Consider the following 71830-nt stretch of genomic DNA (forward strand, 5'->3'; position numbering starts at 1 on the left):
TGATTATGACATGTGACATCACAATGAGTCAGACCACTCCCACACCCTGAGTCTCCACCCCAGCCAGACTCAGAGGTTGGATATGAGGCTGTTCATATGGTCTCCCTCCTCTATACCCCAGCTACAGTGTCTCTCAAACTTTAACCATAATCCATAAACCATTTCCACACAGTGCCTCTTACAAAAATCTAAATTCAGGAGTGTGTGATAGTTTTATGTGGAGTAAAAAACAGTGTGATTGTGCTCTGAAGCAGGAGGTTTTGGGCTGTGTTTACAAACCTGTTGAACACAGGGGACTAAGAGGTGCATCCCCACCCACAGAGACAGAGAGAGATTGGGAGAGATAGAGCGATAAGAGTACTTCACAAAACACTGTCATTACACACCACTGCTCACACGATAAGAAGACTGAGGCCTCTCCAAGACAGGGGTCACAACCTCATTCAGGAAACAAATCATTTCACTCCGATTCTCACAGAGCTCACAGGGCAAGGGGAAAAAAACCCCAGTGAGACTGAAGGGGAAAACTGAAAAATTCCTGTCCCCTTGCAAAAGATGATCGAGATAAACTCCTGGAAATGTGTGAGAACTTTTTTCACGTTAATGAAATTAATTTCATGAGAAGCACACACAGGCTGAGCTGCTGCATGAGATTCAATCAATAAAAAAATAATCAGCTGCTAATAGGCGATTATCGTTTTAATCAAGACCGTGTTCAGGGTAATTATGAGGTGGTAAGTACCTCTAAGAGGCTTCGCCCGAGAGGCCAGCAGTGCAAAGTTCTGTATTCGCGCTGTCAAACGGAGACCGATAAGCATCTACACCAGCTGCAGCCCTGTCTTCCACTCTGCAGCGGTTTCTTTTTCTATTTCAGTGGTGTTTTCAGAATTATTTTATGGTTGCAACAGTGAATTTCCAGCAAAACTGGAAACTGAAATCCCTGAAGGTGTTATTGCAGGGAGAAATACTTTTCAGGACTCATTACTTTTGCACAAATGCACACTTACAGAAGCCAGCCAGTGAAAACCAGTCAGCGATGACTTTTGGCTGAGGGCCCTCTCTCTCTCTTTGTGGTAGTAAATGACTAAACTAATGAGTTAGTGAGGGAGATTAATGTATTTCAGCAGCTGTGAAAGATGTGATGCATGGCAATGCTGTGTTTTTCCAGGATGTTCCTGCAGCGTGGGAGTCTGTGCAGAGAGATAGCAGGTTAGGCAGCTGTACGCTGCTCACAAGCAGGCCTGTGTTTCCTGTGCGCCTAGAACAGCATGCACTCTGCTGAAAAGCACAGACTCCGAGCATTGCTGGGAGTGGGATACATTTCAATGTCTCTTCCTTGTTTGTGGTAACATCTCAAATGAAGCTGTGCTGGTGGTAAAACACTCTTAAACTGTGCCATCTTCAGCGTAAGTGCACCCTGCTCTCGAAATTTAATTTATGGATCCTCATTTCAGTGAAATTCCTGCCGTGACAAGCAGCACCGAAGGTCACTCAGGCCTGCTCTGGGATGAACTCTATTCCCAGCTAAAAGCCTGAATCAGACACACAGCCATTATCTAACATAGCTCCACAGTAAGGGCCAGCCTGTTTCTGTGTCTGGTGCCAAATTCTGCTCTTTAATTTAACCGATGCAGCGTTTGTGATGGCATTGTGATAGCCCGCTGTAGAGTGCATTTGTATCCATCATTAAAACGTGGTGGGACAGAGGAATGGAGCAGTGTTGTGTGTGGAGTTAATTCGCTAATTAAGACTAATTGTCTGAAACAGACAGCAGCACACAGCTGTCCTCCTTCTGCTGCTGATGACGCCCACGATCACAGGCAGACCCTGCTTTACATGCGTGCGTGACCAGACTGAGACCGGCCGTCTGCAGTGTGCAACTCAGGATTTTAAAGCAAGAGAAAATGGACACAAGATAATTCAAATGTAAAATGTAAAACTGAGAAATGCATATTGAGAAATACCGATTTGGAGTATATTGTGTGGTGATTAGTTGACACTGGTAATTGCTGATATGATGTACATATATGATACAGTAATAAGTTTATATTTCTGCCATACTGTTGTGGGTTATTGTTATGATTCACAGCCTAAAATTCATGTTTCTGTAGCACTATGAAACATTACAGCATAAATATAGTTACATACCTTTCTTACGTGCCATTACGGCAGTTATGCTTGTTATTGTTAATTATAATGTACTGGTTTCCTAAGAAACATTTCACTCTCTGCCTTTTTCACGTTTGTTTCCTTTAGAAGATAAAACATTAAACACCTGAAAATGAACAATTACAATTTACTTTCAATATCACAGTGAAAGATAAACAAGGACATTATCAGATGTTCTGTGTTAAATACATTATGCTATTATACTTATAAGCTACTTTTATATATTATACTTTTTTTTTTTTTTTACAATATATACTTACCAGAATTCTTGATGCACAGACACAGATGCAGACCCTCGTCTTGCTTCTTCCTGATCCAGGGCAAATTCTGTCAGAACTAAATGAGTCTATTTCCACACAGCAGGCAGCTGCAGGAAGCCACACTCCCCGGCAATCAGTGGGTGTTTCTCAAAGTCAAGGAAGCATCCTTAACGGCTGCATTTTAAGGATGCTACGTCATCGAATCCCGCCAAAGGACTGTTCCGATGTCGAGGATCCTTCGAATTCCTTTGTTCGAAGGACAATTTCAGTCCTTCGTTCAGACAATTTTCAAGGATGCATAGCGTGTACCCTCAGTGTCCTTAAAGCACCCACAATCCTATGTGTATGTAAAAGAGTCTGCGGCACGGAACTGAAGGCGGGACCTTTTCAATGACGCATACCTGCACACTCGCTAGACTGCTCCATTAACTGTTCTCCGAATGCTAGGAAGGAGTCTTGCCTAGCCTCTGAAGGATGTGATGTGGAAGGACCCGTCCCACCAAGGAAGCATCCTTGACTTTGAGAAACAGCCAGAGTGCCAGTGCGGCAGTCCTGCGGACTGAGAGTGGATTCATGGGTTACTGCTTCCTGATAACGCGTGCATGTCTCCCTCCAGCGGAGACTAATTCCACTGATATTTACAGTTCCAGAGGAAACAGCATCTGCACTGTCTGTGCGGAGACTGTGCACGAGAGACCAACCAACAAACTGCATGGATTAAAGCAAAGCTTTTTATTGCAAGTATTAGTGAAAGTTACACTTCAAACTGAAGCAAAGCAACACTAAAGGCCTAAAAAGAAGATTATAAAATAAGACATTTAAAAATAAAAGACCTGTTGGTACAACAGAGAATATCTGCAACATACAGACAGGAGCAGACACAGAGGCATGCAGCTCCCAGCTGTGTGGAGCAGGCCCGGCATACACACGCACCGCCACTAGAGGGCAGCACCGCCCTGATTCGCAGTCCGGGGGGGGGAGGGGCAGGGAGGCCTGCTCTCCCCTCAGACTGCCCAGGACATACTCCTGCGGGGGCAACTCCACAGGGGGGTGGGGGGTCTCTTGCCCCCCCCCCCCCCACCAGCTCTGCTCTATGGTCTCAGGCTGCACAACTGAGCCCCTCCCTCTGCATAAGGGTGACCCAAAACTGTACTTTGGTTTGAGTGAGACTGTTACATGAGTGAGAGAGACAGGCAGACAGTGAAGCTATGAACCAGCGAGGGCTCTACTGGGTATAAGTGCAGTAAATGCCAAGGTAAAGACACCAAGGATCTGTACCAAACTAAAGTATAAGTACCTCAAGGGTGAGTGAACTCCAATGGGAGGGGCAGCGGTGGAAGAAAACCAAATCTATAGTTCTGCTGTACATTTATGAAAACATACTGCTCCCCCTGCTGGCCAGTTTGGGAATAGGTAACTTGACTGTCTAATCTCTGTCGCTGTTTTGGTACAGTCTCTTTGCTGGAATGCTGATTTACAAGAAAGCTCAGTTTTAGTCAGTGTGCGCACCTGCGTGTGTGTGTGTGTGTGTGTGGTGTGTGCGTGCGTGCGTGGTGTGTGCGTGGTGTGTGCGTGGTGTGCGTGGTGTGTGCGTGTCTGCGTGGTGTGCGTGCGCATGCGTGCGTGTGTGAGTTGTGTGTGTGTGTTGTGTGTGTGTGTGTTGTGTGTGTGCGTGTTGTGTGTGTGCGTGTTGTGTGTGTGCGTGTTGTGTGTGTGCGTGTTGTGTGTGTGCGTGTTGTGTGTGTGCGTGTTGTGCATGTGCATGCATGTGTGCGTGTTGTGTGTGTTGTGTGTGTACGTAAGGGGGCATGGACACAGTGGCCTGTGTTGGTAAGCTCTGGTCTTTAGGAGAGGCGAGTCTGCAGCTGGAAACCCTGTTTGGTTTGAAAGAGTCACAGTCCTTGTGGGAGCTCCATGCCTCCAGTTTCCAAGCAACGCTGAAGTGAAGAAGACCAAACAGAGAGACTATGGAACAGACAGGGCAATACTACAGTTCATAATACAGACAGAGGTCTCCATACTACAGAAATCTGAACCATCTGACTTCATGTTCTCACAACCGAGGACTGGAACAAGTATGATGGTTAAAGGGACATCATGTCACATATCTGGCCTCTAACTAGGTCTGTTAGTGGTTAAAAAGAAGACAACGAGGACACCAGTGGGGTTAGCATGTTTTTGTTTTTCATTTGTTTTTTTTGCCTGTACCCAGCTAAGGCTTTGAAATCCATAAATAGATCCAAGGACAATGTAAGAGTAGGTTTAAGGCTGAGAGGCATAGCTGAGAGGAATGGGGTTTTTGTGTTTCTCAGAAGGCTCTCAGGAGAGCTGGAACGGGGGGGGGGGCAAGCCCACGCTTCTGCCCGGCTACAAGCAGCAAGACACGTGACACCTCCCGCCATGTTCCTCCTCCCCTCTCCCCGGCCCGCCCCCTGGCTATAAGCCTCCTAAAGGAGGAGGGGCCACTGCTAGCCCCGCCCCTCTTCATAAGCCCCTCCCTGCCATTCTGGATTTCTTCTGTTTTTGCATCACATTTTGCCAAATTGGTTTTCTACCCTCCAGAAACTTTAGAACCGGGGGTGTGTGGTTTGGGGCTGTGGGACTGATCCCCTGCTACTCCCCAGAGTGGGGCAGAGCTGGCGTGGGAGGGGGGAGGGAATAGGGGGGGGTGTTCAAAGTTGATTGAGATCACAAGGCCTAGGAGCAGAGACACACCCCGGTACAGCACAGAGGAGGGGGCTAGTCTGAGTCCTCCGAAATTAGGGCCTTTCCCACCACTCGGTCCTCACTGACCCCCTGTCAACCCACTGTGTGCTTGTGTTTGCGTGTGGGGGGGAGGGTGTGGAGGTGTCCCGCAGGCGCACGGAGGGGGGGGGCCCTCTTCAGGACATTCCCACCCCTCCCCCACGGCACCTTCTTCCCAAGAAGACACTTCTGCCACATGCACACGCTCAATAAATACACCATAAAATATTCTGCCTACATAACAACACATTTAAATAGGACAACCAAATAAAAATAAGGCTCAAAAAGTAGGACAAAATCCAAAGTCAGATAAGTGTTAAGACACAAAAAAGGATCTTCTTACAATTCTTACTCTAAAATAGCTATAAGGATATTGTAATCAGGCAATTAACCAAGCGCATTATACTGTAACCAAAGCAATATTTACCGTTTCTTATTTAGTACAATATATGCAGCATACCAAGGTAACTGAGGTGCAATGTTTCGAGATCTCTGTGGTACCCCATTCCTGGACTGGCGGGCACTCACGTGACACGGATGGGCTGGCAGACTGGCAGCCCCCTCCCCCCTGCCTCCCCACACTGCCAGACCCTAGAGCCCCGCCCGCTGGAGGTCAGAGCCCCTCTGTCTGCTCCACCCATAGGCCTTTTCCAGACACTGCAAGGCATTGCACACAGGAAGAATGGGGACCGGCCATGAAAGTGCCGAGGAGATCGCAGGGCGGGGCACATCTGCCAGCGAGACCGCCTCCATTGCATCACTTCTTCTCTGAGCCACACCCACCCCACAGCTCACTCCCATTGGCTAGCTGGGTAATGCCCCACTCACAGGGGTGAATCTCTTTAAAACACTAAGTCCAGGCAGTAGATGCAGTAATCGCGGGTGAAATGGAAACTACACAATCTGGAGTTGCTTCCTCAGGTGAGCAGGACTCTATAAAGTGCGGTGCTCAATTTGTCAGGCCTTGGCCAGCCTGTGTCAGGTGAGTGACCGCCTCCCCCACCCTCCACCCTCCCAACACGTCTATTGGTCCTGACTCTGCCAAACTGCCATTCAAGAACTCAGCCATCCTGTCATGTTCTTGGCATATGTCATCAGTATGTCTATATATACATATATACGTGTGTCTGTGTGTTTTGTATATACATAAATATACACATATACAAACACACACACACACACACATACATTTATATTCATATATGTATACATTTATAACATATGTTTGTGTCTCTGTGTGTATACATCAATGAATTTTGAAAATTGAAAGTAAGATATCTCTTTGATTAGTTTCTTTTTTGTTAGATTTTCAGCACCATCATCAGGAAAGGCACTTTCTGTGGACGACTCCGTCCCAGGACGCCCCCTCCCCTCCCCCCTCCCTCCCCCCAGACTCACAACATCGGGGTGAATCTCACACTTGCACAAGCCTGTCTGTCACATGAAACTCCATGCTGACCGTACACACACAGCTCTCTGGCAGGCCGATGCACAATGTTACAGCAATGCTCAGAGAACGTCAGCGCAACCTATCCCCTATTCTGTAAACATCCCCAGGTGCGGGGATTCATCTAAACATTGCCAATCTGAACCTCAGTCATCAGCTTGGCGCCTTGATCCTTCAGTGTGTGTGTGTGTTCCACTCAAACTGCGCAATCCAAGCCCTACGCGATCCTCGCCCTACCGCTATAGTGCTCTCCAGAGCTTCCACCGGCCCACACAGACCACTCTCGCCTCCGTCCCACCTCCGGGTCATGTGACCTGTGTGTTCACGGCGGGAAGCAGCCCTCCACGCTCTGAGAAAGGGGCTCTATGGCAACAGGAGTTTTAGAGAATAAGAGCCGAGTGTCTGTGATGAGAGAGAAGCCGGCACGCTCATGGTCTCTCACACGCAAGAACACGCACAGACCACATCCCTCAGACGAGGTCTTTGCGTCACCAAAACGCATTCTTCCCTTTGAAAGGGAGGTGCCATTCCCAGCTCTGTGAGTGATCGAGCTCTGTGAGGGAGCCTGCTCTGTGAGGGAGCCTGCTCTGTGAGGGAGCCTGCGCTGTGAGTGATAAAGCTCTGTGAGTGACAGCACTCTCTGTGAGTGATCTTGCTCGTGCTCTGTGAATGACCCTAACAGGATGAATACAGATCAGCTTTTTCGCAGATTTTTTTCTCAGCCTGCGTCACTGCCGTCCCCTCGGACTGGAAAAGCGTCCTCAGTGTTTGAGCACTAGAGAAGAGGTCGCTCACTTGACTTGCGTTCTGGGGAAGGAGCTCAAAGCAATGGAAGAGTCTGATCCAAGCGGTCAGCTCGCCCTCTAGCAGGAGGAAAAGGGGCTACAGGCGGAGAGTCCAGCACTGCCCAGCAGAACGGGGTCTGAGAGACCAGCCCCGGAAATAACAGTCTACTCACACAGCAGCTGCCCAAAGCCCACCTCAGCCCCAGTGCTAAGTACACTAAAAACACCAGACTATTACTCTCACAAGGAAAAAACTACAAGTCAACAGTCTATTGCATTATTAAAACTTGATTATTATCATTTTCATAATTCATTATTATACTTTTAGAATTTGTTAGCAAAAATAAGTGGTGTGCATCACATAATTTAAAATGTACAAATATACCTCCACTCTTGGTTTTAAAAACGCTCTCGAGAAGTAGGTGAAAATTAAAGTTCGGCCGACGTAGTCTCAGACAGGGAAGGACACTCAAGCCACAGGGAGTCACCCCCAAGCACTCCAACTACCTCACCCCGCCATGGTGACCCCATCCCTAAATGCCCCACCCCCGATGATGTAACACCCTGGGCCCTCCTCTCGGTGGAGTAACGCTGTACCTTTAGGAGAGATTCTCACTGGCTTCATTGAACTCTTCTGAATGTAAAAATCTCTGGCCCCCCTCCCAACCCCTTCACCCCCCATGAGGTTCCTCATATCTATCTAACAAAGAGAGGATCGTGGCACCACTGCGCTCCACCCCCCTGCAAGCTCCTCCCTAATCCCTCCGAGGGGGTGTGGCGTGGCAGCCACGCCTCATAGCACCAGGCCTGTGTTCAGTCTGACACATGTGCATCTTTTAGTGCAGAAAATTGTCTTCCTCTTTACTCTCACTCTTTCTCTTTCTATATATATATATTTATATAAATGTAGAATAGCAGCGAGATCCATTTTGTTGTTTGTTAACATGGATAGGCAGAATGCAGCAAAACTCCATATGCTAGAACACTGCCGCTTTGCAAAGGCAACCGTCTCAAAGGTGAAGCTTAAGACACGACCAGGCCCCACAGACACCCCAAATGCTGAGGGGGGGCTCCCCCCACCCCTCCACCCCTGTGGGACCTGCACCACATGGCCGCACCTCACAGAACTGGGGCACAGCTTGACTGGGGAAAATAAAACTCAATGCCCCTTTTCAAGAACATCCAGAATGCAAATCTAGCATACAGCGAGTGGAGGGGTCAGTGCAAACTGAACACTGACAGAGCTACAGAGATAGGCCAGTTCTATTTTTCCAATAATTCACATTCTAGTTTTTTTTTAGAAGAACAAAACAAAAAAGAAACGACAATATGTAAATGTGAGTCCCCCAGTCTAACTGCGCCCCTGCACCCAGGCTTACATATACACCTACTTATTTGCACATGAAGAGACAGCCACCGCACGCACCCACCCCCCCCACACGCCTCTCCTTTCCAAAATCAGGCACTTGATGGCAGAGCCCCCAGCCCGGAGTGCTAAGGACTGTCCCGGGACCGGGGGGGCCACGCCAGGCCCCCAGCTCTGCGCCCTGTCCCTCCCTCCCTCCCTCCCTCTCAGAAGCCTCTTTACAAAGTGCCACATGCGCAATTCTCACTCCGCCACGACATACTGTTCTACAACAATGCCCATCGTTCCCTTTCCAAAAACAGCACTTCCTGTCTGAGGAGAAAGCTGCCCCTCACACGCGGATCGGCCAATCAGGGCTCCTGGCCTGTTGCGGGCCATCCAATGAGAGCTTTCCCTCTTGGACCAAGCCTTCTTGTGGTTAAACGGATTATTGCACTAAAGGATAGTGATAACATGATCTGTGGATTTACAGAGACGCCGACAACCATACCAGTTACTCTTACAAACAAAACAGAGAGAGAAAAACAATGCTGTACTGATAACTAATATTAAATTAATATGCTTAATGTTCTAATAAATATATGGAAGAATAAACAAAAAACACAGATCTAAAATATCAAACACGTACACTAGAAAGAAAATTACAACAGGATCACATTGCAATGTTGTGGGTGAAAGCTCACGCGGGGAGCCAGGCAGCGGCTTCCCCAGGGGTTCGATTATTACTCTGTGTGCCACTCTGTGGGCCTGGCACTGCGCTTGTCACCATCAACCTACTTAAGAATCACTCGACTTGCATCCCCAAATGCAAAGGAAGGCTTCAGTGGCTGTTCTCAAAGAGCACTTACACCTTGTTGCCTGCAGGTGGCACTGTGCTCACAATAACTTATTCATACAACACAGTCGTAAACACACTTGGTTTGCTTGTCTCATCTGTGGAATTGGTTCATCGCTCCAGTTGACACTCTCATACTTTAAGTCACAATTGGCTAAAAAAGGAGGAGAAAAGAAAAGAAAAAGGAAACCTGTTTTGGGAGGAGCGCGTGGGGTGTGTCAGGGACAATGAATTCCATGCAAAGGACCATTCAAGACAGAAAGCCTCACAGACTCACATAGACAAACATACATGCACACAAACACACACACACACAGACACACACAGACATACAAACGCACACACGCACACACGCACACACACAAAGCTGATTGGCTGGCCTCGAGAGGTCGCCAACGGGTCAGAGTGGGGCTGAATCCCAGGGCTGGGTGCTGTGACCGTCACCAACAGGCAGCCCAAAAACCGTCCCAAACCCACGCGACTCCCTGGTTCCTCTTTCTTTCCCGTCTTCTCACTCTTTTCTTTTTCAGAAGGAACAGAACGAAACAAAATCAAAAGAGAAGAGGAGAGTGCTGCCAGTAACTCTGAGGTAAAGGCATGAACAGGAGAGATCTGACAGAAGAAGGGATTCAAAAACAAACACCTCCCGTAAAAAACAGACGAGCCTCTCTCTGACTGGCAGCCAGACAGAGAGGGCGGGAAGGAGGGAGGGGAGTGGATGCTGAAAGCGGTTGGCTGGTTTCGTATTGCATAATCGCGCCATGTTCCTTTCTTTGTTTTAGTTTGAAAGCAGCTTTGCGTCCCCTGGCCTCCCTCAGCACAGTGGCAGGTGCGGATGACTAGCGCCCCCTGATGGAGACTGACCCTTCTGGACGCGCGGGCTGAGTGTGGCGTGGTTTTGGGCGAGGGGGGTGGGGGGGTGGGGGGTACTGCGGGGGCGTCTCAGGCGAAGTACATGGTCCGCAGGGTGTCGTGGTGAATCTGCACGGCCTTGGCCAGGGCCTGGGGGTCCCGGCCGTTGCTCTGCCCGGAAACGTGGCTGCCCTCGGCACTGCGAGGGACGAGAGGGAACACACGACACCCGTCTGAGCCCGAAACAGTGCACTGCGGAGCAGCAAGGGGCTGCCACTCACAGCCCCAATCACGCAATCACAGAGTCACAGAGCCACGCAATCACAGAGTCACAGAGTGACAGAGACACGCAATCACAGAGCCACGCAATCACAGAGTCACAGAGCCACGCAATCACAGAGTCACAGAGCCACGCAATCACAGAGTCACGCAATCACAGAGTCACGCAATCACAGAGTCACAGAGACACGCAATCACAGAGTCACAGAGTCACGCAATCACAGAGTCACGCAATCACAGAGTCACAGAGCCACGCAATCACAGAGTCACAGAGACACGCAATCACAGGGTCACAGAGTCACGCAATCACAGAGTCACGCAATCACAGAGTCACGCAATCACAGAGTCACGCAATCACAGAGTCACAGAGCCACGCAATCACAGAGTCACAGAGTCACGCAATCACAGAGTCACAGAGTCACGCAATCACAGAGTCACAGAGTCACGTAATCACAGGGTCACGCAATCACAGAGCCACAGAGTCACGCAATCACAGAGTCACAGAGTCACGCAATCACAGAGTCACAGAGTGACACAATCACAGAGTCACGCAATCACAGAGTCACGCAATCAGTGAGTCACACAATCACAGAGTCACACAATCACACAATCACAGGGAAAGCCATCTCACTGCATGACAGCCCTCCTCTAAGCCCTGGACCCTGTGCAGTCAGCCTGCCCTCTTATGCTCACCTGTCGTGCTCTTTGTCCACCAGGTGGTAGCGGGCTCGGAACGCCACCAGGTGGGCGTAGTAGGCGGGGGCGGGGATGGAGACGGAGCGGGTGCAGCGCACGTAGGTGTGGCACAGCTGGTAGGTGAGGAGCTGGAACTCATCGGCGGTGAAGCAGTTGTCGTCCCACAGGACGTGGTAGTGAGAGGGACGGCTCGTGCCCTGGGAGGAGTCAGTGTGTTACTCTACTGATTGCAGAACAGTGCAATTGCTGCTCTGAAAAGCTGAAATCCTCCCGTACAGGAGTGAGCCTAGAACTAAACGGTGTTGCGTTTGTGGGTCGGGCAACACACCTGTATTCCAGCGTGACTGCAGAGGTAAAAGTCAAACTCGTAGGGGTGGGTGATATCCGTGTCCACAGTGGTGCCAGCAGGAATGTTTCCACTGCGTCCGACCTGGCAGAGAGCATTATGGGACATACAGCTGTCAGGTAACCTGGGACTCTACCAGAGTATCATCTCCTCTCAGGACAACACTGTTCCTCAACAGGAGGACAGCAACACAGCTGCTAACAGCGTTTTTTGGAAGAAATGGACCCCACTCAAACTCCAGCACCAGGACTACAGCTGCCATCACTCCAAAGAAGAAACCGAGCAGCCAGCTTTCCTGCATTAAACTCAGAGAGTGGACTACTCCTGCCTCAATGAAGGCGCACCTTCAGTAAAATGCAGAAACCATGGACATTTAACTATGTTTTGTGATTCATTTATCCTTGGAGATTCCCCCTGTTACAGAGGAATTATGCATTATAAAATGAATCATCTCATTTCAGTGCTGTATGCTGTTTCTGCAGCTGCAAGCTTCATGCCGTGATAGAGCATCACCAGGATTACTGCAAATTACACTCTGCTCAATCCAGATGCATTCTTTATTTCTTATGAATGAATTCACAATTTTTTAGAGCGTGGATATTTGATTGAGGCTGATATTTGTTAAAATATAAGTTCACATATACTACATTTAGTGATGTGGTAGACACCCTTATTCAATAGTGCAACATATATTGAAGGCGATCTTCAGTTAGTCAGTCTGACCATCAGTGACTGAGAGAGAGTGACTGACTGAGCGAGGGGCAGACTGAGCGAGGGGCAGACTGAGCGAGGGGGAGACTGAGCGAGGGGGAGACTGAGCGAGGGGCAGACTGAGCGAGGGGGAGACTGAGCGAGGGGGAGACTGAGCGAGGGGGAGACTGAGCGAGGGGCAGACTGAGCGAGGGGCAGACTGAGCGAGGGGCAGACTGAGCGAGGGGGAGACTGAGCGAGGGGGAGACTGAGCGAGGGGGAGACTGAGCGAGGGGCAGACTGAGCGAGGGGGAGACTGAGCGAGGGGGAGACTGAGCGAGGGGCAGACTGAGCGAGGGGGAGACTGAGCGAGGGGCAGACTGAGCGAGGGGCAGACTGAGCGAGGGGCAGACTGAGAGCGAGGGGCAGACTGAGCGAGGGGCAGACTGAGCGAGGGGGAGACTGAGCGAGGGGGAGACTGAGCGAGGGGCAGACTGAGCGAGGGGCAGACTGAGGAATGCCACCATTTGTAGGTCTGCTTCCTCCAGCTGCAGGAAACACTGTTTTTGGCATTCAGCCACAGGACAGGAAACGCCCCCCGGTGTCTGCCCTGCAGGGGTTAGAGCGCCCCCGCCGGGACCGCACCGGTGGTGCGGGACTCACCCTCTCGTTGCGGTCGGCGCAGAAGAGGCGGGTGTGGTGCCGTTTCTGCACCACGATGTAGGTGATGCCCGGCTGGTACTCCTTCTCCAGGCTGATACAGGCCTCCCGGATCGCCAGCAGCTCGTAGTACAGCACCTGGGGGAGGGAGGGGCTTTCTGAGACCCCGCCTGCTTCCACACCACGCCCTCTGAAAACTACTCACTTTGAGAACCCCCCACTGCATCAAACACAGAGATTCCTAACAAATCCCAGGGTAAGCAGCTTGTGATCTTGACACAACAAAGTTAACATTGAAATTCTGAGATCGTTATTTTGTGATCTCAAGGCAATAATCTGGCAAAATATTAATGCATGATGACCTGATAAAATTGTTACTTTACTGTTGCTTAGCGAACTCTCTTACCTTCCATACATTTTTTTATCATGCTATGCGTTCAAACAGCTGGACATTTACTGAGCCCATCTGGATTAAGTTCCCTGCCCAACCAGCAACCTTTGGGTCACAAGCCTTAGCAACTGAAGTGTTTTCATTCCATTACAGAGATAGCGAGAGGGGAAGAGAGAAAGAGATGCAGACAGAATGAGAGAAAGAGAAAATGAGCGGGGTAGTGTGGGCGCTCTGACGGACCTGTCTGAACTGGCCCTCCGACACCCCGTCCCGGTAGAAGATGATGCGCGTGGGCTTGTAGCGGGTCGACTTGTAGAACTGGATCAGCAGCTCACGCACCATGGAGGCCAGGTCCTGTATGACCTCCTGCCGGGGGCGCTGCACTCTCACTGTGGCACAGTAGCGGCTGGGGTGGGCGTCCATGCTGCCCACCACCTGCAGAGGCAGAGAGAGACGGCCACCGCGGTTACCGACCGCACACATCCCCGAACGCCAGCCTGGCAAACACAGCAACCCGATCACAGGAGCCGCTTCACCCACTCTCCGGGGCGATGCAGCTCTTAGCCAGCAGGGCGGCGCTGTCACAGGAGGCTGGACTTACTGCTGCGATGGAGGGCTTCTTCCCGTCTCCAGCAGGGGGGTGCGTCACATCTGCCCCCAGGAAGATGACGGGCTGCTGGAACACCGACGGTCTGCGAGAGAGAGAGAGAGAGTCTCGGTCTGAGGAGATCCCTCATTTGCAAGGTACCCAAACTACAACACATTTATGCACTGGTCAAAAAACCTGAGTCTAATCTTGAGACATCTGTCTGCACGGAACTGTAAAATATCAGTTCTGTACTCCATAAAGTATGCTTTCATCCACACAGTTCAGTGCTATCGACTCAGAAAACATGCAGGGACATCTTTCAAATACGAGACCGTCAATGAAGGCAGTCTGCAGGTAATGCCATGTGACGACCAATCACAGTGCACATGAGCACGCACGTGCACACACTGGCAGACCCCTCACCGTTGGTGTGGCACCAGGATGTTGTTAATGCCGCCCAGCTTGACGTTGATCTTGAGGCAGAGGTTGGAGAGGGTCTGGGGGGAGGTCTTCACCACGTTCTTCACCTGCACGCACTGAGTGGCCATTCCCAGCAGAGTGTCCCCCACACGCTTCACCTCCGCTGGAGGGACGAGAGTGCCACAAAACATGAGGCTTCAGAAGAGCAGGAGGACTAGCGAAGAGAGACACACCACCCCAGGAAAAACTAAACAACCCACACAGTGGAAAACTGGGGTATAAACTGTACCATAGATGCTCTGGTATAAACCGTACCATAAATGCTCTGGTATAAACCGTACCACAGACGCTCTGGTATAAACTGTACCACAGACGCTCTGGTATAAACCGTACCACAGACGCTCTGGTATAAACTGTACCACAGAGGCTCTGGTATAAACTGTACCATAGAGGCTCTGGTATAAACTGTACCATAGACGCTCTGGTATAAACTGTACCATAGACACTCTGGTATAAACCGTACCATAGAGGCTCTTGTGTAGACTGTACCATAGACGCTCTGGTATAAACTGTACCATAGACGCTCTGGTATAAACCGTACCATAGACACTCTGGTATAAACCGTACCATAGAGGCTCTTGTGTAGACTGTACCATAGACACTCTGGTATAAACCGTACCATAGAGGCTCTGGTATAAACTTTACCATAGAGGCTCTGGTATAAACTGTACCGTAGACGCTCTGGTATAAACTGTACCGTAGACGGGCGTCTTGCCGGGCAGGATAACGATGATGAGCTGCAGGCCAGAGTAGGTGTTCTTCAGGTGCCGGAACATGGGCTCCACGCTGTCGGCGCCCTGCGCATATTTACAGAAGCACGGCTGGCCCTGGATGGGCATCCCAGCATCCTTAGAGATCTTCCGCAGCTGGTCTGTGAATCCTCTGCAGAGGGACAGAGAGGAGAGAGAGGAAGAGGATTAAGAACTCTGGACTACCGAAGGAGAGGAAGGGACTCCATGTACACTGACCCAATTATTTAAATAAACCCAGCAAGAAGCAGGCGAGACGGGGCAGGGCAGGCGAGACGGGGCGGGGCAGGCGAGACGGGGCGGGGCAGGCGAGACGGGGCGGGGCAGGCGAGACGGGGCGGGGCAGGCGAGACGGGGCGGGCGAGACGGGGCGGGGCAGGCGAGACGGGGCTTGGTGGGGCAGGCGAGATGGAGTGGGGCAGGCGAGACGGGGTAGGGCAGGCGAGATGGGGCGGGGTGGGGCAGGCGAGACGGGGTGGGGTGGGGCAGGCGAGACGGGGTGGGGCAGGCAGGGAGAGGGCGGGGCTCTTACTTGAGAATCTCCTCACGGCACTGTCTCTGCGTGGCGAAGCAGGCGATGGCCCACATCTTTATCTCCACCCCGGTGTGGAACTGCTTCCCTCGCATGTCCCACACCCCGTGGCTGGGTGTGGCCACTGTGCGGTTCTGAAACAACAGCACAGCCGTGATCTGGTGTGCAGAGCACACACACACACGAACACACACATGCATGCACACACACAAACACACACACACACACACACACGAACACGCACACACAAACACGCACACACAAACACGCACACACAAACACGCACACACAAACACGCACACACAAACACGCACACACACACACGCACACACACACACGAACACACACACACGAACACACACACACGAACACACACACATGAACACACACACATGAACACACGCACACGAGTACACACACACGAGTACACACACACGAGTACACACACACGAGTACACACACACGAGTACACACACACGAGTACACACACACACACACAGACGATGTGCTGGAGTACAGAGAGAGAGTTGCAGTGTCAGGTCATCCTGCCATCTGTTCAGAGAGTGAAGCAGTCTGTCCATGAACGCCAAGCAGAGCATCATGGGAAACTCAGGCAGGAGGACGAGGATGACAATGGAGTTCTGAGTCAGAGAGCGTTTAACCACAGCATCCAAATGATGCTCCTCTCACATTGGCTTTTTACACACCATGTGCAACCCAGCTACTGGGAGAGGTGGTTCAACTAACAGACATTCTCACACTAAAATTCATCTTCAGAGACACAGTGTTAAATGGTATTAAAACTTTAACACATTTGCCTCACCTCTGGAATTCTAATCTATGAATTTTGGTTTGGAACAAGTCGTGTTGGACATGACAAAAGCACTTTTATACGACACCGCAATACAGATGACCCTCACATACAACACAGAGGACATACACATTCAGAGATCACACAGATCTTACATGCACATTACAACAGGGCTACCAACACACATCAAACCAAACGCCTGTGCTACAGCCTGCAAGACTGACACCCCACATGTATAAACAGATTTATAGTGTTACAAACAACAAAGCCACAGCTCCTTTAACCCAATGGGTTGCATGTTCAAATTCATCGTGGAACATGACATGTTTGTCGTTACCTGCTGCAAATTCAAGTTAAAATAAGAACAACCCCTATGAGTTCTATTAATCTCTGTTAGTCAAAGAAGTGGTGCTATCACAAGGGCAAGAAAACAGGACTTCCAGTACATGCTGAAGCAGCATCTATCCTTGTGCTCTCATTTTAACATCAGGAGCTTCTGCACGTTTGATTTGGAAAAAGAAACAAAAATCAACAGAATGAGTCATGTTTTAATCCCCCATACACACATGTAAGGCACAGCTCTCATTCTCTCACACACACAGGCCACTTTCAAACAAACACCACTTCTCTTATATGTGAGTAAGAAACGACTCAATTCTCTGATACATGCTTCTGCAAACAGCAATTTCATTTCCAGAAGATCCAGCCAGAGAGGCTTCGTAAACCACGAAATAGAAGGAGCAATCCTGACCAATCACTGACTCCTGGCAAAATGAGCAAAGTCATCGGATTCGTCCCTACAAGTGAGTTCAATCAATCAGAGGGATCATGAAGCCTCTCTCTCCTGCCACTAACAAAATCCACTACAACTGCGCAACAACCAAAACCACAAAACTACTATGACCTTACAACAGCTGCGACCACAAAATAGCTGTTACCATATACAACCGTGCAGTAACAACTGCCAAACAACCACAACCACACATTAACTACTGTTACCATATAACAACCACAACCATGCAATATCTACAACGGCAGAAAAACTACACGCAACCCATTGGAGCAGTTTCACACCCGGACGGTCTCTGCTCTCGGAACGCGGGCACGCGGATTAATCCACAGCAAAGAGCAGGAAGCGGCGGTTAGCTGCTGCTGTGAGGGCCGGCCGGTGGCGCGCAGGCGAAGAATGGCGTGATTGAAAGGGAGGTACCATAAAGTGCTCTGTGCTCACCCTCCCGCCATACTGAAGCATGGGAGCCGGCAGCACCCGGCCCGTCACATGCGCCATCTCGTCTCGAACCTTGAACTGGAACTCCTGCACGAAGGGGTCAGCCTCGTAGCTGGCGCTGCGCACCTGCATGGGACAGAGAGAGAGAGGGAGAGAGATGGAGGAGGAGGTGGAGAGAGGGAGAGAGAGAGATGGAGGAAGAGGTGGAGAGAGGGAGAGAGAGAGATGGAGGAGGAGGTGGAGAGAGGGAGAGAGAGATGGAGGAAGAGGTGGAGAGAGGGAGAGAGAGATGGAGGAGGAGGTAGAGACAGGGAGAGAGAGATGGAGGAGGAGGTGGAGAGGGCAATAGCTGTTAACTGATGATTACAGACTCCTCTAGCTTTTCAACATTTTACAGAAAGCACTAGAAAATTAAAAGAAACACTGACCATGGAAAAAAAACACTGACCATGGAAAAAAACACTGGGCTTTTGTGATCTCACAGCATTGGGTTCAACCTCTCAAATTAAAGTTTAACATTCATCTCATGAAAGTAGAAACAAACTTATCACTCGGATACCTAAAGGACAAAAAACACACAGCCTTCACAGTCATTTTGGCCAAAGCATGACCATCATGATAAAACTGAATTGAGTGCTTAGTGGATACTAACAGTAGAATTCTCTCAGTCTACTGAGATCTGCTCAGCCCATTATATCTGCAGCTGTGAGCAGCACGTGGGAATTTCTCTGCGACAGTTTTTATGCTGACGGACTCGCTTTGTGTCCCTCGTTGCCACTGTCATTAGAGTTTCATTAGAGCTGCTTCCCTGTTCAGAGCCTCTGCGCAGCCGAAGGGGAGCTGGATCCTCACAGTAACAACGCATCGCTAACACGCCAACATCGCTGCGATGAGGAGGCGATAAGCAGCACCTTCATTACGCCTTATCTGATGACAGCCAAACGCCCGGATCAGCACAGCTACCGCACACGCTCACTGACTGTGACAGGATTCAGCCAATGAGACGACACCACCAAGCAGAGTTTCCCACGATTGCGGCGAGAGTGACACGGCGATTCAGCCTCGGATCAGACCTTGATCAGGGCTACACTCCACACAAGAGTCACTCCTAACAGCTACACACAATGTGCTAGATAGTCATTTAAGAAAAGTAAAAAAAGTATCACTCTATTAAGTGAGGATATTAGCCATTTCAGTCAATCCACTCAACCAAGAGGCGCAGTGCAGCCTGTGGCCAGCAGATGGCGGCACTCACCAGCCGGCTGATCTCCTCCTGTCTGTCGGGTGCGGAGCGCGCCGTGGCTTTAATCATAGTGGAGGTCTGATTATCTGTCAGTTTCTTGATGCAGCGCTGCCCGGCTACGATGTTACACACCTGAGGGGAGGAGTCACGAGAGTTAGACACACCTTTTCTCTGCTGTCAGAGTGCTGTCGTACACAGCAGAGCAGGGTGAGGGTCAGGGTTCATTTTTTGCAGAGCGCTGCAGACCGCGCCTCACCTCCAGGGGCAGGTAGGTGTGCTTCTGCTCCTGGCCCACCTGCAGGCAGGGCAGGTGTGGGTACTTCAGCTGCAGGCTGTACTTCTCTCTGAAATATTGGGCCACAGTGCGCTCCACGGTCTGCCCATTCTCCAGCTGCAGGGGGAACCTGGAGAGCACAGGGGACAGTGGGGCGTGGCCCGAGCGGGCGGAGTCAGGGGACAGCAGGGTGTGACCCGGTGAGGGGGCGTGGTCAGGTGACAGCAGGGCGTGGCTGGGGGCGGGGTCAGGTGACAACATTGCGTGACCCGATGAGGGGGCGTGGTCAGGTGAGCTACAGAGCCAACACACATACCGCGCCACACCTCTCTCCTGCAGCTCCGCCCCCTAGGAAACCCACCTTCAGCAGGTGGGAGGGAGTCCTGCTGCCGTCAGCTCAGTGTGATACTGAGTGACACTCAGTGTGATATTTCTGCAGCTCAGCTCTCAGCGGGAGCTGCTGTAGGTGTGGGTAACTCAGCGTGTGGGCACCGTGGCTCAGAAACGCGGCACGACTCACGTTTGGTGGCTGGCGGGGCGTCGGGTGACGTTGCACACGCGGTACTTCCTCCTCATCGTCCCACAGTGCGTCACCTCCACCTTCAGACCTGCGGGAGGAGGGGAGCGTCAGACACGGGGTCTACCGCACACACGCAAACGCACCCGCGCCCACACACAGTGATGCCGGCAGCCTTTAGCCTGTTAGATCCAGGAAAGACACGATGCTCAAGAGCTTCAGCAACAACAAACATAAACATAAACTCTCCATCATCGGTTTCCTGTTGGGGAAGAAGAGCAGGAAGTGGGGGGGGGGGGGGGGGGTTTGGGGGGGGGTGCCACAAGGAAGCAGTTTAGGAAGATAAACCAAACAAAGACAAAACTGCAGCAGTAAACATCTACAGTGCAGGTCGGGGTGAGAGAAGCCCCCTCCCTGCAAGCGGCCCCACAGAACACGCACCTTTAATCTCTTTGGTGAACTTGACCCGGTGGGAGTCGGTCAGAGGGCGGGGCTGCTCGTCGATGTTGTGGATGTCCAGAACCTCACACATAAACTGGATCACAGGCTGTGCTTTGTAGAAGGCCGTGGCAGAAACTAGAGAGAGAGAGAGAGAGAGAGAGAGGGGCCATGAATCACAGGCTGTAAAGCACAGCAACGTGGCCGAGATCCCTGCAACGGCATGCTCTCTCTGAGGCACACACACAGGGGGAGAGACAGAGGGAACTTCCCTTTCTGCTGGAGCTGCAGTTTTGGGTGTAGACACAGCAGGGTGAGGATGCCACATCTACATCATGTGACCCCTGCATTCGTGACCCTTGACCTACGACTGTTACCTGATCATGGAAACACCCAGCTACAGAACAGGCAGGACAGGAAACACCCAGCTACAGGAACAGGCAGGACAGGAAACGCAGGGCTGCAGGGCTGCTTCACGAGCAGCCTGTGGCAGTGAGCGGGGTGTGGAGGATGGCCAGTCCCTGAGGACACAGCCCTGCAGAGGACTGCAGTGATAAACGCACTCACTCCACTTCCTCCCCACACAGGAAACCCAGACACCCTGCAAAGGAAGGCCGTCGGCTTATCCCTGACCAAGGCCGCTCGCCATCTCCGCGGTGACGTTGCTGTGGCGTGTAAAACAGCGAGGGCTGACGGCAGAGTGTGTGTGTGCGGGCGGGATGAATCACACACTCAGCGGGTGGGCGGAGACCGCAGGGCTGGAACACACGTCAGGAGTAAACGCCTCCGAAACGACGACCAGTCAGAGAGCCAGACTGCAGGCCGGCCAGGCCAGGCCGCCTCCCACACTGCTGCCGTGGTAACACGGGAAGGAGCGGGAAACCGCACAGCTGCCTCAAAATAGCCATCCCCGCGTTTCTCTGAGTCCAGCACACCCGTGTGTGACACACACCATGCGCCTAGGGTCATTAGGCCACTTTATTTAATTACAGAATTACAAAACAAAAAAAGGAGCACTTCTCTGGGGTGGAAAAACACTGTGTTTGCGTTTCTGTAAGGCTGGAGTGTCCCTGCAGGCAGCGCTGCTGGTGTGTGACGTTAGGGTGTCATTAGCAGACTGCGTCACGCCCCCCGCTGTCAGCACCCGCTCCTCAGCCCGCTCACTTTCCCGCTCTTTTCTCTCCCAGACTCCTCTCCTCCCTGCACGGCCGCTTTGGCACACACTAAAGAATTCTGCTCAGCCAATCAGGTGCTTTCTCCCCTGAGGGGGGAGGGGGAGGGGCTGTGGAGACGGGAAACAATCCCAGACTAACAGACAGGAGAGAAAGGGGGCCCTCAGACACAGAGAGATCACCAGCACTGATCAAACAAAAGGGGGTACCATTCTCAACCAAGACCCACCCGCAGCTCCCTCCCGTCTCCACGACAACCGCCTGAGCAGTCCCCCCCCCCCCCCCCAGGCCGCAGAGCAGCGGTTGTCTCACCGTCGATGTTCAGCATCATCTTCCACATGGCAGGACGCACCGACTGGTGGAACCCGAACCACACCTCCCTGCCCCCGCCCAAGGGGTGGTCATAGCCTTCAGGTGCAGAGAAAAAGGACCGTCCCACTGGGGTGTACCTGCAGGGAGAGACAGAGAGAAAGAGAGAGGGGGGGAGTGAGGGGGAGAAACAGAGAGAAAAGGTTGACCCTGCACTCAGCCTTTAAACAAGGTCATCCTTTCTAGTTTGCTTATTTTCTTCTGCCTCTGTAATCTCTCAGAGACAGGAGGCCTCATCCTATCTCCACTCAGCTACACAATGTTCTGATTTCAGCCAACCTTCACTCTGTCCTGTTTTAAACTTTCACAAACCCCCCCACCCCTGTTCTTTTCTTCAGACTAACTTTGGAATCCCCAAGGTCGCCTCATACCGATATCCATACCCACACAGGAGTGAAGCACATGCAATACTCTGAGGTACTCTGAGGTACTCCTTCATGCTACACATCTCCCAGCATGCCCGGAGAGTGAATGTCTAACGGAGGACAGGTGCGTCTCTGTAGCAACCCTCACATGCCTGCCGAGGCGTACGGCGCCCAGAGACCAGGGTGCCATGGTAACCCTCGCCAGTCACAGCCACCATCCCCGGAGAGAGGCCCCCTGTGTTCCGCACTCCCACTCACTGTCAGCCAATGACACCCCTGAGCTGCAGGACTCAGAGCCAATCAGGACCAGGGCAAAACCTGACACTCATCCTGATCTGCACTCCCTCTACCACCCCAGCCAATCAGGAGAAGGGAAAGCTCTGACTCACTTCATGGAGGGCAGGTGGCGCAGCACCACGTCCACGGCGTGCACAGGGTTGGTGCTGATGGGCTTGTCCAGCTCCAGCGGCTCGGGCATGCTGCGGCCCGTCAGAACCTCGTGCAGCAGGTGCCAGCTCACCAGCGACACGAACTTGATGCTGACCTTGAAGGGGCGGTCCTTCCCCCCCTCCCCCGGCAGCGTCACATCCAGGTCCACCTGCAGGGGCACAGCGCAAATCTCCCATCAGCCCCTGCTTCCCAGGAGCGATGAAAACACACAGACCCCTGCGTCACACCACACCACACATCAGAAATAAACCTTCCCACTTTTCCAATGCCATTACCATGCGATCGATCCCCTGCTGTGCCCGTTACACTGAGTGCAGCGTATAAACGCAGAACACAGCTCAGTATTAAACCCAGTTATCAGGGGAAAAAATCTACAGCAACTTTCAATGAGAGTGTGGCTCTGTGCCACACCATTTACACCATCATTCAACGCTGGCAGAATACCGTCAAATTGCTGGTTAGTGTCCTTTCATGTACATCAGGCTCATCCCCTGACGGTACACTAAGCGGATGATTGAAAGAGCTAGAACCCCTTTCACATCTGCACATCTTAGTTACTGCTTTACTGTAAAAATTTTAAAGCCTTTGCACAAGACTAAGTGACTCCTAAAAGGCTGCATGTTAAAGGTTTGCTGTTATTATTATTTATGTCCCAGATGCTCTTCTGAGTGATGTGGGAGACTGCTGAGAGCTGAGCAGTGGTTCTTAATTAGCTCTATCACTGCCCATCAGCATGTTGTTGATGTTGGGTCTGCTCCAGGGATTCCTCTGATCTGACTGACTGATATTTTTCACTCAATAAAAGTAATAATTCACGCTCATAAATCGGGAAGTTCATGACCGCTGGAGTTCAATATGTGGTGCAAATTCACACCAAAGTTAATGGTGGAATAATTCTGGCATAATTCCAAAAACATCATCATCATATTTAAAAATAGGCAGCAGCCGTGTGGCGTAGCAGTAACCCCTGGTTGGTGGTCTGAGGGGGACGTCGGCCTGCAGCATGAGGCTCTTACCCCCGTAGGAGCCACTGGCAGTGGGTTTGCTGTGTAGAGGCTCCTCTTTCCATCGTAAACTGGCCTGCGATCCCCAAAGATGGTCACCTTGAAATGCTGCACCATGGAGTCCACCACCTCCCTGCAGGGCGACACAGAACCGGTCAGCAGCAGCCAACAGCAGTACTCCCAGCAGCAGGGCGCTGCCGTCCCGCCTCCACTCCGCCCCCCAGTGGTAGAACAGCAGAACAGCAGAGCCAGCCGCCAGGTGCATCTCCACCGTGGCCTGAAACTCACCTGTTCACCTGCCAGTCTGCACCAGAGAAGGGCCTCGGGTCACACCACCACACTCCTCCACACTCCTCACTACAGCTCTGAATGTGCTGCTGCTTCACCCCTGAACTGACGTTTCAATGCTTAGGCTCCTTAAAAGGTGCACAAGCGTGGCTCTGGAGTCACACTCTGAAGAGCATGAGCTGAAGTGCACATGTGCAGGAGTGCACGGTGACGACGGCTTTCTGCTGAAAAACACGCGGCCGTGGTGCTGCTCACAGGGCTGCGTGAGATTAAAAACGTTTGAGTTCAGTTTCTCCGAAGTGAACTCCCACAGAGTGTTTACTGTAAAGCAGTAAAGCAGAGCCTTCAGCTACACTGCGCGTCTGTCTGCAATCCCGGAGAGTGCCCACCGCTGAGCCGTCTCCACCGCATCATTCAGACAGCCGGACAGGCCCAACAGAGCAGGCTCTCCGGTGCTGGGCCCTGGCATGAGGGGGCAGAGGGGCGGGTTTCTGAAGGGTCGTACCTGTTGACCCGACGCGGGCACTTTTCGGGTTTGATGTCCACCTCATAGAGGTAGACGTCCATCTTGGGGATCTCCACCTGGAAGCAGTTGGCCAGCAGCTTGATGGGCTTCCCCATGGTGCCATAGCCGGGGCGTCTGGGCACCGAGAACAGGGACTGCGCCCCAACGGCTCCTGGGGAGAGAGGGAGAGTCACACATGCGCTTCACAGCTGCGTCTCTGCACTGAGTTACGCGCTGAGCCTTACCAGTTACGCGCTGAGCCTTACGAGTTACGCGCCGAGCCTTACGAGTTACGCGCTGAGCCTTACCAATTACGCGCCGAGCCTTACCAATTACGCGCCGAGCCTTACGAGTTACGCGCTGAGCCTTACGAGTTACGCGCTGAGCCTTACGAGTTACGCGCTGAGCCTTACGAGTTACGCGCTGAGCCTTACCAGTTACGCGCCGAGCCTTACCAGTTACGCGCCGAGCCTTACGAGTTACGCGCTGAGCCTTAGGAGTTACACACTGAGCCTTAAGAGTTACACACTGAGCCTTATGAGTTACGCGCCGTTTCTGTGCGGCGAATTCAATGCGAAAGTGTGTACTGAGAGTCTTAGGCCTGTGACCATTTATATTTACCAGGGCTCTCCTGTGTGTGTGTGTGTGTGTGTGTGTGTGTGTGTGTGTGTGTGTGTGTGTGTGTGAGAGCTGAAGGATCAGATCTAGTGAGAACACACCCTGTTTCAAAGGGGGGGACCCCCGGCGTGTTTCCCCAAAAGCTCAAGGCACTGAGGAGAGATGAGTGGAGGACCACCTACAGTCCATTTCAAATCATTAAAATAATGAAACTTTCAACAAACGTTGAGAGAGCGTTACATACAACTGTACAGGGAATCACCTTCAGGGAGATCACCCTTCTGAAAGCCTGGCCAGGCTTCTCTGAAATAAAGTGAGAATGAAAGCTATTCACAGAAGCAACAGTGGGAGAGCCCACAGCACCCGGCCTCAGCAAGGCCACAAGAAGACGCTGGATATTTCACAAATGAGTCACCTCTCCTCCAAAAGCATCTGTACTCTAATGTACCACATCCAGACCCCGCTCAGAGCCCAGGGGGTGCGTTTCGACTGTTAGAAATGTTACGTCTCAAATCTGGCGTCACTCCCGGCGAGCGCTGGCAGCCTGTGACCCTTCAGCAAATGCAGAGGCAAATTCTGTCCGTCTGTGGGAAGCGTGGGAGTGTCAGACAATACGGGGCCACAGCCCGGCCCGGAGTCACAGCACAGGAAACCTCGTGCTGCCGGACCCAGCACACCTCCCAGAATGTGTCATTCACAAAAGCCTGCTGAGTAAGGCATGACTCACACACCCCGCCGTCACAGGTCCCCTTACAGAGCGCGGCTAGCCTCGCCAGGGGGCCTCTTCCCCCAAAACAAAGCCGCCCGCCGCTGCAGAGTCACCGTTTTCCAGCACTTTGCCTCCCCCAGCGAGGCGGGGCGTGGGGCGTACCACCACAGACGCAGAGCAGCCTGGGATATCGCGCTTTGTGATGGAAATCCTGCCTCTCTCTCTCTCACACACAAACACACACACACTCACACACAGAGCCCTTCTCAGGCTGTGCCGGGGGTGTGGCGGGTGGAGGGGAGGATGGGAGTGGGTGGTAGTGGGTGGGTCGGGGGGAGGGAGGGGGTTTGGGGTGGTGGGAGTGGGTGGGAGTGGGTGGGTGTGGTGTCTGTTTTCATCCTCCGCCCCTGGCCGCTTCACATGTTGCGCTGCCTGCCCTCAGCAGACACCCACCAGGAACGATCACATGACACTGCCCACCAATCACACGGCTACACCTCAAACCCCTCCCACCACCTGCACTCCGCCCACCGATCACACAGCTACACCTCAAACCCATCCCACCACCTGCACTCCGCCCACCGATCACACAGCTACACCTCAAACCCCTCCCACCACCTGCACTCCGCCCACCGATCACACAGCTACACCTCAAACCCCTCCCACCACCTGCACTCCGCCCACCAATCACACAGCTACACCTCAAACCCCTCCCACCACCTGCACGCCGCCCACCGATCACACAGCTACACCTCAAACCCCTCCCACCACCTGCACGCCGGCCTTCGCCAGGCCACACTCACGTTAACACCCCTGAGCGCCACTGAAACACCTGTCTGTTGTGATGTTGGAGTGACTACCCCCAGCAGAGTCTGAAGGAACACTCTCTCTCTGCAGCCTGTCCTCTCACCACTCCCAGGGAACGTCCAAATATGGCCAACACCCTGCATTCATGACACTGACACAGGTCTGAGTAAAATCACATCCCAGTTCACAGATTCTGTCTGTTCTGTCTGTGCAATATGCACTCAATAAGCGCACAATATGTTATGCACGGTGTAGCCATCGCGATATAACGAATCGCTATTTTTAGCAGAATAACAGCTATCCTCAGTCCTAGCTAGCTAGCTCCCGCATCAGGTATGACTAAAGGGAAAACAATATGGGAATAAACCACAACGCCACATACCGGAGATAGCTGTTATTGCGCTAAAAATAGCTATTCGAGATATCACGACGGCTACATCGTGCAGCTCTACAATACGTCTGCCAATACATACACAGACTCACGCACAGGTTCACACAAGTGCACACACAGGCTCAGAGAGACCAAGCAGCAAGTGAACAGTGGTACTGAGGAGTCTCTGAGGGGACTGCCAGAAACACACAGCAAAGGGACACCCTTCACACGAAAAATCCCTCTGAGGTACAAACACCTGCTGTGGACACAGGCATCACTGCATCCTGCTGTGTTCAGCTAAAAACACCTAAAAAGGCTTCGATATGTCACATACCATCCTCCTCTGAGCTGTGTACTGGACTGGTCCAGCTCTCCTAAAAGAGCACCCACCCGGGTAACCCCCCCACAGAGAAAGGGACAGGTACTGGGGGGGGGTTTGGGACAGTGGCCAGGGAGTGCCCTGCTGTGTGTGGGAGCTCTCAGAGGAGAGACAGGAGCTCAGTGTAGCGCCTCTCTCAGAGGAGAGTCAGGAGCTCAGCGTAGCGCCTCTCTCAGAGGAGAGTCAGGAGCTCAGCGTAGCGCCTCTCTCAGAGGAGAGACAGGAGCTCAGCGTAGCGCCTCTCTCAGAGGAGAGTCAGGAGCTCAGCGTAGCGCCTCTCTCAGAGGAGAGTCAGGAGCTCAGCGTAGCGCGAGAGTCAGGAGCTCAGCGTAGCGCCTCTCTCAGAGGAGAGTCAGGAGCTCAGCGTAGCGCGAGAGTCAGGAGCTCAGCGTAGCGCCTCTCTCAGAGGAGAGTCAGGAGCTCAGCGTAGCGCCTCTCTCAGAGGAGAGTCAGGAGCTCAGCGTAGCGCCTCTCTCAGAGGACGCAGCGACCCACACAGTGCTGCTGTGTGACCCGAGGTAACGCATTTATCAGTCTGTCCCAAAGTTCACAGTCACAGTGCGTTCTGCGCTGGCTCAACTACAGAAAATATGAAAGGAAAACGTGTCAGTTAGGGCCAGGTGCGTTAGGACGGGGGCAGTGTAGCGTTTTGGGTCAGGTGCGTTAGGATGAGGGCAGTGTAGCGTTTTGGGTCAGGTGCGTTAGGACGGGGGCAGTGTCGCGTTTTGGGTCAGGTGCGTTAGGATGAGGGCAGTGTCGCGTTTTGGGTCAGGTGCGCTAGGACGAGGGCAGTGTAGCGTTTTGGGTCAGGTGCGTTAGGACGAGGGCAGTGTAGCGTTTTGGGTCAGGTGCGTTAGGACGGGGGGCAGTGTAGCGTTTTGGGTCAGGTGCGTTAGGACGAGGGCAGTGTAGCGTTTTGGGTCAGGTGCGTTAGGACGGGGGGCAGTGTAGCGTTTTGGGTCAGGTGCGTTAGGGCGAGGGCAGTGTAGCGTTTTGGGTCAGGTGCGTTAGGACGGGGGGCAGTGTAGCGTTTTGGGTCAGGTGCGTTAGGGCGAGGGCAGTGTAGCGTTTTGGGTCAGGTGCGTTAGGATGAGGGCAGTGTAGCGTTTTGGGTCAGGTGCGTTAGGACGGGGGGCAGTGTAGCGTTTTGGGTCAGGTGCGTTAGGGCGAGGGCAGTGTAGCGTTTTGGGTCAGGTGCGTTAGGACGGGGGGCAGTGTAGCGTTTTGGGTCAGGTGCGTTAGGACGAGGGCAGTGTAGCGTTTTGGGTCAGGTGCGTTAGGACGGGGGCAGTGTCGCGTTTTGGGTCAGGTGCAGAGTTAAAGACTCCATAAACAGCCAGGTCCTCCCTCTGCTCAGTCCTCTCTAACAGTCCTGGCTACTTCCCAGGATTCCCCGGGCCAATCAGGCGGCTGGCTGTGGGGTCACATGACTCCCTCACACAGCGGTGTGTGTTCAGCAGACTCTGGCAGAGAGGCCTGCCCTGGTCTCACTCAGGCCCTGAACCACCTGACCCAACTCATCACTGTCGCCACCGGACCCTCAATATGAACACACACACACATTCACACTCACTTACTCATACTCTCATGTAAACAAACACACACACTCGTGGTCACGCTCACACAATAGCGCAGTTGTGTGTGCGATCCAGAGGGCGGCGCTGATGCTGGGTGGAGGGGGGAGACAATGGCGTCAGTCATAGCGTGCCGGGCCCAGACAGACAGGGTGAGAGCACCGTGGGGGCGTGGGGGGGCTCCTGCGAGCACCCACGTGGCCGCCGCTTCGCCATGGCAACCCTGGGTGCACCGCGAGCGGGGAGCCAGGGAAACAGGTGCGGGAGAGCAGCAGCGCCATGGAAACGGGTGCTGGGCGGCCGGCGCCGTGGAGACCGCGCCCGGAGAGCGGGGGGTGCCACACACACACCCAGCGCCTGAATGAGCGCTTTGGCTGGCCTGCGCTCTGCGCTGCGCCAGGCTGAATGGGGCTCTCTGTCCCAGGCCCCCCCTGCCCAGCCAATAACAGCGCAGCGAGTCGCGGCCACGCAGAGAAAGCGAGGAATGGAAATCCTCTTCTGGGGGAGGCCTGCTCAGCCTGCCTCCCGCCCCCCCTCACACACCCCCTCACTCAGCCACACTCCCCCTGTGTCTCTGTCTCAGGCCCCTCTCCGTGCCCCTCACCCCCCCCCCACACCGCAGCCCCCGGCTGCACAGGAAGAGAGGGCCAGGCTGCTGCCACTGACACGTCCCCCAGCCTGACAGCCTGCTCCTGAGAGCCCTGCTGCTGCTACTGCTGCTGCTGCTGCTGCTGCTGCTGCCCACAGCCCACCCACATTCACACACACACACACACACGCACGCCCACATACACACACACAAACCCCCACGTATACACACACACACACTCACGCACACACAAACCCCCACATACACACACACTCACGCACACACACACACACACACACACAAACCCCCACATACACACACACACACAAACCCCCACGTATACACACACACACACTCACGCACACACACAAACCCCCACGTATACACACACACACACACTCACGCACACACAAACCCCCACATACACACACACTCACGCACACACACACACACACACAAACCCCCACATACACACACACTCACGCACACACAAACCCCCACATACACACACACACACACACAGACACAAACACGCACGCACACATACAAACAAACACGCATGCACACATACACACAAACCCCCACATACACACACACACAGGCACAGAGATACACACAAACCCCCACATACACACACACACGCACACTTCCTCTGTGGTGAGTCTTATCATCGGAAACGAGCCCCCTCCCACTGCCAGGGCCTCTAGGCCACAAAGTGACAGTTGAAAGGTCAAAGGTCATGAGGATGGAATTCTCAGGCCGTGGCTGTGGCAGCGCAGCCCCTCGGCCCGGGACAAGCAGCACGCCACACCCTCGCGCAGGTCGGGCGGCACTGGGAGACGGAGCAGGGAATCGAGGTGCAGGGGGGACCCCAGTTCCTCATGAATAAAGAGCTGCAGCACCCCAGCGCAACAATGGCCTGGCCCCAGCGCCACTGCACTCTCCATAGAAACCCGCCGCAATCCGCCACCTTGGGACGGGGGGCGGGGGCCACTATTGTTAAGGGCTCGCCAAACGATCTGGGAAGAGACTTTTCAATTCAACCCCCACCCCCTCCACCACCCCCCGCCCCCCCACAACCACTCCGGACCAGGCTGGGAAACTGTGACCAAAACGCAAGAGGCGCTGAGCGGGAGTCAGGGGGCCCCGACAGGGGGTCAGAAAGAGCGGGAGAATCAGAGGGAGGCCAGCCACAGACACCGAGGGGGAAAGCGAAAAAAGGCCGAGCCCTGCTGGTACAGCGTGCCCCGGGCCGGGGTGTCCCCAATCGCACCCTGCACCAGCGGCAGGAAGCACCTGCTCCGCCACGCACCGTTCAGCATCACTGCCCAGAACCACCCAATCAGAGCGTGCATCTTTCCACTGCACCCACCCGCCCACATCCCGGCACAGAGAAGCTTCCCTTTCATAAAGGTCACAGGTCACACACACAAGGGTCCAGACGCAAACGCATTTGACACACTGCCCACGGTGTGGCCACAGACAGGTAAAGTAAATATCTAAGATGATGAGACGGGTTCCAAAGATCATCTCCAATGCATCAGAGTTAGCGATCCCTGGCTACGCGGTGCCTCTGGTCTGGTCTGAAGGCTGTTTCAGAGCCAAAGCCTTGGAGGAGGCGACCGCTACCCTGCTGGGCCACGTTGCCGAACACACCACCATCTGCCTCCCATCTCACTCTCTGGAGAGCTCCAGGACCCCTTCAATCATTTACAGGCCCTGCACTCAGCCCTCCTCAAGGTGAGGGTGAGGCCTGCTTATCACGGCTCTGTTCTGTTAACTATTCAATGCTCAGCGCACACTACAGCAGCCAGGTGGAGCCCCGTCCTACAGCCAGCGAATAGCAGTTACATATCACATATCACACAGTGTTCAAACACACGCTGGGTACTGTTTCAGCAGTGGAGTGCCTCCGTTTCAGCTCCGAAAGACCTACCTCTGCTCGTGCCACTGACAAGCACTGAACCACAGACACAGAGCCCTGACTCCAGACACAGAGCCCTGACTCCAGACACAGAGCCCTGACTCCAGGGCTGAAGCAGAATCTGCCATTGCAGCACTGCAGTCATCACCAGCTCCAGATGTTCCAGATGTAGTCAGACGCTCAGAGGTGACTCAACCTGTCGCTGTGACTCACGGCACGGGGCACAGGACTCTGAGGGGCCCCGGCGGTCTCAGGCATGACCTCAGCCTCAGTCACCCAGCTTTCCGATCAGCGGAGTCATCAGCCCTTATCGTATCGGGGTGATCATCCCCCCAACTGCCCCGTGTCAGCATGCAGACACAGAGACAACTGCAGCAAACACCAGAAGGACAGAAGGAGTTTAAGTCCCATGTTACCTCCCAACACATGAAATTGATACCACACCGATGGAGGACGTGAGCTCAGCACACAGAAAAGCCCAGTGGCCACAGGTGCGCCCTGAACCAGGAAACACACAGCATACTATTCCTACCACCACCTGAGAAGTCTCCCTATAGATGCCAGACTACGCAAGCACCTGACCAGTGTGTGGCCCCAGACAATGTCACTGTGCAAGAACGCTCACTTGGGTCTCTTGGGCAGACAGCACCTACCGGCTGGCAGAAACACGAGGAGCAGGCTGTACCCTCTCCAGCCATCTCTCAATCCAGCCAACCGCTGCTTTGTGCTGCCTAAGCACTCTATACTACACAGCAGCAGAGCCCATCGCCTCACCTGCTCCTCTCCCCATCCACAGGCCTGTCCGCCACGCTGTCCTCACCCTCACCTGCCCCCATAGCAACCGAGGCTTCTATTCTCAAATTCTTCACATGGAGGAAGGGAATTACCCTCCACTGCGGGACCCCCCTTCCCCAGACCACAGACAGTCACTGTATGTTTCTGTGCCCTGTACCATTCTTTCTGCTACACAGACCGCCACGGCTCAGCGGTTCTCGCATGTGCAGTGCGAGCGCTTTGGCATCAGGTCGCCACCATCACCATCAGCTACAGGCAATGGCGGAAGGGAAAAAGAGAACGACCTTAGGAGTGCTGACGGTTCCAGATTCAACTCGCTGCTCTCTAAGCAGTACATGTCCAGCTGATCAGCAGCAACACAATACGGATTCCCGAGTTTTAATCACATAGTATCATACGTTGGAAAGGTAAGGCATGACCAGGTACGATCTAACATTTTTAGCAACGTTAGGCCCACACATTCGTGTTTCTGTTGTACTCGCAGTGATCGTCTGCTTGGGGAAAAATTGCTGGAGATCTTTTCCCCCAGTAGCTCACACAGCTCGCTAGCCACGCCAGCCTTCCTCTGATAAGGAGGTGAGAATGGCAAAACACACCAGCAGCTTTAACAACTTCATTTTTATGTTACCACCTTAATCAATACTACCCCCCCCCCCCCCCCCCCCCAAGAGGGGGGTTCGGGACACTCCTGTCACACACACCTGGACGGATTAGCTACCTGCCACCTGTCTGTTCCAGGCTAGGGCAGATCAGGCTAATATCTTTCACTTGTATGCCGTGATTTACAGATCAGACTAATAACTTTCACTTTTACGTCGTGCTTTTAATAACCGGCAACCACTTCAACACACATTCATCCAGCTAAAAAGCCTACTGCGCCAACGGGTAATCTAGCTAGCCTAGCAGCTTAGCCACCTACCTCCTTCGCCACAAGCTGTACAGTAGTTAACCTAGCTGGACATAAAGTTAACCTAACCAACTAGTAGAGTCATACGTTTGTAGGCAGGTGGTTACCCGTGGAATCGTCAGCTAACGAGCTATTTAGAAAGCAATTTTTACCCTATATACCCAGCTAGCCAGTTAGCCAATGCGCCTGTAGGCTAGCTGGCTAATTATGGGAAAGGCACAACCACTTCGCAGTTTGTCAATAATTAGCAGGCTGGCTAACGTCGGCCGACTGGATTTTAGAAGACGTGATATTCTGAAGAACAGCAGGACATCGGCAGAAGGCAGTTACCTGTAGTTCCGATTTCCATTCATGAGGTCTCTGTCCGGTTCCTCCCCGGCTTCCAGTTGACAAATCCCAGCGATTGAGTTTGTCGGAGGGACGGTTCGGCACGGTTCCGCTCGCCCGGCGCTGTTTCTGCGGCGCTGTAACCGGACGACGTTGTTCTCTGGAGAGATTGCTGGCTAACTACTCCTCCCCTCCCGCTCCCTGGCCTCGTCCCCGCTAAACGGGCCCCTTCTTGTCGCTCGGGGGGTCCGCTCGGCCGGTGGTCCTCCGCACTCCGTGTCTGCAAATCTTACAACACCAATGTATTCGATCCGACTTTTTCCCCACTCGTAAGAGCTTGATTAGCTGATTAACTAGTACGTTTCAGTCGACAACCTTTTTCCGACGTTAGAGTCGGAAGGGTGTCCAGGAAAATATGAAGCTAGCAGGCTAGTTAGCTAGCCGCCTCGGGTTTACACGTCCCTATACGCCGCGGTTGGACTGTCTGTCCGACAGATCGGCTTCTCATCAGAAAAACGGCGGCTTATTCGCGCTGAAAGCCTAAGTTTATCGCTGGATCATGAAATGTAATGCAGTTCGCCAAGGAATCCCGTTAACCGCGGCGGCTATATGCGCATTCTTCAGCCGGTAAATCCAGATTTGTCTCCCCGACGTACCCCGGATTCTCAGCCCGGTTTCGCTACTCCTCTCTCGGGGAAATCCTGGCTAGATATGACGCGGCCTCATTCGCTGCCGGGAACCACCGCAGGCCTCGCTTTCTCATTGGTCCTTTCACACATACGTCGTTGTGACACACCGAGAATATTAGGCCTCGCTTTCTCATTGGTCCTTTCACAGATGTGTTAAACGTCATTATGACACAGCGAGAACATGCCTTTCGAGGCGGTCTGAAAAAGGCCACTGCTGACTTAAATACAGAACCGATGTTTTATGCTACTGAGTGATGAATGAAACAACTTGGATTATTAGTTCACCGAGTGTAAATTAAATGAAACGTTAGGTTGTTTTGCTGTGGTTGCAAATTTGTAAACTATGACCGGGCCACTTCCCCTTCCTGAATTTCTGTCCAATCTTAGTTTAATCTATTTCAAGGATTTTGTCTGGATGCTCGGTGGCGAGTCGTTTATGTCATTACGAAGCTCAGTGGAAAAAAATCTAGGAAGTGGTTTTGAAATATTCCCTGAGACTGCTCAGCAACACGCATAATAGGAAAATGGCCAATATATCTTCACTTCTATCTCTCTGTTAAGTATCTTCCAAGATATTGGTTTACATTGAAAGGAAGTGGAATAGTAGCTATCATTTTTCCTAAAATGAGGAAGATTACCAGCTGTGCATCTTCTTCATGAGGAGAAAACCGGCTTAAAAGCTTAAGTTTTGAAATGACAACAGTTTTACAAATGAAGTGGTTGCCATGCAGACTTGACAGCACACACAGGTAAGGAGGTGAAACACAGGTGAGTTGGTAGGCCGGCCAGCTAACACGGCCCATGAATGACAGCATGTAAATCACCCATAACACCCCACTCACCTAAATGAATTTTTTCACTTTTTCAGAAGGATGTAATGAAAAAAACAGCTATCACACCCTGCTTTAGACAAATTACCACATTCCTTTTATTTCACAAAATAAAGCTTAACATTTCCATTACACAGGCCTCAATTTAAGCATTTTTAAAAAATCTTTCAGAACAATGCAGCTGATACAAAGCCGGGGTGCATTCGGCTGACGGACACTGCATACGCAGACAGGTATCCACACATGTCCCAAATTTATCCTATATACAAACATCTGCCGATTGTATCTGTTTATACAAAGGAGAATGTTGTATGGACAAACAGATATATAACACAGTAAAAATGACTCTGGTTTTATAAAATCAATACAGTTGGTGGACTGCAGACTATATGTACCTTTGTCACATACAACTACAGAGCTTTAAACATCCTGATCTCACCTCCAACATAATCATCGTCCCTCCTGGTGAGATATAAACACACATGCTGTCTTCATTCTACAGTGTCAAAACTTGATGTTTCCAAGGGTTGCTTCGTCACAATTTGAACCAATGAAAAGAGAGTTTTATAAGAGAACCAATGAAAATGCAGGTTCAATGGCGGTTCCTGTTCTACAGTTGAGGCCTACATGGACGATCTTGAAAGGAAATACCATGTCTCCAACCAAGTGCTGGATAGGCCATCACTTCCATGATGAGGTGATGTTCATGACATGGTGACTCAGACCGCAGCATTTTTTCATGAGCCGTTCCACTGTCTTACTCATTAAAGGCCTTTAATTATTCATTATCAGCATGAAAGTCTTTGTTGTTTGATTCTTGTGCTGTTCTTTGCTGTCTACAATGCTGAGTTCCAGAGATGGGAAAACAAAAATCTGGAGAAAAGTTAGAGAATCACCATGCTATCCATCCAGAGCACAGTGATGTCATTTTATAAAATGCTGAGTCATCTATCACCCATGTCCTTTTCTACGTTCCTCCTTTCTCTTTTCTGAGTGTCACGGACCCTGGGTAAACACACACAGGTCAAAAACACACAGGCATGGACCGTGTTGCCAGTTATGAACCAGCATAATCTCTCAAATCTGGTATGAAGTTGAGGAAGGTGTTAGGCAACCTGCAAAAGGAAAATAAGAGGTCATTTCCCCTGCCATAATTTCAGTATTTTGAGATATTGCAGGGTGAACTGAAACCAGGCTGTGTTGAGAGGTGGCAACATTCATACCTCTAATGTGAGAAGTAATCAAAATGTGACATGCAGTCAAGATTTTCAGATTTTCCAGCAAAAATTCACAAGTATTTATATACTTGTTTTTACAGTGTACATTACAAAAACTTCAGTACAAATCACTTTTTATAGTGAGCCAACAGGACACTAATGACAAGGGCAAAAAAACTGGTATTAACTGCCCTACAGGCGTATAAAAGAGTATTTGTGTTGGCAGTGTGTGTGCCATGAGACATTTTTAAAAAGAAAACTTCATCTGTGCTAAGATAAGAACAGCACTATTCTCACAAGCCACTTGTTGAACGAGTGACAGGAACTGTTGGTAGTTGCCATTCTTATTCCGTGTTTTGATGTCAGCTTCTGCTATTAACATGAGAATATCTCAAGCAATAACTGCCAGAATAGGAATTCTTGAAGCCTGTTGTCGGGGTATATAAGCTCTTTGACTGTAAATTATTTTCTTTGAAAGAAGTGGAAAGGCAGCATGTTTAGTGCCTATGTTTAGTGCTTCTTTGCACATGACAGACCGGGTTAGGACCGGAAGCACCAATTAGGGTTTACAGTTCTTCCTGACAGACAGACTCTAAAATAGTCTTACCTTAAGTGTATGTTTTGCTCATTCATTTATGAACTCATTTATGTGCATGAGATAGCAGGACGTCACATTTACTTGTCGAGGAACCACAGAAAAATGTTCTCAAAACTGTAATAACCAATTTATGTTATGTCGAATATTTTAATATCTATTCATCTATTCATTTGTGTGTGAAATCTGTTTCATTTCATAACTGACATGAGGGGCAGGTGATTGAATTTCGGTTTTATGCTTCTGATGAGATGGCAGGGCTAAAGCAGTCACTGCTGCCGAGCACCCTTCAGCCTGTCCACAGTGTCCACAGTGTCCACACTGTCCACAGTGTCTACACTGTCCACAGTGTCTCACTCACTACATCTAAATTCAAAAAAAAAAAATAGAATATCTGTTAAGTATTTGAGATAAATGTAGACTGTACCTTCTATCTTTGGTTTTGGCCAGTACACGTCTATCCTGTCTTATACCTTATGTGGGAGTCGGATCATTCCCTTCAGTTCAGCTTTCTTTATTAGTAGTATCGTTCTGCACACGTATTTTCCACGTACTCTACATTTTCAGTTGCATGTCGTCTACTGGCAGATTTCAGGAAATTAACCACACATTTCCTGTAAGTCACTTCCTATGACTTCTGTTATTGTTTGCTTAGATGGGTAAGAATCTGAGCGACACTTCAGAAAGCCTACGAGGTCATGTCTCTAAATATGCTTGATTTCACTGTATGCTGGACACAGCATTTAAATGTAAATTTGGTTTAATATATGAATTACATTGTTGTGTAACTACTCAAAGAAAAATGATCCAACTGACCAGATTTTTGGCAAATATAACTTATTTACATTCCATCCTGGAATTGCCACAGTATGATATGGTGTATATGGTTTTAACATTCCGGAATAAGACAAAAAAAGGAAAACTATCTTTTGATGTTTGTCCTGTTCTCAGCAGGGCAGGCATCTCAGGTTCATGTTAGCTAATGACAAAATTATTAGGTTGCTACCCTATATCTTTTGACATGATTAGTGCCATAGTTATATTGATGTATGATGAATACTGCAAGCAAAAGTTACTGAAGAATAAAATGGTTTGTAAAAAGTTATTCCCAGAGTTATTTGTGGTGTTTGAAATTAATGTCCAGCACAGTTCTATTCAGAATGTAGCTACCCATCCTGTTTCAGATCCCAGCAATCCAATTGTGGTTTCCAATAATCAGGTTTCTTCTAAATGAAGCAAGTGGCTCCACCTGGGGTGTCATATCCACTTCACCCTCACAGGGTCTGTCTCAGAGTCCAGATCCTTCCTTCAGGTGGAGTCAGGCTCGTACCACCAAGAGGCAAAAACATTTTGGCATCTACAGTGACAACACTTGAATGCATTTAGATGCAGATACCTCCATGAATAGACCTCAGTTGGGCTGATGAGAAGAGCCAAAACATTCAATGGAGAGTCCATTCTGGCCTTTCAGATAGAGCACATCCCCAAAGGATCAAAAGCACACCAAGCCTCAAAGTTCTATTGATCAGTAATGTTTCTAACAACACTATCATCAAATAATGATTTATGGAAACATCTGTTAATGGTAGAATCCAGGCAGTGCTGGCTCAGGTGTCGGGGGCGAAGCACGTATCGGGCCTCCTGAAAATCCTGCAGATCTCTCCTCCCCACAGACTCTTCTCTGGTTTCCCTGATTTTGGGATTAAGTGAGGATGCCTCTCAGCCAACCATCTCTAGATAAAATAGAGAGGACAGCTTGTGCAAACAACACCCACAGCCCGGAGAAAGGAAAATACAGCACTAATCTCTAAAAATACATCACTTTACAAAAGACAAGCAAACTAGTCTCCGCTACCCCTTCCGCCTCTACTCTGAATTCACTAGGCCTCATCCAATCTCCCATTAAACCAGAAAAAAATCACTCTCTCACTTCCCCTCAGGCACGGCTGTGTCTTTGCTCTGAGTTTTCTGTTCTGAGAAAAGCCTGTTAAAACGCTACAGGTGAGTTTTACCTGATCCTGACGGCACCTGTGCTGTTACCCATGCAAGAGTTTGCCAGGCCTTATTCTCATCACTCAAAAACACTTCTCTATGAGACACACGCGGCTTTAACAGGGCACAGCCACCACACTACATCATGAAAAGCATTTTGGACTTCAGACAAATATGATTTTTCTGCACTTTCACTGTAAATCACTGAGGAAAACCTACATGCCGGAAATACACCACCTTTGTTTGCCTCCCTGATCACATGATCACATGCAGACGTCTGATTGGAGAATACAGTGGGGGCAGAAAGCATTTACACCACCAGGTATTCTCCACATTAGAATCTTTATTTCCAAACCACAGTGGTGCTGGTCCCTGTCCACACAGCAGATCATCTCTCATATAAATCATAAAAGATTTATCACGTATCAGTAGAATGCATAGTCGTACATAGTCTTACCAGGACTTACTTTTGCTCAGACATCCAAAACATATGTGTGTGGGTGTGTACATAAACATATATACATATACACATATATGTGTATATTACATATATATACACACATACATTACATATATATATGTACACATATATACACGTATATATATATATGGCATCCACAATGTGTGTTTGTGCACAGCATAAAAGAAAGGAAACCAAAGTAATAAAAAACAAATTTTATTTTTTTAAAAAATAACCCTCCCAAAATATCCCATACTATTCCACACAGAACCAGGAGAACTAGTTTCCATCCTTTCATTTGATCTAACAGGAAGTGCTGTGACCGGCTCTGCTCGGTGGTGTGTATTGCTTGGTTAGTCCAGTGGGATGGAACGCTGCCCCCCCCACCTCCCCCCCCGCCAGGTGAAGAGCAGGATGCCAGGTGCTGACCGCCCCAGGCCAATACCTGCACAACCCTGACGTTATCTGTTCATAGCTCACCTTCACATCTGAGGGACTTCACTGTTAAAAATCAAGGTGATTCAAGAAGACGGAGTGAATGAAGGTTCTGTTTGAGACCATGATGCGGAAGCCGAACCCTACAATGCCCCCTGCTGGAGAAATCCGGGTACTACAGGGTCACTTGCAGTTCAAACAACTCCCTCGTCACTGATCATTGGGGCGGTATAAAATACCAGCATTTGTTAAACCGTTGAGTGTCTGGCGTCAGATGCAGAAGAGCGCCCCGCCCGTCTGTGGCACACGCCCCATTCTGTGATCGGCGATGGACACAGCGCACCTGAGGGCGTGTCACAGGACAGGTAGGGCCGACGCCAGGGTGTGGCGCTGCAGGAATGCGCTAACGAGAGACAGAACACGAGGCCAGCGCGTGCACAGCCCTGTGTGTGTGTGTGTGTGTGTGTGTGTGTGCGCGTGTGTATGTGTGTAAGGGCACCCGTGTGTGTGTGTGCGCGAGTGTGTGAGTGTGTGTGTGTGTGTGTGTGTGTGTGTGTCTCTCTGTGTTGCGTGTAAGGGCACCCGTGTGTGTGTGTGCGCGAGTGTGAGTGTGTGTGTGTGTGTGTGTGTGTGTGTGCGCGAGTGTGAGTGTGTGTGTGTGTGTGTGTGTGTGTGTGCGCGAGTGTGTGTCTCTGTGTTGCGTGTAAGGGCACCCGTGTGTGTGTGTGCGCGAGTGTGAGTGTGTGTGTGTGTGTGTTTGTGTGTGCGCGAGTGTGAGTGTGTGTGTGCGTGTGTGTGCGCGCGAGTGTGTGTCTCTGTGTTGCGTGTAAGGGCACCCGCCTGTGTGTGAATGTGTGTCAGCAGAGTGGAATGTGCATTGTGTTTCCTGGGCCATCCTTTGGAATGTGCAGCATGCAGGCAGGACAGCTGGAATGAGGAAGGAGCATGCTCTCCTCAGCCTGGCCTCACCGAGAGGAGTGTGTGCGCGTGTGTGTGTCTGAGCAAGAGTGTGTGTATGTTTATATGTGTGTCGGTGTATGTGAGTGTGTGTTTGTGCGTGTGTGTCTCTGCGTTGTGTGTAAGGGGATCTCTGTGTGTGTGTGTGTGCGCGTTTATGGCCTGAGTACACAAGCCTTACATCCCACAGCCGGGAGAAAAGAGCACCCTCTATCTCGGTCACAACCAATCAGATGCGAGGCTGAGGGTCAGCAAACAGGAAGTGACAGAACTGCTGACCCGGGAAAAATAATACTGATAAAAGAAGGGAAGGAGAGGGCGGGAGACAGAGCCGGAGCTGAGGGGCTTCACATTTCAGCCTGGATTCAGTGTCCTTTCTCACACTCGCAGGCCGGGGGACAACCCCGCGGCGACCCCGCGGCAGGCCCAGGTCAGGTTTGGCTGGTCTGGAGGCTGGTTTGGTCCTGTAGGGTTGGTTGCCTGTGTGTGTGTGTGTCTGTGAGTGACGCTATCCTTGCTATGATCCCTCCCTCGCTTCTATGCTTGCTAACTCTCTAAGCGAGTGGCCCTACCCCCTGCTGTGGTCCGGTAAGGCACTCTCAGCATGCTATTTCTGCTCACTCTGTGGCGCTAACCCTCCCGCGCGGGGCACGGAGGACGCCCAGCCTAAATGCTACTGCTAAGTGCTAAAATACCAACCCTCACACTCCTCAAGGCCATTCGAAGAAAAAAAACAAAATTTAAAATAACAATAATGTCAATTAGAGCAAGAGTTTAAAAAGTGTCCTTTCTTGCCGTGGCGAGGACAGACAGAGGCAGTTTTGAGGTGGCAGTGGGCGTTCTCCTCCTCCATATTGCATACATACATGTGAGAGTGAAGGTAATATACAATAATACATATTTTAAAAAATGAAATACAAGAGCAGTCTTGCTGGAGAAAAACCACCCCCCATCCCCATGAGGAGGCAGTTTGGGTTTCTGAGGAGAGGCCCCCCCCTGTACGGTTCAGATGGTGATTGGTTGGGGTTGAGGGTGCTGGGCGGGGCAGGTGTCTCAGGCGAAGTACATGGTCCGCAGGGTGTCGTGGTGAATCTGCACGGCCTTGGCCAGGGCCTGGGGGTCCCGGCCGTTGCTCTGCCCAGAAACGTGGCTGCCCTCCCCACTGTGCAACACAGAGGAAACAGGGTCAGGGGTCAGGGGTCAGAGGTCACCCACACTGCCAGCCAGTTCACACACAACAGGCAGTTCCTCCCAGGGCATTCAAAAAAAGAGTTCAGTGCATTATGTGACTGACAGCTGGGCTACACCAAGTCCTCTCTGTACTGTGGCATTTTAGCATTGTGCACAGAGACTTCCATAGCTTACTCACAGCCCCTTTACACAGCTGGACTGCTGGCTAAGCAGACCGGGGGGAGTACCTTCTCATGGACACACCAGCAGTGCATCAACCCAGGGACAGAACCAGCAGGTAAGCTGCTCTTATTTAAAACAGGAGCACACCTGTTTCTTAATGTTAAATATGAAAGCCATCAGAGCTAACAGGCTACAGACTGTTAGGGTGCAACAGCCAAGAAGGTCTACCAATAAAATGGGAAGCATTCAGTAACTTTCCATAAAGAAAACAGATCAAAAGGTCACTGTGCGTCCTCCTTTCTCTAGACACAACACCTGGGATGTCATGTCATATCTAAACCTTTTACCCACGGCTGCAGCTCAGATACACAGAGGCTAGAACAGAGGAACACTGGCAAGTGTTTGGACATCAATTACTGTGAATAATTTAATGGTGTCAATGGATTTCAGGACAAGTCCTTGTTTTAAAAACTGAAAAATTCCAGGTCTATTGTCATGTACATGCATAAAAATCAAAAGCTACTTCACTGTCCCCTCAAGTCAGCTCTCTACTGTAACACCATTACTCTACACAGTGTCATTTAGCCAGTTAGCTAACGCTCTTAACCTACTCTGTCCCCTTTAGCCAGTTAGCCAGCCCCTAACACATACTATGTGCTATAAAGTGCATCCTGCTATTGTCCTCTGCTTTTGATCTCTCTCTCTCTCACCTGTCGTGCTCTTTGTCCACCAGGTGGTAGCGGGCTCGGAACGCCACCAGCCGGGCGTAGTAGGCGGGGGCAGGGATGGAGACGGAGCGGGTGCAGCGCACATAGGTGTGGCACAGCTGGTAGGTGAGGATCTGCAGCTCATCGGCGGTGAAGCGGTTATCGTCCCACAGGACGTAGTAGTGAGAGGGACGGCTGGTGCCCTGGGGGGGGGGGGGGGGCAAAGGGTGGAATCAGGAAACACAGCGATGCTGGGGGTCCGCACAGGAGGGAGACTCACAGGCCCCACACAGCGCCCCCCCAGGACTGCACCGCTGCCCACGGCTCTGCCTCTTACTCCATAAACTCCGCTTTCCCCTAATTCAGTCCATTATCATGCTATATTTAGCTGCTCTGCGGCTAGCATTCCCCGCTCTGAGATTCGCTGGACTCGTTTTCGGGGTTCAGAGCTGGTCAAGGCCGGACCCCTGACTCACCTGTATGCCCGCATGGCTGCACAGGTAGAAGTCGAACTCAAAGGGGTGTGTGATGCTGGTGTCCACCGTGGTGCCTGCTGGGATATTTCCACTCTTCCCGATCTGTGGCAGACAGACATAAACTCAGGGAATGTTTCATGTTGACCGCAGTTTCAGGACACAAAGCACCAGGCTGTGAGGTGATACAGCATGCAGTAATGCTCTTCCATCTAACATCACTGTGAACATTTACTCTCATTTACCTTCTATTGCTGCATATGAAGATTCCAAAGAAATGAATATCATTAGAGCCAAAAGGTTCCTCTTGGAAAATAAATCCACTGGGCCCCTTATATTCTCACACTGCCTACACCTACTGGGTCACACATCCATTGTCACACAGTTTAGCACTTGCCAGCTGTACAAAAAAGGAAACACATTCTGCTTTTTATTAGCTACTGTCAAAGGGCTGTGGAAACAGGCTGGTTTTGGCTGTGTGAGAGTTACATCCAATACAGGTTTGTTTCAGCTTTATGGGAATAATACCCAACAGAGGCTGGGTTTCAGCTAGTTTCAGCTGGGTATGGATAGGGACAGTGTGTGCGGAGACTCACCCTCTCAGACTTGTCAGCACAGAAGAGGCGGGTGTGGTGTCGTTTCTGTACCACGATGTAGGTGATGCCCGGCTGGTAGTCCTTCTCCAGCTTAATGCAGGCATCTCTGATAGCCAGCAGCTCATAGTGGAGAATCTGAGGGGGACAGGAAGCAGCCTGTCTCAAGCTCAGGGACATCTCAGACAACCCGAGGTGCTGGCCACTCCGCTTCCACCCTCCCCACCCCTATCATCCAATCAGAACAGAGCCGAACCTGAGGCAGCTGTCCCTCCGGGACCCCGTCCCGGTAGAAGATGATACGCGTGGGCTTGAAGCGGGTCGACTTGTAGAACTGGATCAGCAGCTCCCTCACCATGTAGGAGAGGTCCTCAATGATCTCCTGCCGGGGGCGCTGCACTCTCACTGTGGCACAGTAGCGGCTGGGGTGGGCGTCCATGCTGCCCACCACCTGCAGAGAGAGAGAGAGAGAGAGAGAGAGAGAGACGGCCACGCGTCACCACACGCCCACAGAACCCACTCTCAGCGTCACACAGGAAGCAGGTCTCAGTGGGTGGGCGTACACCCGCCCACACCACAAACACTGACTGCAAAAGTCAGGAAATATCCTGCCCTACCCACTCAATACCAGGGGAAGGTGTGAGTACAGCGACCATCCTCACCCAATATATTCACCTGTATGTCAGGTCACTTTATGGGAATAATACCCATGGCATTTATCGATTTAAATTACATTAAATGCTCATGACACATCACAGCTTTTGTGAGGTCTGTGTTCTAAACGTTGTTGTTCACTGCATTCAATCTAACCTAAAAGTTTATTCTCAGTAATTTAAATCGATTTAACTAAATAGTTTAATCTGAGCATCAATACAGACACTGGTGAAGAGCAGAGAATGCCAGCATTAATCTGCTGCCACTGTTTAACTTAAGGCTAGGCAAACCATCAGAACCTCAACACTTTGGCCCAGCCGGGGCATTCATTAAAAGGATTATTATAATCTAAGCATAATTACAAGTTATTAACAGAAGATAACAAAAATACCAGAAACCAATCAGGAGAGCCTGTCACCTGAGACCTGTGAGCTCGTTACCTGAGTTACATCCGGCTTCATGAAGCCCGTGCAATACTGGCCTCGGTACAGAATGGGGAAACTGCTTACATGACACCACATTACAGCACCACAGAGGGGAGCAATCCTCACCCCAGCTTCAGCAGAGGGGCTTAACCACGTTAAATGAACAATTGTGTTTATCGTGGACTGTTTGCGTAACAGTACCTGGTGAGGCAGAGTGGGTTCTGCAGCTGCTTACAGTCTGATACATGACCCTGCCTCAATCGGGCAGGACATGGAGACCAAATGGGGCGAGAGAGTGTGAATCATGACCAGGTGGAGGGCGGGGGCGAGACGGCAGGTGGAGGCACGGATACGCAGCCGCGAGAGGGGAAGGAAACGGGGGATCAAACGCTCAAAAGAGAGAGAGTAAAGAGGAAGGAGGCTCGGTGTGCGGGAGAGCAGTGGAGAGCCCTGCAGAGAAACACGCTTGTGTTTGCCAAAAAAGCAACAGGGCGAGGCCAGAAAAAGGGCCAACAACAAAAAGACTGCATCAAAAAAAGTGTAAAAAATTAACTATATCTGCCATTTAACGTTATTACTGCAATATCATCATCAAACCTTTTTTTTTAACATTTAAATAAAATACCAAACCAGACCCAGCGATTCCTGTTAATAACGTCACACCTAGCACACGCCACATTCTTTGAAAGGTTGGCGCGTCACCCGGTGGGTGGGGGCGTGCGGGAGGAAAGAGCAGGCAAACTGTCGTCAGCACCACGCCCAGGCACTTCCTGTTTCCTCACCTGAACCTCCCTGCTGCCCTCCTGCCCACACACCCAGCCCCCTCTGTCTCCCTCACCACCACTTTCCCGCGTCACCGTCACTAGGCAACGCACCCGGCTGCGAGCGTGTGGCAGGAGGTTGAGAGGCTCTGAGGGTGATGTCATTTCCTCTGCGAGCAGGACACGCAGTGAGTCACTACGGAGCTTTATTCCCCCACCCGCCTTCCCCCCCCCCTCTGTCCTACTCTCCTTCTCTGTCCAATCACACGCGCGCGCTCTCTCTCTCTCTCTCTCTCTGTATTACAGTGTGAATACAGTACAGATAATACACTCCGGGTCCTATTTATAGACTTCTTCAGTGAAGGTTCAGAGTCCAGCTCTCCATGTCACTGTTTGCATGGCCTTGCCTCTACACTCACACAGATACGCACCGAAGAGTCGGTGATAATGCCTCCTCTGATATAATAACATCTGATATGATAATAATGCAGCCAAAGGGGCAGCTGTGTGTAGTGGTAAGGAGAGGATTTGTAATTGAAAGGTTGCTGGTTCGACTCCCTGCTGAGGCACTGCTGTTGCACCTTTAGTTACCCACAACTGCCACAGTAAATATCCATCTGTATAAGTGGACGAAAATTGTAACCTATGTAAGTCACTCCAGACAAGAGCGTCTGCTAAATGACAATAATGTAGCGTAATGTCGTAAACGTGTAAATATGGTCTGACACCACAACAGAAAACAGAGGAGGAATAAAATCAACGAATTATCCAGGGCATCTGTGTCTCTCGGTGAATGGTGGAGGAGTGAGGAGGCATTCAGGGAAAGGTACTGAGCGTTTACACAAACGGCTGCTCCGCATTTTATACATGTGCAGGTGGGTTCATCATGTGTAGCTGTGTGTGTGTGTGTGTGTGTGTGATATATTTGCATGTTCTGCATGGGAGGCTACAGACACAAGACCCAAAACAAGAGGAAATAACTAAACCCACAAAGTTCCACGTGAGATTTTCTGTTTGCTCTGTCGTCAATTGTTACAGACTCGCTACTTCCCCGGCTCGTTGTAATGTAACGCAATACACAACCATTTGCATGTGACAGCTAATTAACTGTAATCTAGTCTGCTGCGCCGAGTTTCGATTTCTTGTGGTTGAGCCCAAATGACTGGAATTCCTCACTGTAAAATGTGGAATGTGGATTCGCATGGTCCTCATTACGCTGTACATCTACAGTTCACCTCATCATCAATCCTGAGCAGAGCCATGCCCCAGCTACATTCCAGCACACTTTCAGCACACTTTCAGCACACTTTCACAGCTTTCTGAAGCTCATAATGCCTTTTAAAATGTTTCAAACAGATATTGAAAAGCACAGCTAAAACAATCAGCACTGTGGCTATGGAGAGAGGGGTGTATGTGTGTATAAATTCAGGATGTCACTGTAACAATGCTGTGTGAGTTCTACTACTGGCAGGAACCAGCTGAAAACCAGACCGGCCAGTATTACATGCAAACCTGGCCGCCTGCTGTCCTCCCTGACACAGTGTTGCTAATAAAGCTTGGTCTGAGTTTGAATATGAGAGGGGAGAGGTTACCGCAGTAATGGAGGGCTTCTTCCCGTCTCCAGCAGGGGGGTGCGTCACATCTGCCCCCAGGAAGATGACTGGCTGCTGGAACACTGCAGACCTATGGGAGAGTGGGAGCGTTAAATCAAACCACACACACAGACACACGCACATACACACATACGTGTGCACACACACACACGCATGCGCACACGCAGACCCCTCACCGTTGGTGTGGCACCAGGATGTTGTTAATGCCGCCCAGCTTGACGTTGATCTTGAGGCAGAGGTTGGAGAGGGTCTGGGGGGAGGTCTTCACCACGTTCTTCACCTGCACGCACTGAGTGGCCATTCCCAGCAGAGTGTCCCCCACACGCTTCACCTCCGCTGGAGGGACGAGAGTGCCACAAAACATGAGGCTTCAGAAGAGCAGGAGGACTAGCGAAGAGAGACACACCACCCCAGGAAAAACTAAACAACCCACACAGTGGAAAACTGGGGTATAAACTGTACCATAAATGCTCTGGTATAAACCGTACCACAGACGCTCTGGCATAAACTGTACCATAAATGCTCTGGTATAAACCGTACCACAGACGCTCTGGTATAAACTGTACCATAGAGGCTCTGGTATAAACTGTACCATAGAGGCTCTGGTATAAACCGTACCATAGACGCTCTGGTATAAACTGTACCATAGACGCTCTGGTATAAACCGTACCATAGAGGCTCTGGTATAAACTGTACCATAGAGGCTCTGGTATAAACTGTACCATAGAGGCTCTGGTATAAACTGTACCGTAGACGCTCTGGTATAAACTGTACCGTAGACGGGCGTCTTGCCGGGCAGGATGACGATGATGAGCTGCAGCCCAGAGTAGGTGTTCTTCAGGTGCCGGAACATGGGCTCCACGCTGTCGGCGCCCTGCGCATATTTACAGAAGCACGGCTGGCCCTGGATGGGCATCCCAGCATCCTTAGAGATCTTCCGCAGCTGGTCTGTGAAGTTCCTGGAAGGGAAGAGATGCACAAGAGCTAGGTTTGGGGTCAATTCCAATTTAATCTGGAATTCATGGGAAAATTCATGAATTCACTCATGGGGTGGAGAATTTATCCTGAACTGGAATTTCAAGAATCTTTAAGCATTAGAATTGGAATTGAATTTAGACATTTAAAACTTGAATTGAATTAGAACTACATATACTGCATACTTTTTAGTTACAATTTTAAATTGACTGCTGTGTGTATTTTACTCTCAAAAATAATATCTAAGAATGGTAAACCTGCACTGATCAAATAATTATAAATGTACACATCACTGTAAGGTGACGTGATCGGAAGTACTGGCCATTCCAGATGCGGACTGAACTGTGTGTGTAGGATCTGCCTTTGGGCTGAGGAACGTGAGGATCAATGAAGGACGGGTAAATTTAAACTGAGGGGAGAGAACTGGTCTGTGGGAGACCACTGAACTAGGGATTGCGTTTTCTAAAATGTCTTCAAATTGGAACTGGGAGGAACTGAACTGACTCTGAATTAAAAGAACTGCTCTGGAAGTGGAACAGAACTCTGGCAGGAACGCACTTTGTTTTCAGAGCGACATACTGAATCTGTTCCTCCACCTGACTCTGACGGTCCCCAATCTCAGTTGCCTAGGAGATGCTGACTTTGCACAGATATTTTTAACGACTACATTATGTTATAAAGAGCTTTTTTTGAATTCTCACCAAATAACCCAACACTGCCAATTACAACTCGCCCACTACTGATGCACCGCAAGGCTAAAATCACAGCAAGGACACTGTTATTGATCACATATCAGCAGGCAGGAGAGAAAGGCTTCAGAAGCCCTGAAACTGAGCTAGTGTGTGTTACCGGTGGCACACTGACTGGGGCCAATCACAGCGTCTTCCTGTGGGGAGCAATGTCTTCTGATTGATTCACACACATCAGTCACTGACAGCACATCCTAGCTGTACCCAATGCAGGGTTCATGAAGCCTCACTCTGCTTCCACTGCCCCTCCCCGCTGCTGCGGGCCTTACTTGAGCACCTCCTCTCGGCACTGCTTCTGCGGGGCGAAGCAGGCTATGGCCCACACTTTGATCTCTATGCCATTGTAGAACTGCTTCCCCCTCATGTCCCACACGCCCTGGTTGGGCGTGGCGATGGCCCGGTTCTGAGGGAGAGAGAGTCACGGTCAGCCGATCACACACGCACGCATGCACGCACGCACGCACGCACGCACGCACGCACGCACGCACGCACACACACACACACACACAAACTCACAGAGACTACAGCATGGGGACAGGAAAAGTGGAAAAAAGGCCCTGTTGCAGACTGAGCACACTCAATGAATGGAATGAAAACACAGCCTTCACTCTGAGCAGCATCAGCAGAGAGACCACAGGCAGTTTACGGCAGATTACCCCCCCCCCACTCACCCGGCCTCCGTACTGCAGGATGGGGGCAGGCAGCACCCTCCCTGTAACCTCCGCCATGTCGTCCTTCACCTTGATCCCAAACTCCTGGATGTACGGGTCCAGGTTAAAGTTGGCATTCTTCATCTGGGGAGAGGCCAGGGCAAAGGAGAGAGGTGTGAATGCTGTGGGACTGTCCGATGTGCTTTCGAAAATCGGGCAGGTGAAAGGCGCAGTGCAGCCTGTGGCCAGCAGATGGCGGCACTCACCAGCCGGCTGATCTCCTCCTGTCTGTCAGGTGCGGAGCGCGCCGTGGCTTTAATCATAGTGGAGGTCTGATTATCTGTCAGTTTCTTGATGCAGCGCTGCCCGGCTACGATGTTACACACCTGAGGGGAGGAGTCACGAGAGTTAGACACACCTTTTCTCTACTGTCAGAGTGCTGTCGTACACAGCAGAGCAGGGTGAGGGTCAGGGGTGTTCATTTTGTGCAGAGCGCTGCGGACCGCGCCTCACCTCCAGGGGCAGGTAGGTGTGCTTCTGCTCCTGGCCCACCTGCAGGCAGGGCAGGTGTGGGTACTTCAACTGCAGGTTGTACTTCTGCTTGAAGTACTGCGCCACCGTGCACTCGACAGTCTGCCCACTCTCCAGCTGCAGGGGGAACCTGCAGAGAAACGCGGGGAGCATTTCAGACACGCGCTGCCCTCTTTAACAAAATGCATGCACTTTAAACAGGTGGGTGTGTCCGAGCACGCCGCACGCGTGTGGGGCGGGGGCAGGTGCACTCACGTCTGGTGGCTGGCGGGGCGTCGGGTGACATTGCACACGCGGTACTTCCTCTTCATCTGGCCACAGTGCGTCACCTCCACCTTCAGGCCTGGGAACGCCCATCACAGGAAGCCAGAGCGAGACAGTCAGGCAAGACCACCAATCAGGAGGCAGAGGGGCTGGGAACAGGAAGTGGAGTGTAGGAAAGATGTTCGCTCATTGCTCAGTGACCCACCTTTGATCTCCTTGGTGAAACGAACCCTCTGGGAGTCCGTCAGAGTCTTGGGCTGCTCGTCAATGTTGCGAATGTCCAGCACCTCACACATGAACTCGATGACCGGCTGGGCTTTGTAAAAAGCCGTGGCCGACACTGCAGAGAGAAGATGAGCTGGTCAGGACTACCCCAAAAGCGCTCGCCTGGCCGGGCTTAGGACAAATTAGATGTGCATATGGGGACCAAACCAGGCGCAGCTTTGGATTGAAGGGAATGGAGTTTTTGGAGAGATCAGTGGGCTCAGGAGGCAGGAGAGCAGTCCCTGGCAGCCGGTCGCTGACAGCAGGTGCGCAGGTCGATCAGCACACAGGTGGCAGCTGCGGCCTGCCAGGACTTCCCTTCCTACGCATGACCTCACACCTCTCCCACCCCCCCTCCCCGAAATACCAACCATCCATGTGATCTGCCGTGTCCATTTGCTTTAATATAATACATGTTTTTGGTACTATACACTGCATCTCATCAGTCATGTGTATTTCAGAGGAAACGCTGCCACACTGGCTCTGTTAAACTGAATGAGCCTCCACCCTTTTAAAATGGACCCTGGTTAATATAACGAAGCACGCCTGAGCTATGTACACTGGGCACTACCCCAGAGGTTGCCAGTTCAGGTCCCAGGTGGGCCACTGCTGCTGTGCCCTTGAGCGAGGTATGCAATGCAAGTTTCTTCAGTAAATATCCAGCTCCATAGACACATACATTAAAATTACATCATTTATTAAAAATGAATATTTAAGCTGTGTGAATCACTCTGGATGGGAGTGCCTGCTTAGCAACCAGTGTAATGTGATGTGATGCTTACCTGGGCTTGTCAGTCAAGAGCATCCTCTGGGCTGCGGTGTTTTAATGGCTATGGCAGGTCGCCATTTTGGCTCCCCCAACAAATCATAACCAACCATCATAACTAAGCTTATTTATGTAGTCATCATATCGCTTTAGGGTGTGCTGGACTGCTGTGCTGCACATTTAAATGTATGCTCTGGATCTGTTATCCCACATATGTTTTACTTTTTTTATATTTTATGACAGCAGTAATTATTAAAGCACTGTGGAAAGGGCTGGCACATGCTTAGACATGTTCCGCTGTGTTCAGTAAGCGTCCACCCCCCCCCCCAGGCCGCAGAGCAGCGGTTGTCTCACCGTCGATGTTCAGCATCATCTTCCACATGGCAGGACGCACCGACTGGTGGAACCCGAACCACACCTCCCTGCCCCCGCCCAGGGGGTGGTAGTACCCCTCGGGTGGTGAGAAGAAGGACCGCCCCACTGGGGTGTACCTGTCAGGGGAAGAGAGGGGGTGTGAAAAAATGAGGGTACCCTCCATTCAGCCTGACATTAAACACCGCCCCGGCTGACTGCAATACAGCCACTGCACACTGCCACTGAGAGAAACACTGACGATGCTGTTCCTCTCCTGTGAGTGAGCGTTAGCGATGCCGTTCCTCTCCTGTGAGTGAGCGTTAGCGATGCCGTTCCTCTCCTGTGAGTGAGCGTTAGCGATGCCGTTCCTCTCCTGTGAGTGAGCGTTAGCGATGCCGTTCCTCTCCTGTGAGTGGAGCACCATTTAAGCTCTAAGCTCAGTTCCGCCAAGGGTGCCGTACCTCATGGAGGCCAGGTGCCTCATGGCCACGTCCAGCGCCTGCACAGAGTCCAGCGGAACCTGAAGCCGGCCGCTCACCAGCGTCTCCTGCAGGAGGCGCCAGGACACCACAGCCAGCCAGCGGATGGACACCTTGAAGATGCGGTCCTTCCCCTCCCCTGGAATGGTCACCTCAAAGTCCACCTGTAGGGGGAGGGGGTAAACATCAGCGGACCAGAGCTTGTGGGGGAGGGAGGGGAAGGAGCCAGGCCAATGGGGGTGGGTGTGACCAGTTGAAACGGGGGGTACGAGGAGAAGCGTGGGGCAGGGGTGTAGTGAGTGGCAGTGAGTAGGGTGTGGTTCAGAGACATACACATAAGGCACAGTGATGCAGATTAGGGTGGAATGATCAAATGCAGACAGAAAAGAAAGATGAGGGAGCAGTGAAATCACACAGAAAGCACCACACATCACTGCAAGCTCCTCCCACCTTCTCGTTGCCGATGGGCAGCGCTAGCACCGTGTAGATGTTCTTCTTGCCGTCGTACACCGGCTTCCTGTCACCAAACAGCTGTGGCTTAAAGTGCTGGACCATGTACTCCACAACCTCCCTGCAGGGGGCGACACAGGAGCACAACATGAGCACCGCAGGGAACGTCACAGACAGGAGAATACCCTGAGCGCCTTCCAAAGCGACCCCTGGGCCCGATGCAGTGCACTTCTTTAGACAGCAGGGGGCGGCATTCAGCATGACCATAACCTCAATATGAGAGGAAACGTGTCATCCAAGGGTCGAGGGGTTAATGGTGAGGTCAGTTTCATCCTGCTGTGCTGCTCAGGTGAACAGACATGCAAAGAGCACCGAATTCAGTGCCATTTCCCTGTGGCCCTCAAACAGGTCTGAGTAGAAACCTCTTCTGTAAACGTTGACCAGGACACACCAGCTCTGGACTGTGGGAATACAGTTCAGCCTCATGTTCTCCTCACTCCCTGTCTTTCTGCAGGACCTTTCATGCTGACTGTGTTCCTACTCATTAAACATATCAGCTCCTCACTCCCTGTCTTTCTGCAGGACCTTTCATGCTGACTGTGCTCCTACTCATTAAACAAATCAGCTCTGTGTTAAGACTTTATTTTCTGGGTCAGGTTTTTACATATTACAATGACAAAGCCATGTGTTTTAAATGACAGTTCATGATCAGATTGTTTCTGTACACACTCTAATGACACAGCCTGCCTCTGCTTAACTGTGCATGAGAAATATGGTCTGATCTCAGATCAGACCCTCGAGGACAGGTCTCTGCTGTCTAATTAAGCCTACATATCATATTCATCACGGGTTTCATCTACAGAATTGGAAAAAACGGAAAGCTTGAACTGCAGTCATGTGATCATGAACAGTGAATGGCCTTGCCTGAAACTGACCTGATGGATCACACCGCCCTGAGAATGACAAACAGCAGAATGAAACACAGCGACCAAAACCACGATGACAAACCTGCACATACCTATCCGACGCCGTGTCTATGACCATCGAGATCTTACGAAATTCCAATCACGTTAGTCACGTCAGATTCTACAGGGAGGAGTACACTGTAAAGTCAGATCAAATATGGGGCTCGTCTATCTCTGCCATCACTGCATAAGACAGAGCTACAATCAGCACGTTACACACAAGCACCACAGAGAATGAACCATCACTGCATAAAACAGAGCTACAATCAGCACGTTACACACAAGCACCACAGAGAATGAACCATCACTGCATAAGACAGAGCTACAATCAGCACGTTACACACAAGCACCACAGAGAATGAACTGAGCCAAATACTGGGCTGAGCAGTGGGGAGCCAATCGAAAGCACAGAATCTGTCGTGAGTGACAGGATGGGGCGGGGCAGCTTGGGGGACCCGCCGACGGGCGTACCTGTTGACGCGGCGCGGACACTTGTCGGGCTTGATGTCCACCTCGTAGTGGTACACGTCCATCTTGGGGATCTCCACCTCGAAGTAGTTGGCCAGCAGCTTGATGGGCTTCCCCACCGTGCCCATCCCCGGCCGGCGCGGTGCCTGGAACACCTGCTGCAGCGGCGGGGGGAACGGCCCCATGGGCACTGGGGGCGGAGCCAGGGAGGGCGGAGCCAGGGAGGGCGGGCCACAGGGAGGAGGCGGGAACACAGGAGGAGGAGTCAGAGTAAGAGAGGGCGGAGCAGGAGGGACACAGGGGCATTTGCAGGCAGGGGAAGAAGGAAAAGAGGAGAAAATAAAACAGGGGTGAGAAGGAAGGAAAGAGAGAGAAATCATTCACCAAACCTCTTCTACAGGCATTTATGAGATGCAGACCTGGATCATACCTGCACAAATATAAACAACAAATAAATGACCACGATGTATCCTGTGGCAGAACCACGAAAACAGTAACATGTAGCAACCCAAGACCCTGTGCCATCTGACACAATTTATCATCCTAACAGTTTAGGTCTTACTAATGCAGGAAAATATCATAAATTAGATCTTACCACATGCAAGTTTCTCTTAGCCTTTGAGTAAAATAAACAAGGGCCTTAATGCAACTTGCCAAAAACGTTATCCTTTGATGTGACCTTATGACTGTTGTTATCAATATGAGTTCATAATATTGCTTTCATTTCTTAAAGACACTGTCCAATCAAAATGGCTAGTAAGTAGTAGTATGGCTTTCCAGTAATTATATCATATTTGGAGAACATCAGGTCTAATTTGGTTAAATTTCTTTTAGGGAATTATTTCCTCAAAAATGCATTCAGGGTTTGAGTGGGAATTGGCTTAGGTTTGGCTTCAAATCCTTATACATTTAAATAAACCAGTAATATCTGTGGTTCGTGAAGCTAAAGCGTGCAGCAGCTTCACTTTCCCCCTTTTCAAGCAGTTTAAAACATGAAATATACAAGTACCAACTGCTGCTGTTGCAGTAATACAGACTAACCAGCTGGGTTAACCTAAGATCGCTATTTTAACAGTAGCCAGGTCAGACAGCAATATATATATATATTAACAGAAAAAAGCATCATCTGGTACAGCTAGCATGCTCATTTTGATAGTTAGCCAATGAAATCGCAAGGTCCAGTTCTGACTTCAGTGTATCATATTGTGGATATAAGTATGAATTGGTATGAACTTGCCACTGAACTTGGCTACCTTGCCACTCACCTCTTCTGAAAATAAACATTCTTTGGGCTACCTGACATTTCTGTGACTTCAGGAGGCTTTATATCAAACAAAAAGAGTAGAATTTTCAATATGTTCTTTTCCAACAGATATTGTTAAAAAAAACGCTGTATCAATAACTCTGAGTGGTTAGCTAGCCTGTTACACTACATCACAGTGTATCAGAATGAGATGTTGCCAGAATACAGGTAGCTAACTTTTTTGATCGATGGCTTACTTATTAAAATGAGATAACTTCCACTGCAGCACACCCTGGAGAGACCATGGTGTCGGGCTTTCCGGACGCTGCCCCACGGTCTGAAGCGGACGCAGACTCACACACTCAGGGCTGAATCTGTCTAACCCAGCCACTCAGCACTCCCTCCTCTGACTGCAGTGAGCTGACATGCTGTTGCCATCTTTTTAATTAGTCACCTGCATATGTTTATGTATGATGTAGGAGCCTTAAAAAATAACTGTCAATGAAGGGTGTTTCAATCTATACTGCCGGATAAGAAGATCACACCCTGACAATACAAATTCCGGTTTCAAACAAAGCTGTATCTTAATACTTATCCACAATTCAAAAAATTCACGATGGTGGTACCCAGAAGTCATCTGACATCAAAATCAAAACACTTAGAAAAGGAAAAATGACGGAGGCCAGTTTTAATATTATGCATGTAAAAAGGAGAATGCGAGGGTGAAACCCACATGGCATCAGCAAACACAGAGCAACAATACTGTCCCAACAGCAAGACGCAGCTAATGATCACTCTTTAGGGGGCTGTGTACCAGACAAGGAGTAGCTATTGAGCAGGAAGTGTTGGCTCTCTGAGAGGGGCCTGCAAACCCCCAAACCTGGAACACCTCCAGATGCTGTCGAAGGGGTGTCATCCACCCCCCTCTCTCCCTCCCCAGAGAACACTCCATCTATCCCAACAAAGACTCCAGCTGCCCTCCTCTCTATCAGGCCAAGACAGGGGGAGATAGAGGCCAACCCCCACCCTGTCCTACACCCCCACCCACACAAACACGCACACACACACACCAAGAGAGCCCCCGACATTCCCAGCCTCACCATGGAGACACCAAGGCAACACTCATTGTCATGGAGATCAGGAAATCCGGGTGTGTGTGTTTGAGGGGCTGGGACGGGGCGAGGGGTTGAAACCTTGGCCTTATTCATCAACAATATTAACATTTCCAAATGACGCCGGCCCAGAGGCATCGATCGCCTCTGCACCGTGCACCTGGGAGAGGCCGAGCAGCAGAGACGCTGGGGAGCAGCCCAAAACCGAGGCGCGGCAGAGGAGAGAAGCGGAGAAACGCAGAGACAAGCAACAATGTGTACATCAACTCACACAGACACAGACACAGACACAAACACAAACACATACACACGCACACACGCACCCACCCACACACACACACACACACGCACCCACAAACACACACACACACGCACCCACCCACACACACACACACACACACACACACACACACACACACACACACGCACCCACCCACACACACACACACACACACACACACACGCACCCACACAGACACAAACACAAACACACACACACGCACCCACAAACACACACACACACGCACCCACCCACACACACACACACACACACGCACCCACCCACACACACACACACACACACACACGCACCCACACAGACACACACACACACACACACACGCACCCACAAACACACACACGCACCCACAAACACACACACGCACCCACAAACACACACACACACACGCACCCACCCACACACACACACACACACACACACACACACACACACACGCACCCACACAGACACAAACACAAACACACACACACGCACCCACAAACACACACACACACGCACCCACCCACACACACACACACACGCACCCACCCACACACACACACACACACACACACACACACACACACACACACACACACACACACACGCACCCACACAGACACAAACACAAACACAAACACATACTCCCACACGAACACACACACACACAAAAGCACACACTCATACACATGCACACTCCCACAGACATGCACTTACACACAAACATTCATACACACATACACCCACATACACATACACACTCCGAGACAAATATAAGCACAAACCCACACACGCACACTCATACACACACTCCCACACAAACACAAGCATATACCCACATACACACACACACGCACACTTATACACACAGTCACACACACACATGCAATAACACACGCGTGCACGCATACACACACAAATATACACACAAATGCACATACATGCACACACAACCAACCAACCAACACATACACTGACAACCCCTCTCCAAGCTGCCATGAAGACCCAGACACACAGCCCTCTGCCCCAAATACACCCCAAACTGACAGAAAGCCACCAGCGCCTTCTGACACAGGCATACAGGGAGAAGAAGAGCACATCATATACACACACCTACATACACATACATGCACACACACTCACCCACACTCACACAGTCACAAACACATACATGCACACATATGCACATGCACATGCACATACATGCACACATATGCACATGCACACATATGCACATGCACATGCACATACATGCACACATATGCACATGCACACATATGCACATGCACATGCACATACATGCACACATATGCACATGCACATACATGCACACTGACATGCAAACAAATTCAAAGAATTCAGGATCCAAACTTTTATGGCACATCTACTTTTGTTTTTCCTGGCTGTCAAGTTAGAACACTTTCAACTAATTATAAAATAATACTGGGTCATAAGATCATCTGCATACAGACACTCTCTGAATGAAATATATAAATAATATCTCGCTTCACTGATGAACACATTTCACTTGGCTTCTATTACAATGCAAACCATGCCAAGACACAGTGGGGCTGGATCAGGTGACACCGCAGCAGCGGGGGTGGTGAACCCCAAAGCCCCCCAGAACCTTCTGCTGGGCAAAACACCCGAATCCCTCAAGGCACAACTGGGCCATGTGAAAAAGATAATGACTAGTGTCTGCTCATTCTGACAGCAACAATGCTATGCTTCCCTGACCAACGAAACAAACCCAGGATCACTCTCCCATCCAGGTTGGACACACTTTCTGACACACAGAGAAGTGAGCGGGGGCGGGAGGAATGTACCAGCAGCACAGAATCGCTGACCCAAACCGCACCACTGATTCTGCACCATCTCACAGCTGCAAACTCACAGAACCGGAGCTACACTAACAAACCTGCACAAGCAGCACACCAAGGAGGGAGTTTCATCTTTCATTTATCAGGCAGAGCACTGTGATGCAGTGGGTAGAGCTCTATGATGCGGAAAGGGAGAGCACTGTGATGTCACAGGTACAGCACTGTGATGTCACAGACAGAATACTGTGATGTCACACATAGAGCACTGTGATGCCACAGATAGAGCACTGTTTGCAACTGAGCAGCTTCATATAGGAGTGCAGCTACAGCATGGAAGGGACCCAGCATGGCTAAACTGTGGCATCTTCAGCAATAAATCAAAAATGTCATCTCATTTAGAATCACACTAACGAATCACACAGATAGTGATGCACACAGACATAGCCACAAAACACACACTCACGCAACACAAATGCACACAGTGTAACCTACACATGCAAGCAGACACCATCGCCCGCATGCACACGCACGCACACACACACACACACGGGTACAGATAGTTTGGCGCAATCCAAAGCGATTCATGTTAAATGAATGCTGGGGTGAACTGAATATGCGGTCAGTTAAAAGATGACAGAGTTGCGTGTGCACTGTAGTTCTCTGTCTGGCCAGATCCTAGGCATGTGGTCTGGGACATTTTCAGAAAGACAAGGATGAGGAATTTTTGCGCTGCTCTGACTGTCTATTATTGGGAATGGATTCTAAACAACAGACATGTATTTATCTTAAACACAAGAAAATTTTGTCCTACACACCGAATGCATGTATATAGCCATGGGATCATTCTATAACTTAGCCTAAAGGCAGTGTTATCACTTGACAGCGCTCCTCCGCGAATACATGCATGTGTAATAATAACATTAACAGCGGCACTGCGGTGATAGCGGTTGCGGGGTGACAGCCTCGTGTTTGGGGGTGTGTGCAAAGGCGGGTTCCACCTCGTGCCTCCGCGCTTAAAGGTTCCCACGACCCCCGCCGCCCCCGCCTCCCCCCGCCCCTGACCTCAAACATTGTCATTAATCTAAAGCCCCCGTCTTGCGCCATCAATCTCCCATACTCGCTCTCTGCACCCACTCAAGCTGGCCACCGATATGGGAAGCTAACTGATGGGCAGCCAGGTTATGCTGTCGTGATATACAACGATCATGCAGCTAGCTGGCTGCACCGAGCAAACTAGCGTTAGCTCGCTCGCTAACTGCCGTAAAAACAAACGCATAGCTTAGCTACGATCCCGATTCATTTCCAGCAGCTAACGGATGTTCGTCTTTCAAAAAATCAGCCATTCTAACTTCAACGCAGGCATTGGCTTACCGGTGCCAGACGGTCCTGGTTCCATCCCATCCACTAAGCCACGCTGGTACTACCAAGTCCAGGGTTCTTTCGCCACAACGCCGGCGGTACGGTGCCCTTTAGCTTCCCCGACTTCCAGCCTCCTTTCCTCGGCGTGCAGGCTCCTCGGTCCTCGCTACGCCCCCCGCCCCCTGTCCCTCTCGGAACCCCCCGGACCCGCAGACTTCTATCCGCCGACAAAAACCCCGGGCTGGTTTCTTTAAATCCACTCTCTAAAAGGCTATGGACCGATTCTGTCCCTGTGAACGATCGCGTCCGCTTCCAGGGCTCCGTCGTCGGCCTGGCTCGGCGAATCGCCCGTGAAACGGTGAAAGGGCTCCGGTCTGTTGTGTTCCTTCTCGCCGCTCAGCCAGGACTTTCCAGCGGAACAAAAAAAGGGACAAAACCCCCACCAGCTCCGACCCGTCTCCGCACACACAGGCCCTTTTCGGTGGGCGCCCCCTGGTGGTCGGAGGGAGTTGCGACGTGTGTGATGTCCTGACAGTTTGGGCATTTCTTGTAAGGAAAACGGAACATACCCAACAGAGACGCGTACGGTGTTTGACGGGTACGCGTACAAGTTAATTAAAGAGCATTTCGTTCTGATGATTATTTTGTATACTGTCAATTTCTATGCTGCACAGCTGAGCTACATGTTTTCCTTTCCAAAAGATATTAAAAAGCAACACTGCATGACAATATTTCCACAACGTATTTAAAACATACGTCCACCAAGCATTTACACTTACACCATCAAGTTTAAATACGTAATTAAATAAATCTGTATTTGTTAAATGAACGCAAAGTACATTCAACTATATTTCTGAATCCGATTGAATATGAACGTATTAACGTCCATGCATTCCATCAATGGTCCTTTTGATATTTTGCAATTTATATCGGGAGCCCGAGTTGGTTCAATAGTTGGTTTGCAGCTTTACTTCAATGCAGCTCTTTAGGTGTTGGCTGGCAAGCAGAGAGTACCAATACTCATCTATGAGGTTCAATAAAATGGTCAAACGTGTTTTTAAAGAAACTTTAAGTCGTGCTTTTGCTGCCACCAGGTGGAACTACACGCACACCATGAGCACTTTCTTACCAAGTTCACTCTCGGTTGGGTCGTACCGGGTGCTGTTTCCAAGGAACTTGATATTTGTTAGCGAAAGTGAACTCATTAGGGAAATAATGCATGCTCGTATGTTAGTCGATGCTGCACCTGGAGCAGTGCGCTCCTCTCCAAACGGGCTCCGTTCTCCGTCTGCGTTACCGCTCGCTTGTGTTTTACCTGCAATCTGTTCATTTCATTAATAAACCGCCGCAGAAACGAAAGGTGAAAACGCGCAGCATCTGTCTGTCCTCATGGAGATAAGGACCGCTCCAGGCATCCAGCGGGAGAGCAAGCGAAAGCGCCACGTTATGAGACAGTTTTATGCCTATATAAGAGACTTGTTTCATACCGCACACATGTTAGAGAAACCAAAATCCTGGACGCATTGAGTTCGGTTCCAAACGAAGACCACCCCTCGGAGGTGGTATAGTACATCTGGTATCGCCACGCCAATGTCATTGTCTCACATGTAGCTCAGGAGTCAGCGTAAAAGGGTGTTACTAAATTCATTTCAAGAATTCATTTTTTTATAGTGAACAGCAGTAAATTCTATGCTTTTATGTGCCTTTTTTACAGAAATGCCGATATACAAAAAAGGGGAACGAGTCGGAACCTTTAAGTTGGGTTTGGCAATTCATATCAACAAAATAAATAAAACACGGTAAACTAAAATAATGCCTTTGCTGAGGCTGTAGCCTACCTATATTTGCAAAGTTGGACGTCATTCTTTAAGTAATTATTTGCCAAATATTTCAGTCAGCTTTCCTCAGAGGTCAGTTACATTTACGAAGCCGGATGTCATTTCCTTAGTAATTCTATTCTGAATACTTAACTCAGCGTCGTTGGGGTTGAGCTAATATTTACGAACGTGGACGTCATATTGGAATAATTGCGGTACAAGAAAATGCTTCTCAGGTGTCCTTTGGGAACCATAGTAATCTAAATTATAACTGCTAAAGTGTTACATAGCAGTACTATTACAGTATACATTATGTAGTGTATTTATGAACGAATTATATTAAATATCCCTTAATAAAATAAATAATTATAATATCCAATAATATAAGTAAATAGTGCAGGGTAGTTGTATATGATTTTAACATGGCTGCTAGTAGTTAATAATTCACCAACACTAACACAATGTGTATTACGTGCCATTTTATTTGCAATTCCATGACAGTTGTGCTTCAGTATTGTAATTCTGTTGATTCAATTCATTGTACACCTAATCATGGGGATTAATACAAGATGAGTTATATACAGGGGAGTAATATACATAAATACTTCATATCCGCACAAACTAAGGAAAACTGTAAATTCACATATACTATACAAAAATTATAAACAAAAGGCTACAGCAGCCATACAGATTTGACAGTATGGCTGTAACTGAAAACACTGACATATTAATGTGTAAATTCGAGGCGCAGTCTGTGAAAGGAGACAGAACTGAAAGCAACATAAACAATGTTGAGTGAAGAATCGTGTCTTACGAGTGAATGAATGAGCAAGTTTCACAGAAACTTTAAATGTAAGTTAAAGGGCAAGAAGATAGGATGCTAATAATTAATATTCTTAAGTATTAGACATAACTAACTTGAAAAATATATAGTGATAAAAAAATCAGCGCATGAAATAAAAAAACAGCAAGCAGCCAAACCATCTTGTAACACTGCACTGCCTGTCAGCAGAATTTGAAGTGTGTTGCTGTGCTGCTTCAGGAGAGAACAGGCTCCTACTGAAGGCTATGCTGATAAGCCAGTAGGAAGCAGAGACTCAGCAGAAGTTCAGTGCAGTGATGGGGACACTCCTCAAACGTTAAACCAAGGTTCATTTACAACAAGAGACACCGATGATGCATGACAAAGAATAAAGAATATCCATGCTCAGAAACAATCATGACACGCATCCTGTGAATGTTTCATGAATTCCTGATTTAAATTCTCTCAGTGAACCAAAGCTTTTGAGATCAAGTACGATCCAGGTCCTGTTAGTCTCATCACAAAATATAGCGGCTCCTCCAATGTCCTGCACAAAGTTCTGATCTATATCTCTTAGATGGTTAACATGTGACCATCTAACCATCTCCTCAGTGCACTGTAACAAATAATTAGTTTATCAATCATTGACTTTTTATCATACAATTTTGCTCCAGTGTTCCATTAAGCAGCTAGAACTATCGGCTCTGTCATCACCCCTGGCAGAGTTGGAAATCTCACGCAGTGGCCTCTGACGGCTCTCCCGTCACCTGCCTGATCACTCCTGCTGAGTGCCCCGGTGTGGCTCTGTCTCCAAAACAGTAAGTGTATGATGTGTGAAGGCTGCCAGTTCAGTGATGTTACACCTTTGCCTCAGTAAATACCCACCTGAATAAATGAATGAAATGTGTTTGTTATTAAGGAAAATGTAACTTGCTCTGGATAAGAGCTTCTACTAACCCAGTGTAATGGATGCTGCATTGGCTTTGACCTGTGCACACACACCATGCACTACATAGCAAACATGGCCTGGAGCGTTTCCATGCAGTTCAGGGAACATCACCACTTTTACACACAGCATGAGCGCTGACAGACGCGCTCAGTGTCACAGCCAGGTGCTGTCCAGGTGTGTTTCAGGGTGGCCATGCAGTGCCAACGTGCTCCACTTCCACCTAATAAACGAGCTGCTAGTAAATGACCAACTGCTTTTTTAACCTGGATAGCTAGTTCTGTAACTTTGACTAACAAAGTGTTACATTCTAAATGCAAATGAAATCACTTTTATTAAAGGTGGTGGCTGCTGGTTGTGTTTATGAAGAATAAAAGTAACTTGCAAATGAAAGTCAAGAACAAACATTGAATGAAAATCCAGGTTTCACCAGAGTTTCAGAACAGTTTACACAGGTTGGCTGCTTCATTTGTGATACTCTGACTAAGCCCCTGACAACAGCAATGCTTACATCACCACATTAAGTAAGGTTATTTTTATTTCACTTGCTAGTAATCAAGCTTTTGTGAGGATCCACAGAGTTATTTTTAGGTATAGATCTACAGAACTAACCAATCAAAAATCATTTTGGAGGTAGCCAGCTTGTTCTATTTAAGGAAGTCAGCTGGCTAATCAAATGATGGTTTAAAGGAATTATTATGACTGGGCGTGTAACTAACAGATATCCAGCTAACTGTTGCTACAACGGATATATTTGTTAAATGGGAGAGTCGCATCATTGACGTCTTGTTTGAGTTCCGTGCTCAGGCACGGTTAGCGATCACACTGATGCGTACTGTGCCCAAGTCCAACTAAACCGTGCCCGAGCCCACCTCTTCTAGCAGGCCCGGGCATGGCTCAGTGTACCGTGCCCGGGCACGGTACGGAGCGACCACACTAGTCAAATGAACTGGACTTTGTGGGTCAAACGTGCTCAGGCGCGGTACAGATCAACTAATGTGAGTACACCCTGAGTGTGCTTGAAATGGCACAAGGCACAACCCAGCTGTGCACATTAAGCCATACAAACATTACTTTCTACACATTTTTCAATACATTTCCATCCTGAAAGAGCAAACTTGCTTCACTGTAATATTCCTAGTTTGCATAGTTTTCTGGAAAAAGGAATAAGACACTGGTGTTGACTTTAGTCTTAAAACACAAAAACCTACGTACCTACATATAAAAGCTTCTCTGCAAAAAAATTTATTTGTTATAATAATCAGCATTACATATATATGAAACATGTTTTAGTATGGCATCTCCCTACTCCACTGAAAGAAGAGCTTTCTGTAATGCAGCAGTCCTGCCACAGGGCGGGGCAGTTTGGGGGAAAGACAGAGAGACAGAGAGAGAGTGGTGATGTACCTCTTGACAGAACATAACTTGGTCAATTTTAAGATAAAAGAACCACTAGAAGCAAGGCAGGGATTCTCTAACCGCTGATAGGTGCTGCATAAGAAATACTTTATTAATCCTGAAGGAAATCTGAGAGTGATAAGTAGTGATAAACACACTATAGCTGATACATAAAACAAGAAATAAAAACTTCAGAAGTTCTGCTCATTTTCTCTGTGTAAACAAAGCTTCTGAAAGTGGACACACTGTGCGGAAACGTTTCCCGGCACATGCCGAGCTCCCTGTGTAAGTACACTGAACACTGCCCCACAAACAGCGTTTGCAGTGCAATCTGTTGGCATGTGCATTTATATTCCCCAGCACCGGGCCTGACAGCCTGGGCACAGAGACCGGGCGGGTCAGACAGACACAGACAACAGACAAGAGGAAGGAGCGGCCGAGAGGAAAGAGAAGGATAAATCATTTTATTACCATTTTTCATAATTTAACACAATGTGTATTTCACAGGAATGTATATAGTTCTCAATACAATAACGGAGAGAGATGGTAAAATCTTATAAATGTTCCTTACATTTCTTTTTGTACCAAGCTATCCTTACATGTAGCAAGGATAAATATGAAAAAGTCTGTTATTTCTTATGCATCAGATGTGTTTCATATAATGAGTGCTGAAACACATTTACAGGTAAACTGACCAAAACACATTGTTGCAGTAACTTTGTTTTTTAAGTAAACCTATTTACTATATTAAAACTATATATTTCCTATATTCCATGAACTAATCTGTGTTTTCACAAAAAACAACTATCTGAGTGAACCTAAATAAAGCCATAACATGCCCAGAAGTATTTATTTCGTTTTAAATGTCAGTACAGCGTAATGAGCACACATTAGTTTCCTACAGCATGGCATGTAAAATAGTGGATGCAGAGAAGTTTGTTTGTTCTGCAGTTTGAACACAGGGAGCAAGAGAAGGTTCCAGGGCTGGACAGATGTGCACAGCATTTAAGCACCTCAGCCAAGCCAACCTCAGCCAAAAAGATGCTTTGGACTTGGACAATCAGGAAATCCCAGTCCCAATCAGGAAAGCAAACAAAGACTTCAAAGCCTTTAAGCAAAGCCACAGTTCTTGCCAGATAAAACCTGTTGTGAATTTAAGCCTCATTGTGCTAGGTTTAAGTTAGTACGTCATGAAAAGGCCACCAATGCCATCCATCAGTGATCTAAAATACAGTTATTGTACCACATATATGTAAGTACTTTCCAGTGAACAACTTCACTCTGAAATTCAATTTAAATAACTGTCATACCTACCTATATGTACACTATTCTATACTCTAGAGCAACACCTATTGTAAATCAAAATATTTTACATATTGATTAGTTGTCCTTGTAGCTATTTTCACAGTATATTTTCCATTTTTCATCACTTATTAATGTCTTCTATATATGATATATTCGGCTGCTTTAAAATTTAATTGTTCAATATTATTGTTATGGTAAACCTTGATTTAGTTCCATAGAACATCACAATTTGTAGAGTGATTCTTATGTTTCTATTAAAGCAAGTCTATAGGGCTAGGGCTACTAAGGCTTTAGTTGTAATGCTCTAGGAATACTCCCACAGCTTTACAGGAAAAGCAGGAAAATAGTCCAAGGAGCTTTAAAATGTATCATTCAGCGATAACATGCTAAATTCATGAAACTTGCTTTCGGCAGCAACAAAGCAGTCCTCCAGACAGAAACGCATCATTTATGGAACGAGTGGCTCCTTCACAGTACCTGTAGTACCTTCACTTCACCACTAAATGGTGAAAAAGCAATTAAAGTGCTCCACAAATACAGTGGCAACACCTAAATAGCATCCATCTTAAACAATTCCGAATGCACAGAAATATTTAAAAAGCCTTTTTACGTTCCATATTAAAAAAAAAAGCTCTTTCCCCTTAATTCAACGCTCTTTTTGGAAGCACCAGCTGTATGTTAGGCTCATCTGACAATAACTCTCTCCTCTTACAGGAGCTGTGAGGTGAAATGAAGACAACCCTCCAAAACATTCCAACCCTTCCAACTGCAAATCACACGGTGCACCACCGCAAAGCGTGCTGTTTGAACAACAGGCATCATGCCCCCCCGTGCCCATCGGAACAAAGCCAATTTGCTTCGCCTCCACAGGTGCACTGTCATTTTCAGCAGACAGCACAGTGCCTCTCAAACCCAGGCTGTGGGGCTCAGCCTGCACTCAAAGGCAGCACTTTCCTACTTGAGCCACTCGGTGTGGGGTGGGGCACTGGGCTTGCATTACATACTGATAAAAAAAATAAATAAATAAACAGGGCAACTACATAATCTGTTAAAAACCTTCCAATCCTGACGAGTAGTTTTGAAAACCTGCCCAGAAAAATCCTTAATTTTCTCAGGGAGGATGTTTGGCCAATGTCTGCTGAGAATTTTCAGACTGATGAAGTTAGAGATTAAACATTTATGGCAATGCCACTTACTATGTCGCTGTGAGTTTTGAGTGTTCTCTCCTACCAAAGCAACCAGACTAGCTGTATAATAAACTGCAAATCCTACAAATAAATTATATTCTCCAAGAAAAAAATTCTCTCTCACACACACACACACACACACACACACGCACGCACGTGCCCGCGCACACACACACTTTTTATGTATTTTTACACGCATATTTCTATCTGTATTTCAAGGTGTCTGATATTCAGACACTTGTGGGAATGAAAGAAATTCACACCTGCTATAATTCATAAACACACCCATCAGATAACTTCAGCTGGTGGACTGCAACCCAGAAGAAGGAATGAGAGTGCTGCAGTCCTCCTGACAACAGGGGACACTTCACAGGCACCGGATTTGTCTCGGCTAGGCCCAGGCCTGCACAGACACCTTCAGTCCCATCGCACAGCGGCTCGTTTGAAGCTTACAGTCCATGCCCCATGTGAGACCGCAAAGTGGTGTGGCCGAAGCCACTCCTGTTTGCAGGCTGAAGAATGCAGCCTCTGGGGCTGGGAACATCCCACCGTGCCCGAGCGGAGTCACACACGCTCTGCAGAGAATCCCTCCACAGAACACACAACGCTGGGCCCAGACCAAACAATTGCTTCACTTATCCAAGATCTGAAACAGCCCAAGAAACTCCCTGCTGATTTTCAGAACTCCACAGATCACCAGGGGTGAATTCATATAAATAATGAAAGAAAGAAGAATGACTAAAAGCTGTCCTCAGCTCATAAAAATGTCTTGAAAAGGGTCATAAGAAAGTGGTAAAAATGTGAAAAAATAAATAAATCATACAAAGATAAAACAGAACATTCACCTGTCTGAGCAGTAGCATAGGTGCGTGGGTACTGGCCACCTCTACATTCTAACTTCTATTAAGCACTGTTAAAGCCTGACACACCAGAGGACAGAAGAAAATAACCACGAAAAGAAAGATCAAGTTCCTTTTTCACCTAGTGAGTGAACCCAGACGACAGACCAGCATGGCTGGATAGTTCACTAAAACCCTACTGAATACATCTACAATACCGGTCATGCAGGTCAGACCGGATTCAAACGACACTGCATTCTGCAAACTCGAGCACTTTGGAAAGATGAGAATGTGGTGACGTCACTGCCTCTGGTCAGCAGCTCTAGTACTTGTTCAAGATGCCACATTTCAAGTCGGAGCTGTGAATACGCTCCCACATGACCAGGATTTCATAAGGCAGGAAACCGTGAGCTAAAATAAGATCCCTGTAAACACAGGGGTCCATGGAATAGATTCTTTTAGGAACAACCTTCTCCCCCACAGCTAAAACCCCGACATGCGCCTCAGGTTGCAGTCCCGCCTTTTCCACACACATGCCGATATAGGCGTCGTCTATGGGGATGATGGGAACAGCGAAGGACATGTTGTAGACAACGTGGGCCGTGTATCCCGAGATGAGGAACCCCCCTCCGGTGATGTAGGGGGGAAAGATTTCGGCGGCGTACACCTGTGTGGGGATGTAGTACTTGCTCTTGGTCCACCTGACAGGCTTGGTGTCCCGCAGCACCTGGCCCACGTACAGGTGCTGCCGGCTGTCCTGCGGGTCCTCTCGAGCCTGCAGATAGTGCACCATGTTGTCGGTGTTGGCAAAGATGTCCTCATCGCCGTTCAGCAGGAAATGCACGTGCGGGCAGCGCTCCTCCATCCAGTCCAGGAACAGCAGCTGCTTGAGCGTCAGGTTGAAGAAGGAATCGATGAAGTCCCACTGCAGGATGTCGCCGTAGCGATGGTTCTCCACGCGCAGCAGCTCGTCGGTGCGCTGCCGCTCCTCGCCCCCGGCCGCCGTTCCCGCCAGGAAGACACGCCGCACCACCGCGCCGTTCTCCTGCCGCTCGGCCGCCCAGGTGCTGCGCAGCACCTCGCGCCGCTCATAGTTCCACGGAGACGTCTTTATCACCAGCAGCAGGAAGACGCCGGCCGAGTCCTCCGCCGCCGCGCCGCACTTCTGTGGCACGTCCAGCAGGAGGCGGAAGCGCCGGCAGTGCCGGTACAGCAGGAAGTCCTGGATGTGCGGCTTGAGCTCAGAGAAGCCCTTGAAGTCCCCCGCAGAGCGGTCTGGCTCGCACTTCAGCTCACCGGACACGGGCGTGCCCCGCGGGACCTCCGCCACCTTGCTCTGCGTCGATACGGGAAGCGGAGGCGGCCGCAGCACATCCAGCTGGCTGTTCAGGTTCTGAATGTACCTGGATACATCGTTCTTGACTAAAAACACCACAATGTACAGGGAGATAACGGTGACCCCAACACAAAGCTTCAACTGGCATGGCAGACGTATCATATCGGTTCCTGCACGGAGAAAGAGACATGAGGTTAGAGTGATCACATGACAGCAGCCAGGAGCTCCAGTCAAGGAGACAGTGGCTCACTACCTCTCCCTCACACCTGACCGCCGCTCTACAGGCCAGAGCAAAAGCTACCAAACGCAACCAGTCACGAACAACGTGTTTCATCATCAATAAACCAAAAATAGCCCTGACACCTGAGTTTATCTTGCAGGGTTAAAGCGATATGCTGATAGGTTTTGTGTATCTAAGCTATAAGTGGTCACTGTAACTGATTTCAAGTGTGTGACTGGATCTACAATCTCAAAGCCTGGCTTGCAGACTAGAAGAGATAAGAAGCAGGCCTTCTTGGTCTAATAAATCCCAAAGTAAATAAATCCAAAAAATAAATTGAACAGCTTCCATTAAATGGGTGCATTGCCTCCAAAAGAAGATGCCAGGGCAATATGTAGTCTAATCACATTACTAACTCACTACTGACTAAAATATTAATCACTACTTATTAATAGTAATTTACTCAATCGCACATTCAAAAAATAGAATGTATGCAATTGTTTCTTCATTTTGTATACTGGAATATTGTATAAAAAAAACAATGAATGAAAACGTTACGTCAATTTGCTATAATAAATACTGTTACTGAGTATATATCGCTAACGCTGCACAAGAAAGGTTCAGACAGCATTTTAACACTAAATTCCTTATTACTCAGAGGCTACAAGGCCATGACTGCAAAATACAATGGAGCGATTTCAATGGCCCCGTTCTCCAATAGTGCGTTTCTCTGCATGTTTAGCCATCATCACTGATCATACAAATAAATAGATAAATAAAGGTGCGCTAAAGTACGCCTGACACGTTGCGTCAGAGGTACGTCACCGAGAGGAAGATTAATAACGCAGTTCCGATTTGGAAGACGGTATACTCACAGTACAGATAATTTGTCAAAACTGTCAGATAGTATAATGGACAAAATAATAACAGTAATATCAAATCCACTGCTGTTAATGTGCTGCGTAGACGGGCTCGTGGAAGGAGCAAAACATAGTCTCAAAAACGATGAAACTTTAAAAAAAAGATGGAGTCAATAACTCATCCCACTGATTTAAATATCACCATATCTACACCTACATAACATAACTAACAACGTAACGTCAATAGCTGATGTGCCATATCCGACTCAGAATTTCCTGAAAGCCATCATAAAAATCGCACATTCCTTGGTTCGGATTAAACAGCTATTCATATTTCAGAGTAGACATAGTATAGTTTACTGAAGCAGCGGCTTGTACTGTTGTGCAGAAATTACTCCCGGATTTTATTCAGTGTAAGAATAAGGGATACACACTCCCGACCTGAGCTAATGCTTACTCTCACTCAAGAGCCGCTGCTAAAAGAAAGCGTAGTCGACAGATACAAATCAGTGGTTTTATAAATCAACATTTTCGTCATGTGTAGTCTTCTGCTCCTTATGATCAGAATAATTATAATGAATAATTACTACAATAACTATCATAACTATCATAAGTTCAGGTGCCAGCAGCGGTTTAACTGTTGGTCATGTTTTGCCAAGCGGCGTGCTGCGCCTGTTCCGAAATGTGGTTGCCTTGGCTGCAATTAGCCCTGTATCGGTCTCGAAGAAAGACAGCTCCCTTTCAACGGGTGATAAGAATTTGGAAAAAAAATGTATTTTCTCTAGGATATTTAATAAACAATGAACAATACTTTACTTCTACCATCTATGGATAGTTTGAGGCGTTTATGGAGAACATATTAACTGCTTATATTATTACATATATTCATATTCACATACGATTTTTGGACAACATCTGATACATCAGCGTCAAACTCAGTCTATAACCACGCCGTGGACGCCGGTGTGCACTACAACGTAATGTGAAAGGGAAATAAACAGGTTTTTCACCCGCCACGGCGTCTGGCGACTTTAAGTATTTCCTGTTATTAGTCGCTAATGGTGCATTAATTTAATTCAGTGTGACGTAAGGTACCAAAT

The 71830-nt window shown here is 49.6% G+C and overlaps 3 protein-coding genes across 4 annotated transcripts in view; all 3 read right to left on the reverse strand.

The window, feature by feature from the left end:
• Positions 1-9978: 9978 nt before the first annotated feature.
• LOC118784306 (protein argonaute-3) lies at positions 9979-34253 on the reverse strand. Of its 2 annotated transcripts, none has more exons than XM_036538491.1 (19): positions 33541-34253; positions 24536-24707; positions 23755-23875; positions 22678-22886; positions 21867-22003; positions 20386-20520; positions 19948-20035; positions 19410-19557; positions 19166-19285; positions 17914-18036; positions 15872-16005; positions 15288-15472; positions 14534-14693; positions 14123-14213; positions 13762-13956; positions 13134-13268; positions 11763-11864; positions 11432-11631; positions 9979-10658 (listed from the first exon to the last, which is right to left on the reverse strand). In XM_036538491.1, the coding sequence occupies exons 1-19, from the start codon at positions 33557-33559 to the stop codon at positions 10550-10552; spliced, it is 2583 nt and encodes an 860-aa protein (XP_036394384.1). In that variant the 5' UTR covers positions 33560-34253; the 3' UTR covers positions 9979-10549. The 2 variants fall into 2 exon arrangements, with proteins under 2 accessions (XP_036394384.1, XP_036394382.1); XM_036538489.1 differs by having other exon boundaries at positions 17893-18036.
• A 6548-nt stretch (positions 34254-40801) lies between these two features.
• ago1 (argonaute RISC component 1) lies at positions 40802-60426 on the reverse strand. Its single transcript, XM_036538632.1, has 19 exons — positions 60033-60426; positions 54210-54396; positions 52774-52894; positions 52306-52487; positions 51845-51981; positions 50666-50800; positions 50452-50539; positions 50179-50326; positions 49932-50051; positions 49687-49809; positions 49285-49418; positions 48066-48250; positions 47468-47627; positions 47271-47361; positions 44095-44289; positions 43842-43976; positions 43249-43350; positions 42776-42975; positions 40802-41874 (listed from the first exon to the last, which is right to left on the reverse strand). Exons 1-19 carry the CDS (start codon positions 60055-60057, stop codon positions 41766-41768), a joined length of 2577 nt encoding a protein of 858 aa, XP_036394525.1. The 5' UTR covers positions 60058-60426; the 3' UTR covers positions 40802-41765.
• Positions 60427-67608: 7182 nt separating this feature from the next.
• Positions 67609-71830, reverse strand: part of LOC118785245 (N-acetyllactosaminide beta-1,3-N-acetylglucosaminyltransferase 3-like) — a 4538-nt gene continuing 316 nt past the window's right edge. The window contains exon 2 of the mRNA XM_036539850.1: positions 67609-69820. Coding sequence (XP_036395743.1) covers positions 68637-69812 — 1176 coding nt within the window. The 5' untranslated portion in view covers positions 69813-69820 and the 3' untranslated portion in view covers positions 67609-68636. The remainder of the gene's footprint in view (positions 69821-71830) is intronic.

The sequence above is a fragment of the Megalops cyprinoides genome, chromosome 10, assembly GCF_013368585.1.
Source record: "Megalops cyprinoides isolate fMegCyp1 chromosome 10, fMegCyp1.pri, whole genome shotgun sequence".
NCBI classification, from domain to species: domain Eukaryota; kingdom Metazoa; phylum Chordata; class Actinopteri; order Elopiformes; family Megalopidae; genus Megalops; species Megalops cyprinoides.

Bases quoted from the DNA above. Each gene is read 5' to 3' on its own strand.
- LOC118784306 (XM_036538489.1), bottom strand. The intron at 20,036-20,385 runs GTGCGTGTTCTG...CTCCTCCCGCAG, and splicing joins GTTCACCAAAGAGATTAAAG to GTCTGAAGGTGGAGGTGACG. The intron at 15,473-15,871 runs GTAAGAGCCCCG...GTCCCTCTGCAG, and splicing joins TGCCGTGAGGAGATTCTCAA to AGGATTCACAGACCAGCTGC.
- ago1 (XM_036538632.1), bottom strand. From the start codon at position 60,057: ATGGAACCAGGACCGTCTGGCACCG. The intron at 51,982-52,305 runs GTACGGCACCCT...TTCCCCTGACAG, and splicing joins AGGCACCTGGCCTCCATGAG to GTACACCCCAGTGGGGCGGT. The intron at 50,801-51,844 runs GTGAGACAACCG...TTCTCTCTGCAG, and splicing joins GATGATGCTGAACATCGACG to TGTCGGCCACGGCTTTTTAC.